The 55000-nt window shown below is 41.1% G+C and overlaps 3 protein-coding genes and 3 non-coding genes across 6 annotated transcripts in view; all 6 read right to left on the bottom strand.

Annotated features, from left to right (window-relative positions):
• Nucleotides 1-23117: 23117 nt before the first annotated feature.
• rps4x (ribosomal protein S4 X-linked) lies at nt 23118-33489 on the bottom strand. Its single transcript, XM_034216592.1, has 7 exons — nt 33408-33489; nt 32749-32826; nt 31795-31975; nt 30077-30174; nt 29130-29301; nt 25709-25866; nt 23118-23264 (listed from the first exon to the last, which is right to left on the bottom strand). Exons 1-7 carry the CDS (start codon nt 33408-33410, stop codon nt 23166-23168), a joined length of 789 nt encoding a protein of 262 aa, XP_034072483.1. The 5' UTR covers nt 33411-33489; the 3' UTR covers nt 23118-23165.
• On the bottom strand, nt 25586-25656 carry LOC117546395. The gene has a single exon (XR_004569004.1). It is a non-coding gene; the product is annotated as a small nucleolar RNA SNORD61 (small nucleolar RNA).
• On the bottom strand, nt 28025-28095 carry LOC117546394. Its single transcript, XR_004569003.1, has one exon. It is a non-coding gene; the product is annotated as a small nucleolar RNA SNORD61 (small nucleolar RNA).
• LOC117546396 lies at nt 31232-31306 on the bottom strand. Its single transcript, XR_004569005.1, has one exon. It is a non-coding gene; the product is annotated as a small nucleolar RNA SNORD61 (small nucleolar RNA).
• A 10152-nt stretch (nt 33490-43641) lies between the features above and the next one.
• Nucleotides 43642-49159, bottom strand: cited1 (Cbp/p300-interacting transactivator, with Glu/Asp-rich carboxy-terminal domain, 1). Its single transcript, XM_034216593.1, has 2 exons — nt 48823-49159; nt 43642-44861 (listed from the first exon to the last, which is right to left on the bottom strand). Exon 2 carries the CDS (start codon nt 44839-44841, stop codon nt 44278-44280), a length of 564 nt encoding a protein of 187 aa, XP_034072484.1. The 5' UTR covers nt 44842-44861; nt 48823-49159; the 3' UTR covers nt 43642-44277.
• A 5363-nt stretch (nt 49160-54522) lies between these two features.
• The window catches only part of LOC117546388 (histone deacetylase 8), a 36164-nt gene continuing 35686 nt past the window's right edge, over nt 54523-55000 (bottom strand). The window contains exon 11 of the mRNA XM_034216598.1: nt 54523-55000. This exon is cut by the window's right edge and continues 1205 nt beyond it. The gene's annotated coding sequence lies outside the window, so the exon portion shown is untranslated.

Raw genomic sequence — 55000 nt, 5'->3', positions numbered from 1 at the left:
CTCCGAAAGAGAAGCCCACGTGTCCAAAGTCACCCATGGCAACTGAATGCATCTTTTTTTAGGGTCAGAACCTGAACACATCTCTAAAAACAGCAGCTGTTTTTAGCTGGGTTTCTGCCTGCTGCATATCCGTGAGACACAAGGCATGCTGGGAAGTGTTGGAGGATGAAGAGGATGAAGAAGGGAAGAGAAGAAGGGGAATTACAGAGGGGCCAACAGAGGGATATTGAGTCATGAGGTTGACGTCCACCCGTGGGAACGAGGGAGGACAGAAGGAGGAAAGAGGGGAGGAGGGGAGTTAGTGAGAGAAAAAGAGGGGAGGTAAAGCCTTTTTTCTTAATCAACCATTTGGTTTTCATAACAGGATTTGGACGGGAACCGTGGAGTGAGACATTCCCTTCTTTAGACTGAAGGAAGGAGAAAAACAGATTGTGATGTTTGATGCTCTTACTGTGAAAATAATGATGTACTTCATTCATTTCAAAGTAAAAGCACCACTTTGGTCTCTTCTACTTAACTAAAAACTAAAACTAGGTCAGAACAAATCGAAGTATTCTTGAAAAAAGCTTTGTGCAACATTTAGGTAACATATAAAATAGGAGGAAACTTTAAGGGCACTTTCCAGATGTATCACTCCCAAAAAAGTGTTTTTAAAAGATTAAAATCAGAGAAGCTGTCTTTTTTATTCAGTACATTCTTGTCAAATGTTGTTACCCACAATGCAGCTCACTGCCCAAAGTTTATATTAATAAAGTAACAAAATAAAGCAGAAAATGGTCCCAAAACTCATGTTAGACCATGCCCACAATTGGTGATGTCACAGCATCGCCCTTGACAGCGAAAGGAAACACCTGCTGTGACATCACTGATTGGTCGTTGTCCAAAAAGAGAAATCTTCCCAAAACCCCCAGACACCTGCTTTCAATGTAACAATGCCAAAGGATCACTCTTTCACTGTGTGTGGGAATGTAATGTGGTCAATCGTTTTTGGATGGAGGCTCTTAACATGATTAGATAACACAACTGAAAATCCCAAGTCAGCCAAAGTTGTGCATCCTGGGTATTTATCCAAAAGACTTGTTTCTAAGAAGAGTGAGCGTGCACTTATAGACTTGTGTCTTTTACAAGCAAAGAGGGCAATAGCTATAGAATGGAAACATTTGAACAAACCTAGTATTAATATATTAAGGATCTGTCAGCATGTGTCGCTTTAGAAAAACTAACATACATTACTAAAGTAAAGCTGGCAGTTTTCGAAAATATCTGGGGGAGCTTCATGGAGTTTCTGGAAAATAATGTTAATGATTAATAACACCAAAGACCGGGGCGGGGAAGGGGGCAACGGGAATACGATTCTAAAGTGTAGTCGCCCACGTCATATTCTTTCAGATGTTTGTCCTGTATCATCCATTATACTGACCTAGGCTGTACCCGAATATCCGAATATTCGTTCGTTGGAGTACTATTCGGGTTTCAATTTCATCATTCGGATATTCGTTTTATTTTGTATTTATTGAAATCTCCAATATCAACGTAAGAGCTTGTGCCTCTTCGGGGGGTGCTAACACTTAACCATAAACGTTATCGTTTACTTTCTCTGTCTTTATATGTAGATATTACTTTTTCTCCGTTAATCTCTGTCACGTTGTTTCCATAGCAACAACAACTTCCTGTCAACAGCGCTAACTCTCCTTCAAAATAAAAGCATGTCCATACAAAATAGGAAGCCAAGCCAAATTACACTTAAGACATATACAACTGCAACGAAAGTAACACACACAATGCGATATCCTTTTCAATTTCAAAGAACACAAATTGGGTTATATACAATAACAAAATACTATAAAACAACAATACTGAAGAATAACTAAATGAATGCCGTGAATAAACCGAAATACACGTGTTGAAGCGGTTCGCTGCCGATTAGTACTTGTTCGTTATTGTATGTATACGTAATGTCCGTTATTGTATTATTTCACACACAGTGACGTCACGAGCTACCCACAATGCAACACGCGCCATATATATATATATAAATACGCCATTTTCCTGGAGGTGCTAATATCCTGGAAGAGCAAATATAAACAGCTAGCTAATGTAGCCAGGCAGAGCGCACTAGGTTTTTTTTCTGAATTAACGACCGAAGAAATCGCTGCATGTCTTCGGATTACATCTCTGGACTTGAGGGGTGTGCTCTAGGTCGTTACCAGCGTAAACTAGAGCTGTGTGGGTTGTTACAGACTGCCTGCAGATGTATGGGAAAAACGACAGTGGCCTTCGTCGATTTTGGCAGCATCTACGTCTAATTTCTGGAAACACCAGGTGAATACCCCACTTGACTCAATAATATTATCATGCCATTGCATATATGTGGTATTTTAGAGTTGACTAGATATTGATTAAGGCAATAGACTATGATATTCAGTACAGGAAGCTTAGCAACACCTAGACGGTGTACGGCTGCTTGCACCTCGCGTAAAACGGCGGATACCGGCAGTACGGTGTCGCCCTCGGCCCAATACCCGTATGTGTGTGTGAAAGAATGTATGCGTAATGTCCGTTATTGTATGTATGTGTAACGTTCATATTTGAAAACTTCAATCCAAATATTGTAATAAAAAAAATTCAAACAGAAATCTGCTTATAGTCTTAAACCACAGAGAGAAGCTTTTTAAAACCTCAACTGGTAATATCAAGCTTGTGCAAAATCAGCCTTTAAAATCAGATTTGGATCACAGGAAGAATGTGGTTTCCCAGAGAATAAGTTGGAAAAAAGGCATCGAAAAGAAAAACACTTTGGTTCCCACTCGCATACTTGGGATGCTCCTGCTCCGGGAGAAAGAGGCAGGAAATAAAAAACCCAGTGTGCGGAGCGGAGAGGGAGAAGAGGTACAATAAGATGGCTTAAAAATAGAGCAATGGCTGAATTCTAAGAAATATTTATACAATGGAAAGAACTACTTATATGCTACGATTACAGAGGGAACATTTTAAAGAAAGATGGACACCATTGGTGGAGGTAATAGGAGGAAACGGGGATTCATAATGGATGGATTATAAAGGAACTGGACTGTGTGACACCCCAAAATAATATGATATGGCTTCTTTTATATATATATATATATATTCTGGTAAATCGACATTTTAGTATTTAGTATATTGGACTGTATTATTGTAATATGTAGGATGACCTTATATATAACCCATCCTTTATTTGTATTTATGTTATACCTGTGTTATTTACTTTCTCAGTGTTATTATTGATTTGATTTCTATACGTTTTGTTTTTCATATTCTCAATTTCTTGGATTTGAGACCTTCTACATGTTGTGAGCCTTTGGTAAAGAAACTGTTCATCTTAATTGGAGGAGGTGTCAAGTTCAGCTCCTCCTGAGCAGAGATGGTAAAAGTACACACATCCTTTACTCAAGCAGAAGCACAGATACTCATGTTTAAAAATACTCTGGTAAAAGTAGAAGTACTGACTAAACCTCTTGTGTTCAACATGTAAGAAGTAGAAAGTACAGGTATTTGTGTTCAACATGTGAGAAGTAGAAAGTACAGGTATTTGTGTTCAACATGTAAGAAGTAGAAAGTACAGGTATTTGTGTTCAACATGTGAGAAGTAGAAAGTACAGGTATTTGGGTTCAACATGTGAGAAGTAGAAAGTACAGGTATTTGAGTTCAACATGTAAGAAGTAGAAAGTACAGGTATTTGGGTTCAACATGTAAGAAGTAGAAAGTACAGGTATTTGTGTTCAACATGTCAGAAGTAGAAAGTACAGGTATTTGTGTTCAACATGTAAGAAGTAGAAAGTACAGGTATTTGTGTTCAAAATGTAAGAAGTAGAAAGTACAGGTATTTGAGTTCAACATGTAAGAAGTAGAAAGTACAGGTATTTGGGTTCAACATGTAAGAAGTAGAAAGTACAGGTATTTGTGTTCAACATGTCAGAAGTAGAAAGTACAGGTATTTGTGTTCAACATGTAAGAAGTAGAAAGTACAGGTATTTGTGTTCAACATGTAAGAAGTAGAAAGTACAGGTATTTGAGTTCAACATGTAAGAAGTAGAAAGTTCAGGTATTTGGGTTCAACATGTGAGAAGTAGAAAGTACAGGTATTTGTGTTCAACATGTAAGAAGTAGAAAGTACAGGTATTTGTGTTCAACATGTAAGAAGTAGAAAGTACAGGTATTAGTGTTCAACATGTAAGAAGTAGAAAGTACAGGTATTTGAGTTCAACATGTAAGAAGTAGAAAGTACAGGTATTTGTGTTCAACATGTAAGAAGTAGAAAGTACAGGTATTTGAGTTCAACATGTAAGAAGTAGAAAGTACAGGTATTTGAGTTCAACATGTAAGAAGTAGAAAGTACAGGTATTTGTGTTCAACATGTAAGAAGTAGAAAGTACAGGTATTTGGGTTCAACATGTGAGAAGTAGAAAGTACAGGTATTTGGGTTCAACATGTGAGAAGTAGAAAGTACAGGTATTTGTGTTCAACATGTAAGAAGTAGAAAGTACAGGTATTTGTGTTCAACATGTAAGAAGTAGAAAGTACAGGTATTTGAGTTCAACATGTAAGAAGTAGAAAGTACAGGTATTTGTGTTCAACATGTGAGAAGTAGAAAGTACAGGTATTTGTGTTCAACATGTAAGAAGTAGAAAGTACAGGTATTTGGGTTCAACATGTAAGAAGTAGAAAGTACAGGTATTTGGGTTCAACATGTGAGAAGTAGAAAGTACAGGTATTTGGGTTCAACATGTGAGAAGTAGAAAGTACAGGTATTTGTGTTCAACATGTAAGAAGTAGAAAGTACAGGTATTTGGGTTCAACATGTAAGAAGTAGAAAGTACAGGTATTTGGGTTCAACATGTGAGAAGTAGAAAGTACAGGTATTTGGGTTCAACATGTGAGAAGTAGAAAGTACAGGTATTTGTGTTCAACATGTAAGAAGTAGAAAGTACAGGTATTTGGGTTCAACATGTGAGAAGTAGAAAGTACAGGTATTTGACAGGTATTTGAGTTCAACATGTAAGAAGTAGAAAGTACAGGTATTTGGGTTCAACATGTGAGAAGTAGAAAGTACAGGTATTTGACAGGTATTTGAGTTCAACATGTAAGAAGTAGAAAGTACAGGTATTTAGGTTCAACATGTAAGAAGTAGAAAGTACAGGTATTTGTGTTCAACATGTAAGAAGTAGAAAGTACAGGTATTTGTGTTCAACATGTAAGAAGTAGAAAGTACAGGTATTTGAGTTCAACATGTAAGAAGTAGAAAGTACAGGTATTTGTGTTCAACATGTAAGAAGTAGAAAGTACAGGTATTTGTGTTCAACATGTAAGAAGTAGAAAGTACAGGTATTTGAGTTCAACATGTAAGAAGTAGAAAGTACAGGTATTTGAGTTCAACATGTAAGAAGTAGAAAGTACAGGTATTTGAGTTCAAAATGTAAGAAGTAGAAAGTTCAGGTATTTGGGTTCAAAATATAAGAAGTCAAAGTCGTCAGAAAAATAAGTAGTGGAGTAAAGTACTGATACCAGAAACATGTTCTTAAGTACAGTAACAAAGTATTTGTACTCCACTATTTCCCACCCCTGCTCCTGAGTGACAGCTTCAGTGGAAATTGGACACGTGAAAACTTGCGATATCAGTCTCGCAGATCGACTTCCTCTTCCTCTTCCTCTGAGACTCTTCCTCTTCACCCCTAACCCTATAACGAGATCCGACACCTGAACAAACTCATGGTGGAAAAAACCCTCATGGAGGCCCGAACATGTGTTTCAGAAACGCCTTACGCAGTTCTTGTTTTGGCAGGTGGGGGGGGGGGGATTGTCCTCGGCCGTTATAGGAGGGAAAAACACTTTTTTCCACAAATGAGGGAAAAGAATGTGATTTTTTTTTCTCATCATTACCGATTCAAACCATGACCAGTGAAAAATGAAAACAGTTTCCTGGCTGAAACCGCAGAAACCCGACATTATGCAATGGAGACCGGGTAAAACATGTTTATACCAGTATAGTAAAGTAGTATTTATAGAATAGTAGCAGTTGGAAACTGAACAAGCTAAATGGAAGATGGCCACCATTGAAGGCTATAGCGCCACTTTTGTTGCACCGTTATTATTTAACATTTATTTTATATCATTTTATTTATTTAAATGTTATTTATTTAAAAAAATATATTGAATTTATTTCAATCTATTTCTTGTTGTATTTGTAAAATAGTTTGGCTAATATGTCTGTTATTGTAGAGTCAATTTGATGCCTACACTGTTGAATTAAAAGGTATCACTTAATAGCATTATATTCCAAATTAAATCCAAGACAATTAGGATTTCCAAGGTGTTAATCCCTTACTGTATGCATTATATTGTTATATTTAGAAGAAAAATATAAAAACAAGCAATATATGCATTAATAAAGTTATATGTGTCATTGCATCTCTCCATCAGTTTGACCCTTTTCATGCACTGTGCCACCAAGAAATGCAACATCAAACTCACGTCAGCTGCTCATTTCATGCTTCACAAACATGTCAGCAAATATATGTATAGATGGCAAGCTGTGAGGGTCAAAAAGACTCTCAGTTGCCTCAAAGCAACAGTGTGGAAACTCAAATTCAGAGGAACGTGGATGAAACTGCAGAGCTAAGATATTTAAATCACGCAGCAGAGAAAGAAAACAAAATGTTTATACCTTGTTGTTGTTGTTGTTGTATCATTGTTTTTTACATATTTGCTTAGACCAGGGGTCTGCAACCTTTTTGACCAAAAGAGCCATTTTGCTCCTTTTTTTAAATGATATCAGACAAAAACTACAGTTTTTTTGCATTTATTAGGCTATTTATTACATGATATAAAACTGTTAACCTCTAATAAGAAACAAAGAAATCTTATAAGGAGAATTAAAAATAATACACAGGCCTACTTTAAAATAAATTAAACACAGCACTTGGGGAGTCCTCTGCACATTTGAAGGAAAACAAATATTATTAAAATGGGCCCACTTTGAAATAAATAAAACATATAGCTGCACCCTAAAAAGAGTTAAAGGTAGGGTAGGTAAGAATGGAGAAAGCAGCTCGAGTGCGCTAGAATTTGAAAATACACAACCGGAAAAAATCTGCCTCTTCCTTCAGACTTCCTTAAGTCCCTCCTCCAACACACACGGACGCGCACATGACCAATGAGGGCACGAGATAAGTTTGTGCACAGATGGAAGGCTGACAGGCAGGTAGGCCATCCAGTTACTTTAGCCGGGCCGGCTCAGATGATTGATCGTGCTTTTTACAGCGCTACGGCTTCCAGAGATACATGTTTGTATGTATTTATTGTCAAAGCATTTAATATATTCATTGCTATCGGGACGTTAAGAGCATTCCATGGAATATAACAAAAAGTGTTTTCTGAAATAAATTACATACCCCATTGAATTATGTCTGAAGATCGTCAGCTGTCTTCCTCTCCCTTGTTGTTCCTCGATACGTAAAGGCTGCACCACCGTTGACAACTTCTCTCTACATATCAAACATACCGGTAAACCAGCATCGTTTGCTGTGAAAGCAGATAACTGTCCACACAGAATTAAATCCTGTGTTCCTCCGGTACTTTTCTTTGATTTATCCATAGTTCGCTCATCGAGCCGGGGGTCAGGTTATTCGCCTCCAAGAAAAGGCGCTCGCGCGGGACCGTAGCAGGATGTGACGCATATTTTAGTTGACCTAATTAAAACCGTTTTGTTTTTTATTTATGTGTCACAGTATCACCTCAAAATACAAGATACGAAACATTTTCAACCATGCAACAAAATATAAATAGTCCTACAAATACTTTTATTCTATTTCCTTCTTATTTTTGTCTAAGCTCAAGGGAGCCAGAGCAGAGGGCTTAAAGGGCCGCATGCGGGCCGCGGGTTGCCGACCCCTGGCTTAGACAGTAGGAGGCAAGAAAGAGAGGAAGATGATGATGATGATGATGATGATGATGATGATGATGATGATGATGATGATGATCAGGGAAGGCTCTATTGATTATTTAGCATGTGCTTCTGCCCACATGTTAGTGATACAGTCAAAACCCACACAGAATTTAGAAAGAACAGAAAGACACACAGGCCAACACACACACACACACACACACACACACACACACACACACACACTGCTGACAGCCTCACACACTCTTGTTCACAGTCAGCTTTCCACTTGTGTGCATAGTTTGCATACTTAAAACAGGACTGCAAATAAAAATCTCCCATCATGCATCTGGGCAGCATCACCTGAGCTGTTGTCAGGTAGATGTTGACACTAATGAGCTCAACAGCAAGCAAATCCATTCGAAACACACAGTATTGTTGTGTATTTACACACTATTGAACAGTATTGATTTGCATTGTAATGACATATTGTATCGCAGGTTTATTTTAGATTATAGATTGTTATTGTGAGACTGAGGCGTTTTGAAAAGCTTGAAACAATGACTCTGCTGTGGACTACGTGGTGACCCGCGCACACAAAATCACACGTCTAAAACCACCTTAAAGTAAACATCCATTCAAACCGTCTGTCAGAAAAACCACAAGCTTCTGATTTAGTGGAGGTTTCTCTGAGGAGAGCTCTGAGAACTCTGGGATGGACGAGTGTGCCAGAAACGCCTGCTGTGAAGACTGGCTTGGATTGCACATGCATGAAAATATACAGTGAGACCTTCAATTCTGCAACTGGCCGGTGCACTGACTTCATTTAAGAAGCAACACTTGAATTAAACAGGAAATACTTCATTGTACAACAAGAGGCAATCCTTAGTCGTAAAATGGAGGCGTGAGGCGCAGTGGGTTGTGCGTCGGTGTTCGGACCAGGGGGTCACAGGTTCAAACCCCACTGCAGTCAGCATGTCGTTGTGTCCCTGAGACACTCCACCCCAAATTGCTCCTGTGGGGATTGCCCACAGTATTGAGTGTGTAAGTCGCTTTGGATAAAAGTGTCTAACAAGTGACATGTAATTTAATGTAAAATACAAAATATGAGGACAAACAAATTTGCAAAATCTGCAGTTTTAAGATGATTTTAAAGATGATATCGACCCTAAATCCCAAATTAATTCTGACATTTCTTACCCCAACATGACTCTTACAGTTAAAGAAAGAGCTCAGACTTAAAGAGCATTTCCTGTCATGTTTAAGGACTCGTGAAAATATTCTTACTTTGAATAATTACTTGTGTCTTATACGCATTTTCTCAGGGAAAAAAAGCTTCGATTGCATCAAATCCAGAAACTGTGAATATGCAAATCATTTTCATTTTGAAACAGCTGCACACAAGATGTCTCAGTCTCAGTGTTTAAACTGAGATTTAATGGAGCACACTTCAGACAAGACTGTGGAAACAAGACTGCTATACTGCAAAAACCATTCAAACATCCAAGTGGAGTAACAAAAAGTCAGCCACATTTCTCACCAGAGGCTTTAAGTTCATCATCATCTTGAATCTGAATTACCTTCTCACTTAAACTCCAAAACTGTGCGATTAAATCCTCAGATATTAAAGAAAATACTTTATAGTTGCATCACAGAAGGAGGTGACCTTGAAGAGGTGACAGGTAGAGAGAACACTCTGAAACACGTATAACATCTCTGCGTTCACACACAGCTCACATTCCTCCACACACCCACATCGTGCTGCCTTCAGGAGCAGCTTGTAAACCTGCTCCTCCACTAAGCAAAGCCACAGAAAGCCACTGTCACAAAAAGTGTACTTGTCAGCAAAATATGAAAGACTTAATTCATCCTATTTTGCCCCAAAAATGTGAAACTCCAAGACAGACACACCAGAAAATCTAATTATTACACTACTTGTTGACACGCATAGGCTGCACCCATTGAACGTCACAGATTGTCAATTAATTAGTCACCTTTTCAAGCAGGGTTGAATCTCTTTTCTGGATCTTTTTTTACTCTCAGATTTCCTGCAGCCACTGAACGTATCAGGGCACATCTCCACCAGCTGACAATAACAAACCCTCCAATAATAAACCTCTTACTCACAGCCTGGACAGATCTCAGCAGTGACCGCTCACTGTTTGCACTCATGAGTCATGGACAGTAAGAAAAACACAGAAAGGCAGGAATTTGGACGGGTGCGCTCGATTAGTCCGGACCATAATTCATCAACATGTTTCTATAGAAGTCAACGGAGAAACTCTTCAGACTTGAACAGTATTCATGCACCTTCACCTGCTTTCTGCTCCTTCATACTTTCACTCAGAAACTCAGCAAACAGGAATTACATCCATAGTTTAATTTCCTCTTACCTCTTGTGGAGGCTTGCTGATGGGGAGTCATGGTCAAAGGTGGGAAGTAACTTTACTCATACTGTAAAATACTTTCCATTTGTTGCTACTGTACTTCTACTCCTCAGTTCAGAGGTAAATGGTGTACTTTTACTCCACTACATGTATTTAAATACCTTTAGTTACTTCACAGATCTGGATGAATGATGTGAAATCTAATCAAGTGTTGAATCAGACTTTAGTTCCACCTGGAGTAAATCCACAAGCTACCCTGCAGTATACAAAGTCATTCAGACTAGCTGCTCCTTTACCAGCTTTGAGAACACTTTCATGATCAATCATTATAAAACATATCATGTATATTATTCTGAAATGGACCAATCTGCACAACGACTACTTTTACTGTCGCTACTTTCACTATATTTTGATGAGAATACTTTTCTTCACTTGAGGAACATTTTGAATGCAGGACTTTTACTGTAACAGAGTATTCCTACACTCTGGTACTTCTGCTTTTACTCAAGAAGGTCTGAGTACTTATACTTTTACTCAAGTACAAGATCTGAGTACTTCTACTTTTACTCAAGCACAAGATCTGAGTACTTCTACTTTTACTCAAGCACAAGACCTGAGTACTTCTACTTTTACTCAAGTACAAGATCTGAGTACTTCTACTTTTACTCAAGTACAATATCTGAGTACTTCTACTTTTACTAACGCAAGTACAACACCTGAGTACTTCTACTTTTACTCAATAAGACCTGAGTACTTCTACTTTTACTAACTCAAGTACACCACCTGAGTACTCCTCCCCAGAAACACAGGAAAGCAGGAATTTGGTTCTGACATCAGAAACGTTGAAGCATGTAAAGTGACTCCAGGTGTGTTTTTTCATTTCCTCTCACCTCTCAGTGGCGGAGGCTTGCTGAGCAGCTCGGTGACGCGCCTCTGCACCCGGGCCACTCTGCCCTCCAGCCTCGCGGACCGGTGGCACGCGGACACCAGCTCGCCCTCCAGCTCCTCCAGGATGCCCACGGAGTGCCGGGACAGATCCGAGAGCTGCCGGAGCACCGAGCACATAGTGAAGCCGCAAACATCCGCCAAGTCCCCGAAAACCTCCTCCTGCAGGCGGGGACGCGCGGAGAGCTTGCACACATCCTTGGGAAGTATCGTCCGCTTGCAGAAAGGCATGATTTACTCCCAAAAACAAACTCCGCAGGTTGTCAAGTTATATTCCGGTGACCCTTCTCCCTCCGGTTAGCGCACAGCTGCATGCTCCGGGACCTCCGAGGGGGGGGCGGTGGCTGGAGACGTTTGGAGAGAGTTGCGCGTCGTGCGCACTCATTGTTTTTGACTGCGAGCGAGCTCTTTTCTCTCTCTTGGTGGAGAGGATACACTCAGCTGCTGGGGAGACTGCTGTGAAGACAGCCAGGGTGTAACGAGCAAAACATCCGGTTGAAATGTACAAAATAAAAGCCTGAAAAGTTAGAATCAGAATCGGTTTTATTACCAAGGTTTACATATAAGAGGAATTTGCTTTGCTGTAAATTGTGCATACAAACACTAAGGTAGTAGAATACTCTTGTTTTAAATAAAGGAGCAAAAAATGGTTCTATTATAAAAACTTTTATAAAAACTATTTTAAAAACTAGTTTAGCAAATAAAAAATAAATTACATTTTTACACAAAATAAAAGTTTCTTACGATTTACAAGCATCCAAAGTTCCCAAAATTATTTAGCAATTTATCAAAAGACCATCTTTTTTTCATATATAGACTAAATAAGTTAGTTGGCTATATTGGTCATAGAAGCCAACAAAAGCCCAATATAATAAATGGGCTTTATATGAAAATACATCCTTCGACTAACATAATCTAAAAAAATATAACATTTTGTTTTATTCCATTGGCTTAAAATAATAGAATATATTTTAAATGTAGTCCTATTTGTGCAGGCTTTACCAATTGGCACTTATTTCTGGAAACAAAAGTAAACCTATCACTATATTTCCTATTATTTGGTATTAATGATTAATTATTGAACATTTGTACATCATTACATGACATGTCACTTGTTAGACGCTTTAATCCAAAGCGATTTACATACTCAATACTGTGGACAATCCCCACAGGGACACAACGACATGCTGACTGCAGCGGGGTTTGAACCTGTGCTCCCCTGATCCGAACACCAACGCACCAGACCACTGCGCCACAGGCCTGAAATCGTAACCGGGTGACAAATTATTTGGTGAGTCTGAGCTCCTATATCTTCCTCAAAACGTGCTTTTATTTTGAAAGTACTGAACTCAGCATCACTACTCATGTCTGCCGGCTTTACGCAGCGACACGGAGCGCAACAGTCCGGTGTTTCCCGAGGAAACCTGGAGGAGGGAGGAAGAGGAGAAGAGAGGTGAGGAGATGAAGAGGAGAGGAAAGTAGAAATGGAAGACGACAGATGAAGGTGAAGAATAAGAAGAGGTGAAAGAGGAGGAAGATATGGAGATGAAGAGGAGGAGAAGGGATGGATGAACTCTCCAGGAGTCATTCATGCACGACTGCGCGTAACTGTGCGTGTGTGTGTGTGTGCGTGGTGTGTGTGTGTGTGTGTGTGTGTGTGTGTGTGTGTGTGTGTGTGTGTGTGTGTGTGTGTGTGTGTGTGTGTGTGTGTGTGTGTGTGTGTGTGTGTGTGTGTGTGTGTGTGTGTGTGTGTGTGTGTGTGTGTGTGTGACAAATACAATGAGACCAAATACTTGTGTGTAGTTTAGTGTGTAGAGGATGACGAATGCTCACTCAAAGAGACAACAAAAGAACAAGTGCGAGAAGAACAAGAAGAAGACAGAACATCCCGAATCAGATGAAGTCAGGTCGATGTGCTTCAATGCATTACACACTTCACACCAGACAGGATTATACATCTTGTTCCTATTCCTACACATTTCTTTGTGGGATCAAGACAAAGTGAAAGCTCAGAGGCACTTGTCTGAGCACATAACAAGCCGCTCACTTAGCTCCTTGATACAAGCTTTCTTGTAGCTAAACTGCATCCTAACACCTGACATGTCATCGTTTTCACGTGCCACGAGGAAAACACAGTCACAAGATTAGATTTATAGTAGAATTCCTGCTCTCTTCCTGGTCCCTGAACGCACCCTCGCTCTGAGCCACATCTTGGTGGAGTGGATTCTTCTTCTTCCTCCCCACAAAGTGACAAGTGCACAGGGAAGAAAACACTACAGACGTGGTTAGCTTTAAGCAACACATCTCCGAGTTGTATTTCCTTTAGCTTCACCACCGTTTCCCCCAGCCAGCTGCTCACATCCTCGGCTGTAAATCTCACAATTTGTCCTCTGTTCACATCCTCTCATGAGAAATGACTCATGAATTGTATTCCCAAAAAGGAGATGTGAAGAAGGTACTTCCTCTGATTAGTTTAATAATATGTCTTCAGCTGGAGTTTTGAAGACATTTGAACCTGATGTTTCTGTGTCTATGCATTGCATGGTAGCTATTTAGCACCAATCATCCATCATTTGGTGATTTGAGGCACATCTTTGATTAACACCTGCTTGTTTTCCTGTAAAATGTGTTCAATTGTCAGGCTAACATTGGGAAAGTAAGGTATATGTATTTCCCATGTTATCATACCCATGGATTATGATTAATCATAGATTAGCAAATTTGGCATAGCAATTTTTTCAAGTTATGGATCCCTCGAGATCAGTGCTGGTGGTCCGTGAGCGCCCCCTAGTGGTCCGTGAGTATATTGGTAATATTTGAGATAAATACATTTAAGTTTTCCGCACTCTCGCAGGAATATCTCCGCAATAGAGCGAGCTTAAGTTTCACTTTCAATTGCATAATATAGCCCAGCGCAACACCTTCGTCACACATTTTGCCACCTGTTTGTACCATTTTCAGGCGATTTGTAATCTGTTCTAGAAAAACGATGTGTTTTTGGATATTTGTGGAGTTAGGTGGTCCGCGAGTGTTTTTTTATTGGTTAAGTGGTCCTTGCAGAGCCGGCCCGACCCATTAAGCGACATAAGCAGCCGCTTAGGGCCCCGCAGCCACTAAGGGGCCCCCTAGCAAAAAATAAATACATCTCAGTACACCGTCACCGTGATAAGTATGTTTAATTCAGGGTGTTAATATGCCTAGATTGCCTACTCTCAAAGTCATGTATTATATTATTGAGTCAATAATATAATACATTCACCGTGCTTTACCTGAACCTCATCATGACACTAGAGAGGACGGCAGGATTGTAATTTCCCGTGTTCAGTGAATGCAACAGAGGCAAGACACCAGACCAACCTGAGAGTTGAATGGAATAAACATCTGTCTTATTGGCTGACAGGTAACTATCCTGTGAGCTGTGACAATGTTTAAAATAAACTAAGCAAAGCATAAATTACAGCTACGTTGACGTTACTTTGAATCGCGGGGGTAAGCTAAACCGTTAGCAAGTAGCTATAGCTAGCCAGATATATTAAATAAACATTTCGTCATACAATCTAAATGTAATGTTTTTTAGCGTTACCTGGTGATTTCAAAGAAAGCTCTCTGGGAAATGTTGACTTACTGTTCGACATGAAGCTAGAAGCTACCTTACAGTAGACAGTTGATCCTGAGTCCTGTCAGTTAAAGTGTTTCATAGTTAGCTTAGCTAAGCATCAACCTAGCACTGAAATATATGGATGTTATGTGACAGTATTTCTGAGAAAAAGTCAGCTGAAATGGTGGCATAGTTGCTACTGCTTTAGGTGTCGACAGGATGTTTGAACGTATTGGCAGCAGTAAATGTGGCTGTTTGGCCACTGATGTTGCCATAACAACACCTGCATTTAAATGTTCAACCTCTTTTTGTGACAGATTTTTGCAAGAAATTATAATTTAAATGATATTCCTATTGACAGCTAGTTTCTATGTGAACATTATGAGATGGACAGCCAGAGAGAATAAATGAAAAACAGTTATGAAATACTATATGACAAAACAAGATTACAGTTTAAAAGGGGAGTGATTTGATTGCATTGATTGATTGATTTGTAAAATATCCATAAAGAAAAAAATCTGTTTAGAGTTCTGTTTCATATGGGTGTTGAGAGATGTATCCATAGATCTCTTAATTTAGCTCTCAAAGTGCACCAGATTGATGCTTTTAACTTTAATATTTAAAAAAAATCTTCCTGGGGGAGCAGGCCCCCGGACCCACCTAGAGGAGGTGAGGACCCCCTTAGAGGAGGTGAGAACCCCCCTAGAGTGAGAACCCCCCTAGAGGAGGTGAGGTCCACAGTGTTTACATGCTTATTTATACAATATGTGTGCTTATGCTAACATCAAAAGACAAAAGTTGGTTCCGTGTTGTGTGTAGTGAGAACACGCTAGAGTGAGGGGGGCCCCCAAGCCAAAGCTCGCTTAGGGACCCCAAAAGTCTAGGGCCGGCCCTGGGTCCTTGGTATGAAAAAGTTTGAGAAACACTGCTCGAGATGTTAAAGTGCTTTAAAAACACTAAAAACAGTTGTCTAGAGTTGTTTACAATCTGTGTTTATCTGCTCATAAGTAAGCTATGAAAGTTAGCACGTTAGCAAAGGAATCGCTTACTTTAACACCAACGTACTTGTGGATGCTATCAAATTTTAGCACAACGGTAGCAGGTGCTCTTTAAAAGTTATGAGGTAAATGTACACTTTCGAAACTACAAAAACAAACCCTGGTTCAGGTTAAAAAGTCCAAGAAAATGTGCATTACATCACTGTGTTGTAGCACTTTCAGATGACTCAATGTTTATGCCGCAATTACAGGTCAAGACGAGGTCACCGATTGGCTGAGAGGTGAATTGATCCTTTTGTTCAGGATATGTTTTTCTTTTTAGAACAACAGATATGGATTGGGACTTTAAACAACCTGAAGCAAACAGTATCTGCTGAGCTCATTCGTTCAGGGTTCAGGAGCTAATTCGTTCAGGGTTCAGGAGCTCATTCGTTCAGGGTTCAGGAGCTCATTCGTTCAGGGTTCAGGAGCTCAGTCGTTCAGGGTTCAGGAGCTCATTCGTTCAGGGTTCAGGAGCTCATTCGTTCAGGGTTCAGGAGCTCATTCGTTCAGGGTTCAGGAGCTCATTCGTTCAGGGTTCAGGAGCTCATTCGTTCAGGGTTCAGGAGCTCATTCGTTCAGGGTTCAGGAGCTCATTCGTTCAGGGTTCAGGAGCTCATTCGTTCAGGGTTCAGGAGCTCAGTCGTTCAGGGTTCAGGAGCTCATTCGTTCAGGGTTTTTTAACCGCTCTGACTTTCCCTCCTACTGTTGTATTGATCCATCAGTCGCTCCCATCTTTTTGGGCTCATCTCAAAAAGTTCAGCATGTCTGTGAGCTGTTTTCAGACTCTCTCTTCTCGAACTGTCTACAACACTACATCATATTAAACAAGGAGAAAAACTAATATCGGGAAGACAGAAAAAGCTAAATGAAAGTCTTTTTATCATGCAGCCCTTCAGATTTACCGTCAAATTAATTGTTTTACATCTAATTTACTGAAATCCTCACATCATTTCGTTTTCACTTTTATACATCTTCTGATAACCATTGTTTCTTTCCCTCTCTTCTAACGGGCGTGTTCATCCTGCAGCTGGAGGTGAATTTACTGCACGATGACGTTCGAATGCACGTCTCTGAAACACTTTCCAGGACTTTCTCCGGAGCCTTATGAAAACTGCCTCTTCTCGAGGCTCGTGAACGTACCCCCCCTCACCCCCCCAAAAAAGAAAGCACATCTGGCCCTCAGAGCACCCCTGGGCCTCCTTTTGAGACCCCTCCCAGACGTGAACTTGGCTTACCTAAATGTTTTTGTTCATGCAGTCTGTCTTGAGAAGAGGGGGATGGAGAAAAGAGAAGGAATGTCAACATAAACTGCCTCTTATTGACACAATTGAAAACATCAACATGAGAAACTTATGAGAGTATCGGAGGATCGTGTGTGTGTGTGTGTGTGGTGTGTGTGTGTGTGTGTGTGTGTGTGTGTGTGTGTGTGTGTGTGTGTGTGTGTGTGTGTGTGTGTGTGTGTGTGTGTGTGTGTGTGTGTGTGAGATGTTGATTCAAGCAGTGCACAAGTGGCTGGAGGAGAAAAGGGAGAAGAAGCGGAAGGGAGCGGCCGCATTACGTCATCCGAAAACAGTTACCACATCGTACAAAAAAAAGAAATCGTTTCAGTGTCGTCGCTGGGCCAGCCAATCAGCTGCCATGACAACCAACATGTCAATTAACAGATGAAGTAAGGTCAAACTGAGTTGTCAAAAGTTGCCCGCCTTCAGCCAATCAGCCGGCAGTCAGTCAGGCTGTCAATCACATGGAAGCAATTGATTAGAAACAGCTGTTCTCACCCATTCTCCCTCCCTCCATCCAACCGATGACTGACTTCATTGTTTCAGAAGCTCCGCCCACTTCTTCTACTCCTGCAAAAGAGCGCTCGCTCCAAATATACCTCCATTACTTTCAAGATTCAAGGCTTTTATTGTCATTTGTACATAGCTACAGTGTATGTCAATGAAAATCTGAGGTCACTTCCTTCTTCTCTCTCCGCCTCACCACTGTTATTATTCACTCTCCGTGCAACACTCGCCACTTTGATCAGTTTGAGTCACATCCAAAGTGATTAATGTGAGTTTATTTGAAATGTTTGAAAGACACGGGGGCCCAAAGTGTCAGGGGGGGCCCCGTCTGGTTTCACCTACCGACTGTCACTCAAAGAGACACATTAAAAACCAGGAACAGACCAACAATGACCAGAAAAAGAACTACAAAGAGGCACAGGACTACAAATACACACATAAGGACTACAAATACACAGGACTACAAATACACACATAAGGACTACAAATACACAGGACTACAAATACACACATAAGGACTACAAAGAGACACAGGACTACACATGTACACATAGGGACTACAAATACACACATAAGGACTACAAAGAGACATAGGACTACACATGTACACATAGGGACTACAAATACACACATAAGGACTACAAATACACACATAAGGACTACAAAGAGACACAGGACTACACATGTACACATAAGGACTACAAATACACACATAAGGACTACAAAGAGACACAGGACTACAAATACACACATAAGGACTACAAATACACACAGGACTACAAATACACATATAAGGACTACAAATACACACATAAGGACTACAAATACACACATAAGGACTACAAATACGCACATAAGGACTACAAATACACACAGGACTACAAATACACACATAAGGACTACAAAGAGACACAGGACTACAAGGAGACACAAGATATCTACAAAGACACCAAAGCAACTACTAAAGAAATGCCCAACAGCAGCAAAGAGACACAAAGCAACTACGAAGAGAATCAACCTGATTGGCTAAGGCACATTCTGTGAGATGACACTATATAATACAATTGACTTTACCAGAAAACAACTACAAAGAGATGCCAAATGACTACAAAATGACCAAAGAATGACAAACACTAAACCACGGAGAGATGCAGAGCGAGAGAATAAGGATTTGAAATCAACAGAGCCCCTGATTGAAACCCGAATTCCCCAAAATACAATTGAAAACACACAACTTAAGATCCTGTTATTTGCACGACCCTGATGCAACATGCTGAAGACCACAGTGAGCTCTGAGAGTCTGGCTTTCACTTTTTCCAGTCTTTCATTTTGGACTGTCTTTGGTGTGATGTTTATAGCAAATGGAGAAAGTTTAGTCACTCAAAATGCATTAAATTCAATGAATATTTTGTGACTAAACGCCTGCTTTCTGTGTCAATGAGTGCGTTCAGCTCGGTGTAATCCCTCTTCGGATAATTTCACTTAAGGGTTTGTTCTCTTTGAGTGGATGTTTTTCTCTGTAGCTCATTCCTTTTCTCACCATCCAGCCAAATGCACTTCAAAGCCTGTGTGTGTGTGTGTGTGCGTGTGCATGTGTGTGTGTGTGTGTGTATATTTGTTTACAAGAACTGGTCCCAGGCCTATCAAAAAAACGGGGACGCTGCCACTTTTGATTTGTTAATAAACCACAAACTTTAAAGTATTAAATCTGCAGCTTCATCTCTCACACACTGACCTATAAACGCTGCAGCCTCGAATCAAATCGAGGTCATCGTTACCGTCATCATTTGTACTTCAGATACTTAAAGTGGAGTATTTTGATAGTATGGCATGAGTACTTTTAGCTCAGTACACAATCTGAATACTTCATCCACTATTTCATACACACATACTGTCCTCACTGTCCTTACACCTCACTGCCAAATATGATGGATTACAGAACACAGAGCAGACGGGCATACCGCTCTACACACACACACACACACACACATTCCTGCTGTGTGTGTCGTGTGTGTTATGGTATGTATGGTGCATTTGGAGAGGTAGGGTTGGAAATGTAAGTCACGGGGGAGAAGGAGTCACTGAAACACACACTCAGATGAACTTGAGGGCCAGAACAGGACACATGATTCACACACACACACACACACACACACACACACACACACACACACACACACACACACACACACACACACACACAGAGCTGGTGTGTGCCAGGCCAGGTTTCTGCAGCGCGGAGCAGGCTGGATCCCAGCAGTCGCCATATGGACTGGAACTGAAGTCAGAACACAGAGAGGGGGAGGGATGAGGGAGGCAGGAAGGACGTGAGATGGATATAGGGAGAGAAGGGAAGGATAGAGACGGCTATAAGATAGGGTTGAAATAGAGAAAGAAAGAAAGGTGGATTAGGAAGGGTTTGATGCAAAGGATGCAGTGAGGGAGGAAAGAGGAAGGTAGGATGGACTGAGAGAAGTAAAAGGTTGAACGAAAGGAAGAGATCAAGATTTGAAATGGTTAAAGAATGTGAGGAATCAATTAAAGGAAGCAAGGGTGTAAGGGAGGGTAAGGAAGGACGTTTCTACGACAATATAGGATGGTTGGAAATGAAGGAATGAACTGAGGGAAAGATGGAGCAGGAGATATGAAGGACAAGTGAGAGAAAATGTAGACAAGAATATAAGAAAGGATGAAAGGACAACAAGCAAGGAAGGAAGGAATGGGAAAAGGGGCAAGGAGTTAAATGATGGAGGGATAGTTGCAAATAAAGATGGAGAAGTAAATAAGGGTGCAGACTTGTAAATATAGAAGGAAACCAGGATGAATCAAAAACATAAGAGGAAACTATAAAGGGAGAAGTTTGGGTTTTAAAAACGGGAGTAAGGAATAGAGAATACAAAGGAGGATCGAGAGGAAAGAAATGTTGAAATTGAGAGGATGGAAGATGGGAAAAGGGGGGGATGGGAAACAAAGAGGATGAGTGGAGAAAGGAAGGAGGGAGCAGAGGGAGGGATTAAGGATCCTCAACAGATGGAGAGGAAAGGGTGGAGGGATTAGGTCTGAGGATGAGCTTCAGGTGAAACATGGAGGGAAAGAAAGCTGGTTCATTTGACCAGATCAGGGGTCGGCAACCCGCGGCCCTTTAAGCCCTTTGCTCTGGCTCCCTTGACCTTAGACAAAAATAAGAAGGACATAGAATAAAAGTATTTGTAGGACTATTTATATTTTGTTGCATGGTTGAAAATGTTTCGTATCTTGTATTTTGAGGTGATACTGTGACACATAAATAAAAAACAAAACGGTTTTAATTAGGTCAACTAAAATATGCATCACATCCCGCTACGGTCCCGCGCGAGCGCCTTTTCTTGGAGGCGAATAACCTGACCCCCGGCTCCATGAGCGAGCTATGGATACATCAAAGAAAAGTACCGGAGGAACACAGGATTTAATTCTGTGTGGACAGAGTTATCTGCTTTCACAGCAAACAATGCTGGCTTACCGGTATGTCTGATATGTAGAGAGAAGTTGTCAACGGTGGTGCAGCCTTTACGTATCGAGGAACAACACGGGAGAGGAAGACAGCTGACGATCTTCAGTCATAATTCAATGGGGTAGGTAATTTATTTCAGAAAACACTTTTTGTTATATCCCATGGAATGCTCTTAACGTCCCGATAGCAATGAATATATGAAATGCTTTGACAATAAATATACAAAAATGTATCTCTGGAAGCCGTGGCGCTGTAAAAAGCACGACCAATCATCTGAGCCGGCTAAAGTAACTGGATGGCCTACCTGCCTGTCAGCCTGCCATCTGTGCACAAACTTATCTCGTGCCCTCATTGGTCATGTGCGCGTTCGTGTGTGTTGGAGGAGGGACTTAAGAAAGTCTGAAGGAAGAGGCAGATTTTTTCCGGTTGTGTATTTTCAAATTCTAGCGCACTCGAGCTGCTTTCTCCATTCTTACCTACCCTACCTTTAACTCTTTTTAGGGTGCAGCTATATGTTTTATTTATTTCAAAGTGGGCCCATTTTAATCATATTTTCTTTCCTTCAAATGTGCAGAGGACTCCCCAAGTGCTGTGTTTAATTTATTTTAAAGTAGGCCTGTGTATTATTTTTTAATTCTCCTTATAAGAGTTCTTTGTTTCTTATGAGAGGTTAACAGTTTTATATCATGTAATAAATAGCCTAATAAATGCAAAGAAACTGTAGTTTTTGTCTGATAAAACAATAAAAAACTATGAAATATGTTTTGCGGCTCCAGACAAAAAAATGTTTTGGAAAAAGGAGCAAAATGGCTCTTTGGTCAAAAAGGTTGCAGACCCCTGGACCAGATCAATGCAAAAGCACCAGTAGTAAGTAGGTAGGAACCATTCATGTAAAGACATCTTACCAAGGAATACAATTGACCTGAACCACCGACAGCTCGTCTTTAAACACTTTACGATAGCATTATTATTTATCTTCGTTGCATTTCTGATAGTTAAGAGTTGTTCTGGTGCTAAGTAGGGATGTCCCGAATACCATTGTTCGGGCTCCGGATATTCGTAATCATCAGTGAAGCACTTCAACACGTGTATTTCGGTTTATTCACGGCATTCATTTTGTTATTCTAGTGTTGTTTTATAGTTATTTGTTAACGTAAATAACCCAATTTGTGTTCTTTGAAATCGCATTGTGTTACTTTCGTTGCAGTTATGTCTTAAGTGTAATTTGGCTTCCTATTTTTTTTTAATGGACATGCTTTTATTTTTGAAGGAGTTAGCGCTGTTGACAGGAAGTTGTTGTTGCTATGGAAACAACGTGACGAGATTAACGGAGAAGTCATATCTACATATAAAGACGGAGAAAGTAAACGATAACTTTTATGGTTACGTGTTAGCACCCCCCGAAGAGGCACACGCTCTTACGTTGATATTGGAGATTTCAATACATTAAAAAAAACGAATAACGAAATTGAAACACGAATAGTACTCCAACGAACGAATATTCGGGTACAGCCCTAGTGCTAAGCAAGCTTAACGTCAACTCTATTTATAAAACTGTTTATCAAAGACAAGTATTGATAAGGCAATAGTTGCATTTTAGCTTAAAGAAAACACTGTTTATAAGCTGAATGTTGTTCAACACTGACCTTAAACTTAGGACGGTGCACATATTCTAGAAAACTTTAAATCAATGGAAAGGATTTGGTAGCCTAGCTTTGACAGAATTTGGACACACATTTAACCTCAAAACAGACTCTTAATACAGTAACGCCATCAGTCTGAGTGTAGAACACAGTGAAGACCTTAAACCCAGATTCATATATTTCTTTATTTTCACCCGTGATTTTCCCTGCCATGACTCGAGAGGCATGTAAACTCCCCCATGCATGTGTGTGTGTGTGTGTGTGTAGGAAGCCTAGTATTGAATACAAAAGAAACCCAGACCAGTGAAGTGTTTTGTAAATAACAGTTTATTTGAAAACCATAGGGCAGTGGTCCTCTAGCTGCCCTGCTTGGCGGCCATTCTCTTGTCTCTCTCCTCGGCGATGGTCAGACGGATTCCCTTTCCTCTGGGCAGGGACACCCATGGCTTGTTGCCCTGGAGAAAGGAGAGGAAATAGTGATACGTTAGTGTGGATCAAAGGGAACAGGATGCAAGTGGAAATAGTCAAAACTGGTGGGAAATAGTCAAAAAAGGTGAGAAATAGTCAAAAAAGGTGAGAAATAGTCAAAAAAGGTGAGAAATAGTCAAAACTGGTGAGAAATAGTCAAAACTGGTGGGAAATAGTCAAAACTGGTGAGAAATAGTCAAAAAAGGTGAGAAATAGTCAAAAAAGGTGAGAAATAGTCAAAAAAGGTGAGAAATAGTCAAAACTGGTGGGAAATAGTCAAAAAAGGTGAGAAATAGTCAAAAAAGGTGAGAAATAGTCAAAAAAGGTGGGAAATAGTCAAAACTGGTGAGAAATAGTCAAAAAAGGTGAGAAATAGTCAAAAAAGGTGAGAAATAGTCAAAAAAGGTGGGAAATAGTCAAAAAAGGTGAGAAATAGTCAAAACTGGTGGGAAATAGTCAAAAAAGGTGAGATAGTCAAAAAAGGTGGGAAATAGTCAAAACTGGTGGGAAATAGTCAAAAAAGGTGAGAAATAGTCAAAACTGGTTGGAAATAGTCAAAAAAGGTGAGAAATAGTCAAAAAAGGTGAGAAATAGTCAAAAAAGGTGAGAAATAGTCAAAAAAGGTGAGAAATAGTCAAAACTGGTGAGAAATAGTCAAAACTGGTGGGAAATAGTCAAAACTGGTGAGAAATAGTCAAAACTGGTGAGAAATAGTCAAAACTGGTGGGAAATAGTCAAAACTGGTGAGAAATAGTCAAAAAAGGTGAGAAATAGTCAAAAAAGGTGAGAAATAGTCAAAACTGGTGGGAAATAGTCAAAACTGGTGAGAAATAGTCAAAAAAGGTGAGAAATAGTCAAAAAAGGTGAGAAATAGTCAAAAAAGGTGAGAAATAGTCAAAACTGGTGGGAAATAGTCAAAACTGGTGAGAAATAGTCAAAAAAGGTGAGAAATAGTCAAAAAAGGTGAGAAATAGTCAAAAAAGGTGGGAAATAGTCAAAAAAGGTGAGAAATAGTCAAAACTGGTGGGAAATAGTCAGAAAAGGTGAGAAATAGTCAAAAAAGGTGAGAAATAGTCAAAAAAGGTGAGAAATAGTCAAAAAAGGTGGGAAATAGTCAAAACTGGTGGGAAATAGTCAAAAAAGGTGAGATAGTCAAAAAAGGTGGGAAATAGTCAAAACTGGTGGGAAATAGTCAAAACTGGTGAGAAATAGTCAAAACTGGTGAGAAATAGTCAAAACTGGTGGGAAATAGTCAAAAAAGGTGGGAAATAGTCAAAAAAGGTGAGAAATAGTCAAAAAAGGTGGGAAATAGTCAAAAAAGGTGAGAAATAGTCAAAACAGGTGGGAAATAGTCAAAAAAGGTGAGAAATAGTCAAAAAAGGTGAGAAATAGTCAAAAAAAGGTGAGAAATGGTCAAAAAATAGTAAAAACTGGTGGGATAGGGTCGAAAACAAGTGGGATATGGTGCAGAAAAGTCATGTTTTGTGCTCTTTATGTTGATGCAGGCTTCACTAGATTATGAAGAGGAACAGATCCTAAAACTATTCATAACAAGAGCTTTTACTCCTGATTTATACATGAAGGGGAGAATTTAAACGCAATATATTGTTGGGCAAGCCAAAAAGATGTTTTTCATTGTCATTTTTGAAGGTAAACTGAATAAGTTAGGCATTTTCTTTTGATAACACCACAATGGGAATGATTACACCGACCATTTCTAATTAGCATATACAGTTAATTAACATCTGTAGTCGTTTCATTGAGAGAGGATAATATTGTGGCCAAGAGACATTTCAACACAACAGTATTTATAAAAAGGGAGACGGCTCCACACTCGTCTCTAAGGTGAGGAAAAGCACCGTGGAATAAATGTCACTCGGCACATAAACGACAGCTGTGGTCAAAACGGCGGCAAGATAAATGTCACCGCAGACACTTCTCACAGGAGAGGTACTTAAAATAATTCAATGCGTCTGATATCACAGCTCATCAAGTGTTCAAACACTGCGCCGTTGAATATCCAGACCGTTGTTGGTTTGGTTTAGCAGATCTTGACGTTAAACTATATTAAGGAGTGCCAGCCGCGGGGACACAAGTTAGTACAAATCGATTCAAATGTCTTATTGTAGTCTCCTTTTGTTTCCAGGGTAAGCAATACTCTTAGTTAGGGTTAGCAATAGAGTACAAATGTGCTTGAACCTAGTTTTCATTTAACATTCATGTGTCACTGAGACCTCAGACGATTTAGAGTCAAGGAGAAGGCAAAGAAATGGAGAAAAGGGTACGTTTTAAAAATGTTCTATCTACGGAGCTCAGAACTTCTTAGAGGATTGGTAGTGTTTTTTCAGTGCTGATCAAAACCAAAAGCATCATCATCGCTCCAAAGTGGATCTGAGGAAATGAGCTCATCAGTCTTTCTCCGTGTCCTCACCTTGCCGATGATGAAGATGTTGGAGAGCCTGGTGGCGAAGTTGTTGCCGGCGCTGTCCTTAACGTGCACCACGTCGAAGGATCCGGGGTGACGCTCCCTGTTGGTGATGATACCAATACGACCCAAATTGGCACCGCCGGTCACCATGCACAGATTACCTGAAGGAAGAGGAGGAGAGGAGGGACCATGTCAGAGGATCATCAAAAGTACATATTCAGGACGTCTCACTATTCCAGGGAGCGCCAACTTCACACACGTTACGAGGCATTTTGTAGTCTTTGTTTCTAGGTGAAGACGACTGTTCAACATCGGAACTAAGAACACCCACCTGCAACTTTATTATGTATCACTTGTATTTAGACTCTTATGGCACTACTTCTATTCTATTGTGTTGTGTTGCTGGAGGAGCCTGGGACCTGAGATTTCCATCAACATAACTACACTGTAGTTTGGAGAAACCATGTTAGGATCATCAAAAGCAGACAGACAGACAGAGACACAGACAAATAGAGAGAGACAGATAGAGAGAGACAAATAGAGAGAGACAGATAGAGAGAGACACAGCCAGAGACAGACAGAGACAAATAGAGAGAGACATAGCCAGAGAGAGACAAATAGAGAGAGACAGATAGAGAGAGACAAATAGAGAGAGACAGATAGAGAGAGACAGATAGAGAGACAGCCAGAGACAAATAGAGAGAGACAGATAGAGAGAGACACAGCCAGAGAGAGACAAATAGAGAGACAGATAGAGAGAGACAAATAGAGAGAGACAGATAGAGACAAATAGAGACACAGCCAGAGAGAGACAAATAGAGACACAGCCAGAGAGAGACAAATAGAGAGACAGATAGAGAGAGACAAATAGAGAGAGACAGATAGAGAGACAGCCAGAGACAAATAGAGAGAGACAGATAGAGAGAGACAAATAGAGAGAGACACAGCCAGAGAGAGAGACAAATAGAGAGAGACAGATAGAGAGACAGCCAGAGACAAATAGAGAGAGACAGATAGAGAGACAGCCAGAGACAAATAGAGAGAGACACAGCCAGAGAGAGAGACAGACAGATAGACAAATAGAGAGACAGAGAGAGAGACAGACAGAGATAGAGAGAGACAGATAGAGAGAGAGATAGAGAGAAAGACAGAGAGAGACAGAGATAGAGAGACAGCCAGAGAGAGAGAGATAGAGAGACAGCCAGAGACAAATAGAGCGAGACACAGCCAGAGAGAGAGACAAATAGAGAGAGACAGACAGATAGACAAATAGAGAGACAGACAGAGAGAGAGACAGACAGAGATAGATAGAGACAAATAGAGAGAGACAGACAGAGAGAGACAGATAGAGAGAGACAGATAGAGAGAGACAGACAGAGACAAATAGAGAGAGACACAGCCAGAGAGAGAGACAAATAGAGAGAGAGACAGACAGATAGACAAATAGAGAGACAGACAGAGAGAGAGACAGACAGAGAGAGAGACAGACAGAGATAGAGAGAGATAGATAGAGACAAATAGAGAGAGACAGACAGAGAGAGACAGATAGAGAGAGACAGATAGAGAGAGACAGACAGAGAGAGACAGATAGAGAGAGACAGATAGAGAGAGACAGATAGAGAGAGACAGATAGAGAGACAGACAGAGAGAGACAGATAGAGAGATAGACAAACAGATAGAGAGAGAGAGAGACAGACAGAGAGAGACAGACAGAGAGAGACAGATAGAGAGACAGATAGAGAGAGACAGATAGAGAGAGACAGACAGAGAGAGACAGATAGAGAGAGACAGACAGAGAGAGACAGATAGAGAGAGACAGATAGAGAGAGACAGATAGAGAGAGACAGATAGAGAGAGACAGACAGAGAGAGAGACAGACAGAGAGAGACAGATAGAGAGAGACAGAGAGAGAGAGACAGAGAGAGAGAGAGAGAGAGAGAGAGAGAGAAGAGAGAGAGAGAGAGAGAGAAGAGAGAGAGAGAGAGAGAGAGAGAGAGAGAGACAGATAGAGAGACAGACAGAGAGAGACAGATAGAGAGATAGACAAACAGATAGAGAGAGAGAGAGAGAGAGACAGACAGACTGCCGTTGCTGTTTTATTTGTATTGATCTCTTATGTTGCTATGTAGATAAAGCTAAATGGAAAAACTGTGGACCCAAATGTGAACATGGATGTATAATGAGACTGTAATAAAAACTAAGTTCAAAACTAAAGTACAAATTTAGGACGTCTAACTATTCCATGGAGCGCCAACTTTGCACAAATAAAATAAGCACCAATTAAAAAAAGGTCTTTTTGATTAAAATAGTCTTTTTAAGGAGCTCAGAACTTCTTAGAGGATTGGTAGTGTTTTTTCAGAGCTGATCAAAACCAAAAACATCATCATTGCTCCTTGGGTTGTTCGCTTAGAGCTCGTTTCCATTTTAAATAACTTGATATCCACCTATCAGTAGCATGGGTTAAATGCAGAGTTCAAATGTCTGAGGATTAAAGAGGGTTTCATCCCTCCGATTCTATCTATAAACAAAGTACAATAAATGGGTAACACTTTATATTAACGTACACATATTCACCATCAACTAGTCGTTTATCAACACGCATATTAGCAGTACATTGGCTCTTTATATGACTCGCTATAAAACACTTATTAATGCCTTATTCTACAAGTACTAAGCCATTAGTTGAGTTGTTCCTCAATTGTCAAACTCAATTTCGGTTGTAACTTTAAGACTATATAAAAATACATAGACAAATATTTAATATATATAAAATAATGTTATTGCCTCTGCATTGGATTATTATGGGATAGGGTAATAACTTCATAATTAACTACGTCTTAAAGCAGAAGTCCAGGGCAAATAATTGCAAGTCTCTTCAGTGAGAAAGTCACAAAATGATTTAAAAAGAAAAGCCAGATTCTGGAGGAAAACATTTCCAAAAAAAAAGTGACATTTGAGAAAAAAAGTCAAATTGAGAAAAAGTCTAATTTGAGATGCATTGTGGGACATGTAGTTTATGGGCTTCTGTAAATCGGCATGGAACCGTATAATAAACATTATATTCTTTCAGAGCTGAAGTCAAGGGCCGGATTTGGCCCCCGGGCCTTGAGTTTGACCCCCCTGCTTTAATTAGTGCAAGTAAGGAAGTTGTTGTCCATGAGTTCTGGTCTTAATGTGTCGTAGCTCAAGAATAGTAATTCTCCCGTAATAACACCTAACAGATCTGATCTATTCTGATGTAACAAGACATGAAACTACGAGCGTTCATTGTGTCTAAATAACTTTAAATGAGGCATTTCTAACTCAGAATAAGTTCACTGATAAGCTAGTAGTTTGGCTCCACTATGCATGTTAAGTAACAACTAGTTGATGGTGAATGCCTTGCTCTAAAGTGTTACCGGTAAATGCTGTGAGGGGGACTTACTGGTATCAAACTTGATGAATTCGGAGATCTTGCCGGTGTCCAGGTCGATGCGGATTGTGTCGTTGACCTTGATCAGGGGGTCGGGGTAGCGGATGGTTCGGGCGTCGTGGGTCACCAGGTGGGGGATCCCCTTGGTGCCGACCATCAGCTTCTTCACCTTGCACAGCTTGTACTGCGAGAGGACGAGGAGAAGGGTTAGGAGAAGTCAAACGGCAGGAGAACGCACGTGTGAGAAGAGAAACAACCACGGGTACTTTCATCCCACAGGCCATCAGACGGTTAAACACCTGAACCTTTGAAACAACATCCATCTGTTTGCAACTCATATCAATATTCCAATTTCTTGTATATAGAGTTTTTTGCGTTGCACTGTTGGAGGAGCCTGTGACCTAAGATTTGAATCGTCATAACTACAATGTAGCTACACACACATGACACTAAAAGCCTTGAATGAGAACAAGGCTGAGCTCTTCTGTCTGAGAACAGAAGAGTAATGTTGTCGTAGTGGAAGAAGGGAATGAAATGTAATGAGCATTAAACATTCAAAACATATCCTTTTCACTGAACTCCAAATCCACTAACCCCTCGCCCTTACTCCACCTAGCTTAGCACTTAGGTTGTTATCGTTCTTTACTTGCTTGCAAAGCGTATTATTATTAAACTAAGCAACCGATCTCAATGTCAATCTGCTGCTGCTGTTGTTCCCCCAGCTGATCCCTTTTGGCAATAGGCAGAAATTCTTAAACCCCTTCTCATTTAACGATTAGACTCATCAATCATTCAAATCTCAGCACAACCAGTCATGTAGCAAGAATAACTAATAATGTTTGTTTTTCAACGTATGCTTTCTTGTTTGAATGAGAGGCGACTGATTATATGAACGCACAAAGGGGGGGGTAACTTCTCGAATCTTAAAAGATGCAACATGTCGGGCTCAACATCGTTACCTTGGCCTCCTCAGCAGTGATGCGGTGGACGGTGAAACGCCCCTTCACATCGTAGATCAGACGGAAGTGCTCTCCGGTCTTCTCGATGCTGATCACATCTGGAAAACAGAGACGAACGGGTTGAGAAAACACTTCCTGTACGGCTCACGAGGAATAAGCGATGGTTTGAACATAGTTAGTCAAATGATAGAACCATTAAACGCACTGGATCCCTTCACAGCCAAATTCACAAGATCAAACCTTTACTCCAGTCAGTGAACCAAGACAACTTCTCTCCTTAGTAGACATCTTTCAATACAAAACTATGACTAAGTCAGTACCGTATCGCCCTAAAAGCATTCAATACAAAACAAAAACTGTCAGTGTGACGGTGTAAGCACCATATGGAAACCCTTTCTCCCAAGCGGAACTTACTTATCTGAAACGCAGTACATTAAGTCAACGCTAATGAAGTGCATCATGTTAATGCCAAAGAGCAGCCGCCAACTTGTTCAGAGCAGCAGACTGATCAGTGTGGATGTAATATATAAATAGACAGCGGTCATCCACCTGCGACAGCTTCCCCTTGGATTCTGAAATTAAAACTCCACATGGTGACCAGCGGCAAGGTGGGAGGAGGCGTGACCGCAAGTGGACAAACAACATCCGTTAACTCCCGTTTGAGGCCATGCACTTGCAAAGAAATGTTTGCCTCCAAATCTTCCCAAAGACGATACGAATCTCTACGGTTATAATCTAGCCAAGTGGGACAAGCTTACGTTCTGTTCTGTCTGGGTATCACTAGCCCCTTTCCAAATGGCTGCATCCCAATAAAAACGTTACCACTTGAACCAGAACAAGTCATTTCCTTTAATACACGTGGATTGAAATCCATGAGCCTTGTTAAATAGTCAACACATCACAAAGTCATTTAAAATACAAAAGCTCGACGGTATAGAAACGCAACTAGATGGGGTTGGATCTGAACACCATGGATGAAGAAAAAACAGTCCAAAAAGTGCAGTTTTTAACTCTGAAAATCCACTTCTTAACAAAATGAAATGACACGCTAAGCTAAAGCAAACATGGCCTCAAATATGAAGCGACTTAATGACTGACTTGGAGATTTCCCACTCGTCTGACAGGACCTGAAAACACAAGTGCCGATTGTATCTGGAGCTCAGAACTTCTTAGAGGATTGCTTGTGTATTTTCAACTCATTGCTGATCAAAACCAAAATGTCACCATCGCTCCTCCTAGTCACTGACAGAACCATCGTTGTACAAGTTCGCAGCTTCACATCCAACACCAACGAAACCATTTAACCAAATGTTAACACTAACCAATTACGCAGAATATGTGAATAATGAAAAACGTCGAGCAGCTACGAGCTCTGAAACGTGAACACTCGCCAAAACATCCATTCTGCAGAGTATGTTAATAATTCGTAACAAATGTTTTACACGCCAAATCTGACCAGTTCTATACAATCCGGCAGTCGTACTTAAATACCCGTGGACCTGAATTGTCGGCTGTTTTTGTTAAAGGAACCTCACGAATCTCCTGTGATCGTAAATTCATCGATCAACCATAAATGTGATACGTTGATAAGTATGCATGTCTGAGGCTGAGCTGTCTTTGTAATTATGTATTTGTCATGCAGGTGCTAGTCATTCTTGCGTTGGGAAAAACCAATAAAAACGTCGACAGAAAGCTCTGAAGAATCCGAGTGAACTCACCCATGAATCCAGCGGGGTATGTGATGTCGGTGCGGACCTTGCCGTCGATCTTGATGAACCTCTGCATGCAGATCTTCTTCACCTCATCTCCGGTCAGGGCGTACTTCAGGCGATTCCTCAGGAAGATGATGAGGGGCAGACACTCCCTCAGCTTGTGGGGACCGGTGGAAGGACGAGGAGCCTGAGAAACGTAACGTTGTATTATTACCTTGAAGGATGGCTGTGTGTACGGTCCTTCAACTGTCTCAACTTAAAATAGATGGAGCATTGAAGTGAAGAATTTGCATTATAACGATTTATTCTGGGATGCCAAATGACAGGCTGGTGAAAAATAAGATTGCATCGTTACATTGCAGATTTAAAAGTGCATTGCTGTTAACTTCACCTAGAGGAAAACGTCGCGTGAAAGCAGGAAAAGCACTTGTGGTATTGTGAGGGAAACAACCTCAGTTTGAAGCATGTGTTTTTCAACGATATCCGTTATGAAAGGGAACACTTTTAAGATGACCAGGTTTCTCCATTAGGTATTTTTGACTACTGGTCATTAGATGGGGAAACACTTTCAAGGACTGCAGTAATTCGATTTATTGAAGCACAAACTGGTCTTAAGCAAACACAAGTTAAGTTGAATACAATGTTGGATACAGTAAACAACAAGTGAGGTTAAGTAGACTATAAGTGAGCAATCCCTGCCTCGGCTGCAGTCCATGAAGATGAAGACCACCAACATACATGAAACCCTGCCATGAACAGCTAGTTTTACAAAAGATGGCTATTAAAATGAATACAGACTGTAGGAATAGGTTACTTAGAAAGACCAATAATTAAGTTAGCTTTCTGTACATACCGAAGCACACAAGACCCCAACATTGAAAGCTACCATTAAACCCCCAGTTATCCCAGATTAAAAAACACACATTAACAATAAATATACCGTTAGAAGTTGTTACTTACAAAGACTCCTGTGAGCTTGTCCAGCATCCAGTGCTTTGGCGCTGCGACGCGCTTGAGGTGCTTCTTCGGTCCTCTTGCCTGGAGGAAAAGATGACAAACCCGGGTAAATAACGGGACAACAACCGCTTCAAAACGTCATAAAGACTACCACAACCAGAAATGTATAATACCGGATTATAAAATGGTGAAAACACCAATAAATAGACATTAAAACTAGGGTTAGCCGTGTTAGCATTGTGTGCCAACATGCCGCAAAATAACTGGCTGCGGCCTAGCCATGCTAACATAACCACATATTTAGCATTAATATATTGAGTTTGTTAACATAGGACTTTAACACTGTAGAAATAAAACACAATTTGCATGAATCGCGCACAAAAAAGGCGACTCTTCCAACAGTTTTATCAGTTAAATTAACAAGCTAACGGTGATAGCAACATTAATGCTAACGAGCCCGTGGAAAACCAAAGTAGGATGAGACATTTTTTTAAATCATCAATAAAGAGCGAGCATCGAAGCTTTTCGTTACAAGTTAGACATCGATCCTTTTATAAGATGTGGAGGTTCCACCTAGGACTTGTACGTGTGTGCTAATATAGCGGTAAAAAGAGATGTTTAGTGATTATTTCAGAGAGGAATCGTGAGGAAGAACAGCTCACCATGTTGGAGTCTGCGGGGGAAAGGACCTCACGGCTTCCGGTATCCGATGATAAAAGCGGCTACGGCAGACTGGGAGGGACAAAAGAGGTGGAAGAAGTACTCAGATATTGTACTAAAGTAAAAGTAGAAGTACCAGAGTGTAGGAATACTCTGTTACAAGTCAAAGCACCAAGAGTAAAAGTAGTCATCCTGCAGATTGGCCTATTTCAGAATAATATATATGTGTTGATTATAATTATTGATGCATTAAAGTCAGAGGTGTAAAGTACTGTACTTAAGACTTGAGTTACTCCACTACCTTTATTGAAGTTTAGTTACTTTACAGATTTGGAAATAATAATGTGTGATATAAGCACGTCTTAAATCAGACGTTAGTTCCACCTGGAGTAAATTCACAAGCTACTCTGCAGTATACAGAGTCATTCCAACTAGCTGCACCTTCACCAGCTTTGAGAACACTTTAAACAGGTGGGAGAAGTACTCAGACCTTCTTGAGTAAAAGTAGCAGAGTGTAGGAATACTCTGTTACAGTAAAGGTCCTGCATTCAAAATGTTCCTCAAGTAAAAGTAGAAAAGTATTCTCATCAAAATCTAGTGAAAGTAGTCATTCTGCAGATTGGTCCATTTCAGAATAATATGATATGTGTTGATTATAATTATTGATGCATTAAAGTCAGAGGTGTAAAGTACTGTACTTACGTACAATTTTGACTTACTTGAGTTACTCCACTACATTTATTGAAGTTTAGTTACTTCACAGATATGGATGAATGATGTGAAATATAATCAAGTGTTGAATCAGACTTTAGTTCCACCTGGAGTAAATCCACCAGCTACCCTGCAGTATACAAAGTACTTCAAACTAGCTGCACCTTCACCAGCTTTGAGAACACTTTCATGATCAATCATTATAAAACATATCATATATATTATTCTTAAATGGACCAATCAATCAATCAATGTTTATTTTTATAGCCCAATATCACAAATGTTACATTTGTCTCAGTGGACTTCACAGTTTGTACAGAATATCAGTATGACAATACGACACCCTCTGTCCTTAGACCCTCTGTCCTTAGACCCTCTGTCCTTAGACCCTCTGTCCTTAGACCCTCTGTCATTAGACCCTCTGTCCTTAGACCCTCTGTCCTTAGACCCTCTGTCATTAGACCCTCTGTCCTTAGACCCTCACATCGTACAAAGAAACACTTCCGGAGGAAACCCACAGTTTAAAGGGAACATGGGAGAAACCTCAGGGAGAGCAACAGAGGAGGGATCCCTCTCCCAGGACGGACAGACGTGCAATAGATGCCGTGTGTAAATTGAAAAGATAATACATTTGCAACATAGGTAGTCCAAATGTTTGGAAATGCATGTGTGTATAATAGGAAGATGAATCCACGAGGATATCCATCCAGGACCTATGATCCAGGACCACAGCCACGACTCAAGATCCAGGGCTCGCGATGCAGGACAGAGGAGCGCAGGATCATCCATGACTCCGGATCCCGGCGTATATAGACACCAAAAAGAAAGACATTTGGGGAAGCTGGGTTAATCGGAACATGAGAGTACACAGGTATAGACAGAGAGAAGGAAGAAGTAAGATGTCCCCCGACAAACTAAGCCTATATCAGCAAAACTAGGGGCTGAATCTAATCAGCCCTAACTATAAGCTTTATCAAAAAGGAAGGTCTTAAGCGCACTCTTAAAAACGGATAGGGTGTCTGCCGCCCGAACACAAACTGGAAGCTGATTCCACAAATGTGGAGCTTGATAAGAAAGGTCTGCACAATGACTACTTTTACTGTCGCTGCTTTCACTATATTTTGATGATAATACTTTTCTACTTTTACTTGAGTAACATTTTGCAGGACTTTTACTGCAACAGAGTATTCCTACACTCTGGTACTTACTTCTACTTTTACTCAAGTACAAGATCTGAGTACTTCTACTTTTACTCAAGTACAAGATCTGAGTACTTCTACTTTTACTCAAGTACAAGATCTGAGTACTTCTACTTTTACTCAAGCACAAGATCTGAGTACTTCTACTTTCACTCAAGAAGGTCTGAGTACTTCTACTTTCACTCAAGAAGGTCTGAGTACTTCTACTTCACTCAAGAAGGTCTGAGTACTTCTAAGTCTACTTTCACTCAAGAAGGTCTGAGTACTTCTACTTTCACTCAAGAAGGTCTGAGTACTTCTACTTTCACTCAAGAAGGTCTGAGTACTTCTACTTTCACTCAAGAAGGTCTGAGTACTTCTCCCACCTCTGATTAAAGTGTTCTCAAAGCTGGTAAAGGTGCAGCTAGTTTGAATGACTTTGTATACTGCAGGGTAGCTCGTGAATTTACTTTTTCATGCGAGTGCACATAGACGCATTCATGAAAACAGCATGGATTAAAATGGATCTCATGTAAACACACACACACACACACACACACACACACACACACACACACACCCTCCTTTTTAAAAGTGCTTTTCTCACGTTGTGCACAAACGGATCATGATTTAGTCATTCTTAATTATTGACACCTATCCATTTCAGCTTAATCGCTCTTTGAGCACGAGTGATTAAGCCAAATATTGAAATGACCACCCAGCCCCTGCATGTAGCCCTCTCTCTTTCTCCCTGTGTGTTGTGCTGCTGTCCTCAGGAAACACCAGTGTGACAGGCAGAGCCCTGTTTACACTCATCTCCTCCGGGGCTTTTCGTCCTCTTGCCAAATCATTCCTACTGATGCACACATGCCATCTCTCTATCTCTGAACGCTGCTTCCCCCCAGGAACAAAGGCCCAAACCCCGGGAGCAGTTCACACATGTATCTCTGGCGACGCATTTCATTTCCTTTTATTGAGAGCTAACTCTTTAGCACACGTTTGTTTACAGGGCAGTTTAACAAGTGGAGAATAACCCACTGACCTACATTTCATTCAGCACATTTGACATTTTTCCAAAGACCAGCAGCATCACATTAAGCCGTGCACCTTTATTCCCCTATCCTGTCAAATAGGCTACTGCCGGTGACCGCTTCTTTCAGGAGGTTATTTTGGATTGAAGACACATTTCTGGGCTCATGTTACTAAAGGTTGAAGGAATAAAGGAGGCGACGTTTGTTTAAACCGACCGTCTTAAGTCTTGCAATGTTGTTTGAGAAATAGAGCGTAATTAAGTCCAGCTGATCGCATGAATGAAAACAGCATGCATGGATTAAAATGGATCTCATGTTAGAAAGACACACACATACACACACACACACACACACACACACACACACACACACACACACACACACACACACACACACACACACACACGCACACACTTCAGCAAGTTCCTCCCTTTAATTAAAACTTTTCCCACTTTGTGCACAAAACAGATCACGGTTTATTAGTCGTTCTTAGTTATTATAGCATTGTTTTGTTTACTTTTGTGTACAGCTGTTGCCTCACTTGTTATATTAATATAGTATATTATAATGTATCACTTCCCTTTCTAGTCTTTCTTCTCCTTTCTTCTCTCCATTTAGGCCTCACTATTTCCCCATTAGCAGTGAATATTACATTAAATACATTACTTGTTAGACGCTTTTATCCAGAGCGACTTCCATACTCAATACTGTGGGCAATCCCCACAGGAGCACTTTGGGGTGAAGTGTCTCAGGGACACAACGACATGCTGACTGCAGCGGGGTTTGAACCTGTGAACCCCTGACCCAGAACACATACGCACAACCCACTGCGTCACACGCCTCCAATATGACTAGGTAGATTTACTCGAGTACTGTTCTAAAGTAGAAATCTGAGGATTAAAAAAAAACTTTTTAATGTTATATTCCACTACATTTCAGAGGAACATATTGTACTTTCTTAATTGCACTATATGTGTTTGACAGTTCTCAGATTACAGTGCAAACCATGTATCTCCAGATGTGTTTAATTTGAGACAAATACATGACGAATTTACAGAATGAGATGCATTGCTGTCGATACAACTACCCAACAATGAATACATTAGTTCAAATTAGCACATCATTACATGTGAAATGCAGTTTCTGCATTACTGTTAACATATCTCCATGAAGTACTATAACCACAAGATGGCAGCACTGCATTAAAGTCTGACACTTCAGATTATCAGTTTGATTTCAAACCTTTATTGGTCAGAAAAATCGAGATAAATATGTCAAAATAATTGTAAATGCAGGCAAAGTAAAAAGCGGATACAAGCGGCCGAGATGGGTTTTCTCCGCAGGGTGGCTGGCGTCTCCTTTAGGGATAAGGTGAGAAGTTCGGTCATCAGGGAGGGACTCGGAGTTGAGCCGCTCCTCCTTCGCGTCGAAAGGAGCCAGTTGAGGTGGTTCGGGCACCTAGTTAGGATGCCACCTGGGCGCCTCCCTATGGAGGTGAGGCACGTCCAGCTGGGAAGAGACCAAGGGGTAGACCTAGGACCAGGTGGAGGGATGATCTCTTCGCTGGCCTGGGAGCGCCTTGGGATCCCCCAGTCAGAGCTGGTTGATGTCGCCAGGGAAAAGAAAGTTTGGGGCTCTCTGCTGGAACTGCTACCCCCGCGACCCGACCACGGAGAAGCGGGAGAAGATGGATGGATGGATGGCAAAGCACAAAAAAACACATTCACTCAGCTGGGATCAAGGCCCGACCACAAGACAACACACACACACCTTTTTAATGTTATATTTCACTACATTTGACTACATTATGCACTCATTTAGTTTGTCTTATTTCACGTGGAAAATGTAAAATATGTGTTATACTTTTTGTCCCCCCGGTGTTTTAAAGTGTCTAAACGCCAGGTGGTTTATTATGCATTTACCACTACCTGCCACCAGATGGGAGCCTTGTACCATAATGTCTACAGTTATAGTAATATACTGTATTGAACTGTTGTCTTCGGGTCAAATCTGACCGATTTACTACTTTCATCAATCATAACTTTTTTGTTTTACATTCGATTGCATTAAGGCTTCATGATATCCTTCACAGGAGACATTGAACATATCAAATAGCTGTTGACCACCATAAAGAAAAGGAATTAGTAACCATCCGGATCAGATAAAACACACACACACACACACACACACACACACACACACACACACACACACACACACCCACACACACATATACCATGTATACATCACTTCAGGGGACATTACATTGACTTACATGCATTTCCTGGAGACTTATCCTAACCCTAACCATAACCAACACATGCCTAACCCTAACCCTAACCCTTAACCTTACCCTTAACCTAACCCTAACCCTAACCCTAACCCTTAACCTAACCCTAACCCTAACCAAGTCTTCACCCTAAAATTAATTATTCCCCTCATGGGGACCTCCAATTTGTCCCCATAAGGGAAGCCAGTCCCCACACGTGACTGTGTAAACAGATGTAGGCCCCCACAAGTATAGTAATGCTAGAACACACACACACACACACACACACACACACACACACACACACACACACACACACACACACACACACACCACACACACACACACACACACACACACACACACACACACACACTCTAGATGTGTTCCCCCCCTAATGTGCCCATCCCCCCACATGGATCACACCTGGCACACACAATACAGTTCAGTGTCTATTCTTTGTATATTTACTGCAGTTGTTCATGTATACCAGTAGTCTGATACAATATGTACAGTTTGAAAGGGTGTTAAATGAAATTTGGTGATGATTAATGGTTTTTGTGTTAATGTAATAGCAGTTAAAACAGAACCGGTCAAATTTGACCGCGAACACCAAAGTAAGGGGGGGGGGGGGGGGGGGGGGGGGGGGGGGGAAGACAATAGGAGGGTTAAACAATTAATTACATGTAGCTATTATTCAGAAAAATTTAGACCTTATCTGGTTAATATATTGTTTCAGAGTCTATGAAAGGCTCATTTATCTGTTGATTAAACCTATCCAGCATGTTCAATGAAAATGTATATTCATTTGACTTCATATCCTGTCTGTTATTAAAAGAAACACCTTCACTCCAGTTACATTTTCACTTTCTTTATTCCCCCCCAAAACTCAGAGCCGTAACAAAAATACAAGCTTTTTTTTTGTTATATGATATCAATCATTTACATATTCATATAGATGTACAAGTGAGAGCCGTCGAGCAAAAGTGCTTTAAAAATCATCTTTGAATAATATTCATTTCAACATTAGAAAAACATAAAAGAAAGGAGACAGACTGCATGTAAAAACAAGTCACATGTTTTAACGTGAATATGATGATTAAATCAGAGTCTGCTTCAGTTTCACAAGCAGACCTCAGTGGCGGAACATTTGCATTACGTGTGGAGAGGGAACCTTGTAACAGCGACCTTTTAGCAGATCCATCACGGCTCATGTCGAGGCTTTTCACCGGCCTTGATGTGCCGGAACATTTTTCATGACCCTGAGGCTCGGAGGCTACAAATCACTGCTGTCAGAATGGAAACCGTAAATCCACTTCATGTGTTGTAGAGACCACGAGACGCAGATACAAAGAGCAGGAAGAATCCCAACATCCGAAAACAAGTGAATTAGAAAGGGTTTGTAGCATATGTCCTGTTATGGTGAAAACATTGAAATATAGTCTTAACATCTCCGTTTTGTGAGGTTTAGACAGAAATATACTCCAACGTGTTAGTTTGAGAATTAAGGACATTTTGTTATGCGATTTTGTTGCCCTTAATAGCTGTAAGTACTTATTGAATGTGGCATCTTCTTCTAGGGCAGGGGTGTCAAACTCAAGGCCCGGGACTTCATTTTATGTGGCCCCGCAAGAGCTTGCAAAGATTATAATACGCTTATTATACGGTTACATGCCACTTTACAGAAGCAGGTTGCCCATAAACTACATGTCCCACAATGCATCTCGTTTTGTGTGATGCGCCCTGAAGACACTTGCAATTATTTGCCCTGGACTTCTGCTTTCAGACGAAGTTAATTAGGAAGTTATTACCCTATCCAATAATAATCCAATTCAGAGGCAATAATGTAATATAATACATTATTTTATATATATTATACATTTATATATGTATATTTATATAGTTACAACCGGCCCTTTGAGTGCAACCATATACTAATGTGGCCCGCGGGGAAATTGAGTTTGACACCCCTGTTCTAGGGAATAAGCAAACTCTGCTGTATCAACAAATCCATTATCAAACTGGTTGGTTAGTTAGTTTTCTGTTCATTGAAGTGTCCTAGATGGCAAAGCACGTTAAAATATGACTTTAATTATGGAAAGAAAGACAGGAAGTCAGACTTAAAACTTGTAGTTTACTTCGGGAAATGATCTGTATTGGGTTTAAGATTTGTAGTTTTACCAACACCATGCAATTCAAACAGTTTAAGGTAGTTTTCTGTCATCATTTAGTTGCCAAAATACACTTTTGTGGTATTCCAGGCTCGGTAGAAACCAAAAATGAGGAATATGTTTGCGTGGAGTTACGTTTTTGTCATTAGAAACCAAATCGCTATGAGGTATATTTGGGTTCAAAAGGTCACCGCCGGGGTTAAACTGCAATATCGGGCGTCAAGGAGAAGAGGAAATGAAAACCCTCAGAAGATTCAAACATCTCGACAACTTCTCATGGGAGGAGGAGGAGGCAAAGCAACAACACATTCACTCAGCTGGGATACACACACACACACACACACACACACACACACACACACACACACACACACACACACACACACACACACACACACACACACACACACACACACACACACACACACACACACACACACACACACACACACACACACACACACACACACACACACACACACACACACACACACACACACACACACACACACACACACACACACACACACGTCTCAATGTGAAGAATGTTATTTTGACCCATTAGGCGATGAGATGGAGGATAAGTGAATCAGAGCGCCTGTCTTTTGGATTTTGAGGCGATGAGAGGCGTCTTTATTCCTTTCAATAAAAGCGGGGAAATCCCTTTTTAAAAAAAAAAAAAGGATTCTGTCAAATGACTCCATCAGGTTTTCATTATTCACTGCTTCTCGCGTTTCATTAAAGAAAGGAAAAGGAAGTTCATTGAGTGTAACCGAGACCTAATCGCCGTCAAAATTGATGTTTGGAAGCATGTGTGCAGGGACTTGTTGAGTGTGTGTAAACTGACCTGTCTAAATCTAAATTAATTAATGAGTCTCGGCGGGTTTTTCCCGCAGTTTTCCCGCAGACGTAACACCTGCTGCTCTCTTCCCCTTACACACACTTGCATTTTCAGACACTCTGACATCACTATCTCTTCTCACACAGACACACCAACCAACAACCTGTAAAGTGTGTGTGTGTGTGTGTGTGTGTGTGTGTGTAACTGAACAAGTGCCTGTTTCATGGCTGCTACTCCCGTTTCCCTGCTGTAATACCATCCCGCGTGTGCATGCATGCTGGGTTTATTTTTCGATGCCTTTATACGTAGTTTCAGTGTGTTGTGTGCATATGAAGAACAGGTGTGTTATTTCATGTGTGTGTGGTCCAAGAGAAGACCCACAATGCCCGGGATGACAGACACACCAGGTTGAGTGAGGCCTTTGTTCCCGCTTCACAGTTCGAGCCCCGTCTCTTCTTACCACTACAGATATGGGTCAGAGCCCCCGTGCACACGCGGATCAATCTGCAGCACAGTACAGCTGCTATAGGTGGGAAGAGGTGGAGGTGTGGGTGTCAGTTTAACCCGTGGGTATTTCCCAACCACAAGTGTGCAAAAAAACACCTGGTAAAATGGAGTTAACTATGGCAGCATCATGTTGGTCAAACAAGGGAAATGCAAATAAGAAATATATCACTTGCTTGCAGCGAACTAGCTTTGTTTTGATATTTAGTATTGAAGGATTCAGCTTCACTTAATTAACCCTTGTGTTTTCTTCCTATCAACTGCAACTTTTGTCCTCAGGGTTTCACTGTTTTTAAAGCATCTAGTATAAATAATTACCTTTTGAGCCAACTTTATTCCGATTTAAGAGTTACTCTTCTTTTCGAAATGTACGGTCAATAGACTTCATTTACACGAATTCAAACCTAATTTCTGAGTTTAAAAAACGCAACAATTCTGACTAATTCTACAAAAATTGACCCCAGATGCTCGACATTTTAATAAAGTAACCCTTTATCTCGACGTAAAATAATTGGGAAACGGGTCTAATTTGACCCAAGGACAAGCAGTCTTGTTATTGAGTTTGATTTGATATGTGTATGTAGCTCTTATGATTTAGTGTTAGCTTCCACGTTAGCCTAAATGTTTACTTGTATGATATCGAAAAAGAGCCACAGAAAAACCACTATTTTAAAGTGATATTATAAAGTATATTTCACAAAAGATGTTTGGTTTTTTGTAAGAGTTTTGCCGCATGCTTTCCATACAGATCTACTGTAAAGCTAATGCTAACGTTTCCCCAAGTTAGCAGAGTGATAGCTAGCTAGCAAGAGTCAAATCAAAAACAATAGTCTTTTATTTTGATATTTCTCAGTATATAATTGTTCAACAAGGATGAGGTCCTTAAATATGGTTGACAGTAGGCACAATGCTTGTTGAGATGCTATTTATCTCACTTTGGTCCAACTTGAACCACCTTAAAGTCTGCACTGCTGAAACCAAACCACAGTGTGTGTTTAACTTCAAATCTGTCCTGCAAAGTGTGCAAACCGCAGTCTGCAGGCTTGACGATGACCCGACAGAAAACACTTCCTTATCAGGGACACTGATATGATGGAAAGGTCCGTTAGGGCTAAACAAACCGTTTTGACACAAACATGAAAGTGTTGAAACAGGAAAACAGAAGGCACTTGAATTTGTCTATTATTGCCTTTCGGTTGACAAGACCTTGTTATTTAATGTAAGAGGAAGTGCCATGAAGGGTCACAGACACCAAACGGGTCAATGCTCTTACACTGCAGGCCAGAAAACAAAACATCTCACATGACCGTCGTTTTAAACGAGGCTGCTTCCAGAGAGAGAAACAATTTACTCCATTCAGGTCCCATGCTTCGAAAGATTCCACATCCCTTGATCTAATTCATTATGTTCAGACTGATTATAGACGCGCTACAGAAGCACTCCTTGTCAAGAAGTCCGGATGGATATCAGCCACTGTCTTAAATAACATGTTCTGTGAATAAGATGGTTGAAGTTAATTCAAAACTCAAGAAAGGAACGAAAGAACATTGAGATAACCAGTTCTCAGACAATCGCTGTCTTTGTGGTCTTTGTGTGGGCGAGACGGGACTCTCTTTCCCGTGAGTCTAATATTGTCCTTCAAGAAAACAGGAACCGTAGTGTTTGTCATGCTTCACCAATCTCCCATAATGTCATGTTTTTTTTAAGAGAATACAGCACTGTTCGAGTCCAACAGGTGCGTCTTCTTTACGTGGTGTTTCCAGAGAGCGCCAAACGTCTTCAACCAGCTTGTTTTTCATTAAGCCGACAGAATTAGTCCTCGCTCATGCTTTGGAGTTTTTCTTGAAATGAAAAGGCAACAATCAGAGTGCAACGAGGCAACAAAAGACTTCTTAATCCCGTCAGGTTGGTTTTTCTACCATCAGTTTGATCCAAGAGAAGAACAGTTTTCCCTCTTCCTGCTTTAAAAAACAACAAAACAAAAGCCGTCTTCTTTTATCCGTCTGCATAAGGAGTATAAACACAAAAAAGGAAAGGGATGTCTTTCTCTTTGTAACTCAGCGTCTCTTCACTTGTATGGACCCAGGAAAAGAAAGGGACCAACAAAACAGAGCAAGGTCTTCTCTCTCTTTGTCTCTTTGCGTCTCGAAAGTCTTTTCTCTCCTCGTCAGCATCCGGCCGGTACGTCTGACATGAAATCGAACTCGTTCTGACCGAGCCAGAGTTCAGGCAGCTCGTTGGCTCGATCCAAACCGAGCTCAACGACCAGTGACATGAGAACCTCCTCGTCCACGGGGTCAAAATCGATTAATGCACCCGTGCTGGTGCTTTGGTTCCCCATGTTCATACCAACGCCCATCCCACCTCCACCCAGACCTCCAGAGGGGCCCAGAATCTGGTTTCCCGTGCCCAGAGGCGAGGCACCGAATCCCCTTTGAGCTCCTCCAGGTGCTTGGTGTCCCGCAGAAGCACCGGCGAGGTTCTGGTAGTGAGAGTTGAGTTTCTGAAGCTGCATGCTAGCGATGAGGTGAGGTCCCGTCTGGAGGCAGAACGGCTGAGGTTTGGAGATGGGAGTGGAGGATAACGTTGGCGATGATGCGGTACCGGAAGATGGAGAGAACGGTGCCACGGAGGACTTGGAGTTCGGGTAGTGGAGCAGGGTGCTGAGAGGAGAGGAGGAAGAGGAGAGGTCCTTCATCGCAGCGTGGGCAGGAAACAGCAGTGAGGTCATCACCAGGAAAACACCAGAGCCTGCAGGAAGAAAATAGATGTAATGAAATGTAAACGAGATATCTGGAAAGAATCCGTTGATCTGATGTAAAGTAAGTCGAGGAAATGAAAATGTTTTTATAACTTCAGTGTATACCCTCTTTATTGTAGCGTGGACTCGTATGTATTTGGTTATATCATACCTACAGATAGCATCCACTTCTTAGGACCCGAAAAATCCATACCAATCTCATATCTGTGTACTAAGTATGAAGCATGTGATTAGCCTAGCTTAGCATAACGATTGGTAGCGGCTGGTTTATAGAACGCTGTAATTATCACACAGGTGTGAATCAATCTTTTTTTTTCACTTGCCCCTTTGAGCACATGTTCATATTCTGCAATCTGTCGTTATGGAAATAATTGAGTTGTGTGTATGCTTCACATTAACGTGGCGGAGTCACTGGACTGTAGTATTTGCTTAATATGTCTGTCGTTTGGTGGCAGGGACTTTCCTCCTTATCTGCCTTTGGTTTCTGGGTTACATCGAATTGTCAATATTTAAATAATTCAATCATTTATTTAAGCATTTGAAAGCCAAATAAATCAAGTTATTGTCAGGGGGCTTTGTTATTGTACTTTCTACATTGTTTGTTTCCACAGTTTTAAATAGCTTGAGTGTGGTAATTCTGCTTTTACTTATGATCTGAATACGTCCCCCGCTCCTGAAAACGTTTGCTCGCTAAACAACGGATGACAAATAACTAAAGTGGTCATTAAAAAGTGTTTTCCTGACAAACATGTGGCGGCTTCAAACCGCACCAACAATGAAGGCGTTGTTGACTTAAGAGCGGCTTTACTCATGTCCGTATGGCTCTTTAAAATCACTGAAAGTCGTGACTGTCTGGAAAACATGCCGGCCGGCCGCATGACTCGACGTGTTCGAGACGGATTTTGTGTGTGTGTGTGTGTGTCTGTGTTCGCTTGATGTCTGCTTTTACTCTTGACCTATTGAGCAGAAAATTAAGCATGAGAAGGCTGCGGGGAGAAGGCCTGTGGGTACTAACGGGGTTAGTGAGTGTTTATGAGGTCTGTGTGTGTGTGTGTGTGTGTGTGTGTGTGTGTGTGTGTGGAGTTCATAGCACAACAGAGCCTTTGAGGACCTCAAAGAGTGATTGGGTCACATGGCAGGATAAATACACAGAGCATTGCATATGTCTGACTCTGTGTGTGTGTGTGTGTGTGTGTGTGTGTGTGTGTGTGTGTGTGTGTGTGTGTGTGTGTGTGTGTGTGTGTGTGTGTGTGTGTGTGTGTGTGTGTGTGTGGAGGAAAGTGTGTGTTGTGGAAAGCTTGACACACTGAGAAAAATGTCACTGAGATGTGTGTGGAGGTAAAAAAATAAAAGTGTGTTTCCCAGTGTGCGTGTGAGACTCCTGGAGGCTCATGTTAAAGTCCCTGAGCTGGTTTACATTACTCGAAACACACACACACATCATGCGGCTATCCTTTGAGTAAGTTAATCACCTAATACACACACACACATCATGCGGCTATCCTTTGAGTAAGTTAATCACCTAATACACACACACACACACACACACAGCCCCTCCTCCCAGCGCTGGCTCTTATTTGGCGAGAACATAATTGCTACAGGCAGGCATGCAGCTGCACTCCACTGATATAGTTAATACACAAAGATACCCAACAGCTGTCAATGGCAGGTCTGTGTGTGTGTGTGTGTGTGTGTGTGTGTGCGCGTGCGTGTTCATTATTCATTGCCTGATTACTGTCAGGGCCAGGCTGCCTCTGCTCGACAGCTTTCCAGCACATTGAGTCCAGGAGACACAAACTAATTAAAAACCGCACACATTCTCCTCCGAGGGCGCAGAGGAGGAAACGCGGCTCTTTAAGGATTGTGATATATTCCTCAAACATAACATTTAGTGACGGTGGAGGAGATCATCTCAGCGTGCATCCAATTTGCAACACGTGCTTTTAGGTATTTCGTTGAGAAACGTTGAATATTTGGAGAAAGCCTGAGTCCTGTTTACATGATCCAAGACGTCAGAGTTTACCGTCACATGTTTGGATACAGGAGGCATTTATTTGCTGTCCAGTGATTTACGTAAAAACCACCACGTAGAAACCTCGCTAAACGACCCGTAGTTCATTTTTTTAAAAGAATATCTTAACGGTCGTATCAAATTGTCGACACAAGCTACTCCATTTATTCCATTCCCTGACAAAATGACGTGTTAATTTCAACGTGACATTTACAAGCACTCAGGAGACATGACAAGGACCGGAGGGAGTCAATAACGGAGAGTTGTGAAGATTTGCTCGTAATAACACGAGGAAGGATGCTGTGTGGAGCGTTTGGAGGAGAGCCAATGTTTTTTCCTGTTCACAGCTGACCAGACACATTGTGTTCTCCCAACGCTGTTTTATGACTTTGTGAAAATGGGCTTCAGTCTCCTTGTAAATGATTTCGTTCGCCGTCTCGGCTTCCGTCTTGGCCGTGGAGCGCTCCGCTTTCATTTTAATTATCAGCAGAGAGTCTGACAGAACAACACGGCAGTCTCCTCGTGCCTTATAATAGACACTTTACAGTGAATGAAGCTTTCACAATCACTTTTTAGAAGCAAAACAGATGAACAGAAATACAATAACGCCATTAGTCGTGTATTTCATTAGTCAGATCATTCATATTTGAAGCCACTTATGAAGCAAAAAGCCTAATATTCTCTCATTTCAGCTTCTTAAATGTAAGGATTTGACACTTTACGTTGGGGCATTTTTTTTTTTTCCAATAGTCGAATTAAGACGCTAAACTCCTAGAATAACGTTTATTCTTAATCGAGGTCCATTTAGTAGTTGTTCTGGAGGTTTCTACTGATCACATGGTCTTCATCACTTTATCAACTAAAAGTCCTTAAAATGTTAACATTGACATCAGGAACTAAATGTCCTCGTTATCAATTCACTACACACACTAATTGGTAACATTATATCATAAGCATATTATACACACACACACACACACACACACACACACACACACACACACACACACACACACACACACACACACACACACACACACACACACACACACACACACACACACACACACACACACAGAGAGAGAGGTTTCAATTACTCAATTAAAGCGAGACGAGACAATTGAAACGTCACCCTGTCCCTCACAGACACCACACACACACACACACACACACACACACACACACACACACACACACACACACACACACACACACACACACACACACACACACACACACACACACACACACACACACACACACACACACACACACACACACACACACACACACACACACACACACACACACACACACACACACACACACACCACACACACACACACACACACACACACACACACACACACACACACCACCAACACACACCATATGCTTCCCCAGCGTGACGCATTCTCCATATTGAAGACGGTTAATGAAAAGCCAATTTAGAAAAAGAGGGAAAACAGAGTCAGCAAAGTTGTTGCATGTTGGAAAACTTGGAAAAAACTCAAATGACTGTTTACAAAATACTTGTATCACATTTTCACTGGTTTAAGGTTTAAATGAAGTGAGAATCCACATCGCAAACACACTTTAAATAACAAAACATGATTTTTTTTTTACTGAAATATTTATGTTTTTTTCCCATTAAATGCTCATTTCCATACGTTGTATTTGTTTTGCAAGTATGCCTGCGAGTATCATGTGTTTATATTATCACATGGGCACACATAAGCAGGCAACCCCACTTCCTTTAAGGGTACATTTACAAATCAAATCCAAAATGCAAATGTCACACGCATGCTTTCGCAGCAGAAACACTTCAGGTGGATGCAACAAAAAAGCCTGAGCTTATTCAAAATGTTATGTAAACACTTCCAGATTTACACAATGTCAACAAAACGTTCAACATGCATTGAAAGAGGAAACACACCAACCTGTGAGAGAAGCCCGGTGCAGTCCAGAAGAGTCAAGATGAAAACAGTCCGGAGAGTCCAACGTTTCCTCAGAGGAGTCAGAGGGAAGTTATTGTGGAGTTTCCGAGAACCAGAGGCTGAGATCCGCACACACACTCTGCCAGCTCCTCAGTGAGAAGCTCTCTCTCTGCTCTCTGACCAGCCGTGAGAGAGTGTGTGAGTGTGTTCCCATCCCAAAACAAGGAAGCGGATTCCCAAAGGATCCGGATGGAGGCGGGAAGAGCGATCTCATTGGTCGAGGGGCGTGTCCAAACTGATTTTGACAAATTGAATCAAGACAGTAAATAGTAATACCATACAGTCTATGAGTAATACACATGGCATCCTAGAAAACAAAGGTTGTGGGTGCTTTGATAATTATAATATGAAAGTGTTGGGCATTCAAGGTTTAGCAACTAGTGGGACAGATTCATGCAGTTCTTGGGATAAAGTAGCTTATATTCACACTATTTTTTTATATTGAGACCTCCACATGATGAAGGTCTGTGTGTGTGTGTGTGTGTCATAGATAACATGGCGTGCTCTCCACTGTCTGTCTGTCACACACACACACACACACACACACACAACACCACACACACACACACACACACACCCACACACACACACACACACACACACAACACAACACACACACACACACACACACACACACACACACACACACACACACACACACACACACACACACACACACACACACACACACAACACACACAACACACACACACACACACACACACGATGAAAATGAACTGAAATGATAAATGCCCTAATATATAATTCAGGGCTATACTGCAGTTTGTTGGCAATGGAAATCAACAGTGCAACATATACAACGCAATATGATGAAGATACATAAATAAAATAGAGCAAGTGACACAATGGTGGAAGTGAAATGCAGTCAATTGTAAAGTATGTTCATGTTTAGTGAGTTGGCAACCAAAATATCTGGACCCTGAAACTCCAGCAGCTAAATGTCATCAAGCCATCATTCATTGTATTACGTTCACCTGTGTTCCCCCCCACTGTGGTTTCCTAAAAGACTTCTGCGGAATAAAACACGGTCTCTCCAGCTCCGATATGTGGGTGAGTCCAGCCTCCAGAGTTTAGAGGGAGCCGCTCCGCAGGCAGATGTTTCTCACTCTGAAGGAAACACCACCAGGAATCAAATGGACCATTTCAGAGCACTCAGTCTTTGTCTGTGTCACTCACCCCGAGAGAGGGGAGAGAGACACACACACACACACACACACACACACACACACACACACACACACACACACACACACACACACACACACACACACACACACACACACACACACACACACACCCACACACACACACACACACACACACACACACACACACACACACCACACACACACACACACACACACACACACACACACACACACACACACACACACACACACACACACACACACACACACACACACACACACACACACACACACACACACACACACACACACACACGTCTGTGAATGATTTGCATAACAACATGTTGATGTTCTTGTTGAGATGTCCTCGTGTGATTAGAGTCACTGATGAATATGCACTGAGTGATTTAATTTGTCAGGTTGTTAGAACAGTGTGTGTGTGTGTGTGTGTGTGTGTGTGCGTGTGTGTGACTCATACACCATCTTCTTAAAACAAAGTCACATGAGGGAAAACTCCAAGACCACCATTAATATCAACGACTTGTGCTAAAAATGTCAGAAATCATCACAGCCACTTCATTAAAATACTTCCTGTTTGGAGTCTTTGTGTGCTCTTATGTTGAGTTATGGTCACACAAGTGGTTTTGGCTGGATTTAAATCTGTCATAAAACAATGTATGCTTGACAACCTTGCAAAAATGTACAAAAACAAACATTGTAAAGGGTATAAATGAACAAATAATGTCAAACTCTGCAACGTGCCATGCATAAAACTGAATAATGTCACATAAAAACACTAAATTCAGTCAAATGTCGAACTTTTTTTCATGTTATGCTTTTGTAGCTTTTACTTTCCTCCCCATTAGTGCAACATATCCATTTCCATGTGGCAAACAATCACATTTATCCCATTTTCAATAATCTTTAACACCAAACCACACGGTAAGAGTATTATTGGAGGCAAACGTACGTATTTTAAATCTACTTTTTTATATCCGATACCAGAGGTGATCACAGCCTGTGGATTAAATGTTTAAAAGTGTGTCTCCACGAGGAGCTTAGACTCAACCCCAGATCTGCTGAAACCCTCCTCTCCTGTGGGTCCATTTATCCTCTTGTATTCATACGGGACAAACAAAAGGCTGCTCGGGGTAGAAAGAGAAATCACCCAAAGTGTCGTTGGGGGGAACCTCCAATTCATCCCCAAAATAAAAAACCCTCCCCCACGGCCCCATCATGCTAAAAAAGAACACGTCCATTCAGTGTGTGTGTGTGTGTGTGTGGAGGCAGCACGTCATTACGCGCCAACAACAAGTGCCACGCGCCCCTCTCTGTTCCGTTAAGCAGATAAAAGGTGGCATCTGTCTTTATTGTGAGAGTAAATCCCCTCCGCCATTGACCGCAGACACTTCACATGTTGATGAGGAGGAGGAGGACGAGACGAAGCCCCCCCCCCCTTGCTTTGTTCGTTTGGTAGGGGGGGAAGACGTTATGCAAATCTAACAAACCGTTTGTGATTTCCATCCAAAAAGGACAAATAATTATATTGGTGAGACTGCCAAGCTGGATTTTTGAGTTTTGGCGGAGTGGATGGAAACTGTGATGAAACCTTTTTAACGCTGCGTGGATTTCTCCGATATGAGGTTTTTTGTTGTGCTTCCTAAGGTTTGGAAAAAGTCCCCAAACTTAAACAGGCTTATGCAAATGTTTAGCACCCATCCAAAGAGGAAGGACTTGGTTTATCTAAAGTAATCATGAGCGAGGGTCCGATGACTCTATTCAAATCACTGGCGCCGATTTGCATAAAAGTCGTTGGGAAAGTTTATTTGTCACGGAGAAGTGAAGGTGTGTTCAACAGAAACCAGACAGTAAACAAGAGCCTAATGAAACCAGTGCTTTGTTTGGCTGCAGTTGGCCTCATCGGTTTTGTCAAATGAACAGGGAAAGAGTATTATACTGCATTTTAATGAAACCCATGGAGCATACAAGTCTAACAAAACCCCTCAACTCACCACCTTCTGATGAAACTAAATCCAAAACTGTACTCCATGGACTGCATTTGCGTGCGTGAGGAAGAAGAACATTTGAGCCAAATACAAATTACAGTTCAATGCTGGCAGCTCTTTATTCACCGCAGTGTGGAAGATCTGTTTTCCGTGAATCGGACAGCTACAAAACTCTACAATCTTGTCTCTGGGTCATAGAATTCAGAGCTGCAAGTGGACAAAAGTGATGTGGTGTGTACCGTTTTGTATCTGGGATCAGTTGTTCCCAATTAAGTGGTGATGGGAATCACGGCTCTTTGAAGGGAGCCGGATCTTATGGCTCCGTTCCTTTCCGAGAGCCGTTCAAAAGAGCCGGGGGCGGGGTTAATAGGTTTATCTGCGAAAGAATCACCAGGATAATGATTGACTGTATTGCCAGAAATCTACTTTTACTCACAGAAAATGTATAACTTGCTACATCTCTCAGCCAGCCAGACTACTCCTCAAGCAGCATGCGTTACGCCGTCACCATCTACGGCTAATGTGCATTCAGAAAGCAAGTTCCTGTGAAGGCGAGTGGATTTGTGGCAGGCGATAAAAAGAACAGCTCTCACCAAGTACGACTCGGTTCCCTTCGTTCGCACCAAAGGGCCGTTCAAAATAATCGGATCGTTCGCGACCGACACATCACTACAATTACGCAGCGTCCACACGGCGTTGAAGCTTGCCGGCGGGCGTGTCTGAAACTCGACCAACAACCAATCACATGGCCGTTAAGGCATCAGGTGATCAACTTCTGTACCTATTTGTGTTCTCACTGAACACAAAGGGATTCAAGTCTCTATTGAACATTCAAGACATAATAAGGTGTTTTAAAGCCTTTTAAATCAGTTACTTAGGTTTCTACCCTAAATTCTTGCTGCAAACTTGCGTTAAGAGTAATTGGTACATTTTGCCCGCTTGGTTTAGTACAACAATTTTACGTTTATCCAACAAAGCTTTTCAGATTGTCTTCAAAGCGTCTAAAACACTTCAATGTCCTGATTAGAAAGGAATGAATCCGACTATTTTGTGTAGTTTTTACCGAAACCGACCATCCCATCTGCTTCCCAACATGTGCAGAGGTGTGAAAGTAGGCAAGGATATAACTTTTAACAAGCTCTCTTTTTAACATTCATTACTCAACTGCTCTGTCATTTCCAAGAGTACAGACTCAGGCTTTGTCCCGTCTGTGTGTGGCCTTTCAGAAACATGTAGCCTCTGGACGTGGTCGAAGACACTTTGCATGACCTGGGACGTAATCTAAAAGTCCTGAGTGCTACTTTCCTGTCATTAGATCAGTGTATTAGTGCAGATCAAAGGGGGTTTAGGTTTCCAAGTAGCTCATGTTCGGGGGGTTTATTGGTTAGAACATACACTCCTATTGCCGGACAAATGATTTTCGACGAATCTGCGAAACCCTGGATTACGTTCAATGCTGAATCTATTTTCCTACAATGCATGTAATGTATATTAAAGGTAGGGGAGGATTGTGGTTATGGTTAGGTAACTACACACTTGATTAAAGTTTGTCAAAATGCGGGATTTAGTCGATTTGTGACACGAAATAAACTATGATTTCTACATTTGTACTTGTCCACTACACTGTAAGTAAGCTAGAGTACTTCAATGACTACATAGGAGGTACAACATTGACATTATTCTGAGAGATACTGTGCCGATACGTCATAATATTCCTAATCGATTATAATTTGTTGTACGAGACGACCGACATGGGAATGTTTTGATAGCAGAAAGATGACAATGTCTTTCAAAGCTAATTTGTTGTGGTGTCACGTATAAAAAAAAAAAAATATGGGCTACATATCCTTAAGAGGTTAAACAGCAGGAAGACAGCGTTTCCTAGGATACGATCGCAATGGAACAAAATCCTTCATGAAAATGCAATCCAGAAATTCCGAATCCTCTGGAGGCCCCTCGAGTTTGTCTAATTTGATTCTGCGATGCACAGAAAAACTACATAAACACACACAAAGTCTCTCAAGTCTCATATTTACAGCCCCCCCCCCACTCGTTGCAATGTAACCCCCCCCATCCTCCTCCCAGTTTATGAGATAGAATTTCAATCGTCTCCCATTTTCCAAACTCGTAAACGCTGTAATGAGTTTCATTTGCTTCGGCTACGTTGGGCTCAAACCGCCGAGGTGACCGCAGCAGTGTTCATAAAGATCACAGGGAACACACACACACACACACACACACACACACACACACTTCTGTGGAGCACATGCCCGCTCTGACTGGTGACTCCTACATTTGGTGTGAATTTCCAGGGGCCATTAATTTAGGGAACATCACTTTTGAAGGAAACGGCCCGACATTTGTGGTTCCTCTTTCAAACGCTCTCCATTAAAGCCACACACACACACACACACACACACACACACACACACACACACACACAAATCACCGCTCACACGACAACAACATGCTCTCCTGGCTTTTATTTCAACAAACGCTCCTTGTATGTACTTTAACACATGCCAACAAGTTTAAAAAACAAAAGCATGAACAAATTAAACACATTTTCTTTACGATTTCACAGGTGAACTTTAAGCTAAAATGTTTCCATATTTGAAGATTTTTGGTCAAATGACAGTCAGTCTTGTGTAACGTAACATACATACAGGATATTGACAATTAAACAATGTAGTAGAAGAAAGTGACTCAGGTTTAAAAGTGTTATTATAGTGTTATCACTAAGAAGCCTTTTGGAAATGTAATAAGGCAGGATTTTCCTGTTCTTTTGCCATTTTGGGGGAAAATCGTCAAGAATAAAAAGGAATATTTAACGATTATAATGTCTGAAGAATGTTTTTAGCTACCACAATTACACTAATGGAAGTCTGGAGCGAGGCAAAACCACAATATCCAGTTGAAAGTTCCTAAACAAGATCCACAGTTGGA

This window comes from Gymnodraco acuticeps, unplaced genomic scaffold, assembly GCF_902827175.1.
Source record: "Gymnodraco acuticeps unplaced genomic scaffold, fGymAcu1.1, whole genome shotgun sequence".
Lineage (NCBI taxonomy): Eukaryota > Metazoa > Chordata > Actinopteri > Perciformes > Bathydraconidae > Gymnodraco > Gymnodraco acuticeps.
The sequence above is the reverse complement of the archived record's forward strand: the minus strand, read 5'-3'. Positions and strand labels throughout refer to the sequence as shown.

Excerpts from the sequence above, each read along its gene's own strand:
- rps4x (XM_034216592.1), bottom strand. Across the intron at positions 25,867-29,129 it reads ATTCATCAAGTTTGATACCA|GTAATCTGTGCATGGTGACC; the intron begins GTAAGTCCCCCT and ends CTCTTCCTTCAG. Across the intron at positions 23,265-25,708 it reads ACATCTTCATCATCGGCAAG|GGCAACAAGCCATGGGTGTC; the intron begins GTGAGGACACGG and ends TCCTTTCTCCAG.
- cited1 (XM_034216593.1), bottom strand. The coding sequence starts at position 44,841 with ATGACCTCACTGCTGTTTCCTGCCCACGCTGCGATGAAGGACCTCTCC.